Genomic DNA, 62,729 nt, shown 5'->3' with positions numbered 1-62,729 from the left:
TTTACCGTGGAACTCCGATAATATCTCATCGTACGCGCAATGTACGTAGTACCCCACACTGTGCGGGACATGCTTTTGAATTTCACAAGTCTAACGAGTTTCAAATTCATCTACGGGTTCGGGGATTAATATACATTCGAGATCGGCGTATACGACAAATGGAACGGTGCCTTTGTTTTGAAAATTGGTAAATACTAAATCTTTACACTTGGGAAATTCCATGCGTACTTTATTTAGCATAATACAATCTTGTCGATGATGTCGTAGGCGTGTTTCACGCTAAAGTGGTACAAACATCTGACACATAAAAACGTTTTGTGTTCATGAACGGACAATTGTTTGCTCACCAATCGGGAAAGATCTTTAATCCAAGCAAAGTGGAATCTCGGTGCAAACTCACCAGTCATATCGTCTTCCGGATTACTCTCAACCATTAGAAGATGGATCGTGTCAATGTTTACGCTATGCAAATTTTACTCAAATAAATTGGCACGATGACGTTTTTATTTGATTTTGCATGTTGCGAAAAAGTTCGAGATTCTATACGATATACATTGATGTGCAAATTATTCAATCTCTCAAGCTTTTTGACATCATGTAGAGTAGCGGGGAATTTGATACCTGTACAGTCCAACTCGGAAATATATCGATGATAACGGCTTGTCCTTTCAGTGTGAGTGTTGACTGGGTGGAGGGCTGCTGTTACGGATCAAAGAACGCATCTTTTGTCCTCGTTCCTCACGTTGATCACAGCCTTTTTATGTCGAATGTCTTGGGGCAGCTCGATGAATGTTGCAGCTCCCGCGGTGAGAGGCTGATAGCAGTTGATATTTACAGCGATGTTAAGGATCTCAATCATACTCCAGCTGGAATCGCGTTGCTCAAAATCTTCCACCTTTGATAGCTGATCACCCCGTGCACGTATAAACCAGCCATTTATATCGCTCGATGGGAGGAGAATCGCCACGTTGGAGGTGTTGAAACTCTTGACTTCGGTGGAGATCTCTTCATGCTTAGCATTTTCGAAAAATTTTTATGACAGAGAGTTGTGACAACCCCCGTTCTGATTCGGCTGGCAAAAGCACTATCCACATCGTCCCACTGAACACCCGCAGGAGTACCGATATTTTCACCCGTCACCACTGTGCGCTGCTGCAACTGCTTGATTTTCGTCACCCAAGATTGCAGGAGTGTGATCGTATGTTGGATCCGTATTTTCGCAACAACGGTTGTTCCTCGTTGCATGGAAATATCGCGCAGAACTTGGATATTCGCAATTCCAATATCAGTCCAATGATTGATGACAGCGTCATTCTCTTCTCCGGGTGGTTGCTCTCTCAGTAAATTGTACGTCCCCTCCATCTGCTCTGCAAGTCCCATATACGCTTCGACGGCCATGACTTTGACGCGGATAATGAATATATTGAGAAGTTTTCACTTGCACGTATCGTGTAAGACTGATGAGTCTTCAGACGCACCTTGCATTATACAGATGAATCTCAAGAATTTGGGGGCGGTGCGCACTGCGTTCTGCGCATCTCGGAGGGAAAAATGACGTCAGAGATGCGGTGCGCACTGCGTTCTGCGCATGCCGGAAGGAAAAATGACGTCAGAGACGACTGGGCCCACCCTTTACCCATCCCGCCATCCCTAAATTTTTGGGTTTTATTGCTCGTTTGAAGTGACCCGCTTCCGCAGCTGCATGTTGCCTAAAAGCGTGTTGGAACAGGTTTTCACCCTTTCCCCCTCCCCCTCTCCGCGAACCCGCCGCCACCTACGATGGATGCCCACCTAAGTATAAAAATCTGTGCAAATGCTGCGAGTAGAGTACCAATGTATAGCTTTCCAAGCATACAATGAAAATTGGTCACCACAAAGCAGGTAGTGGGTAGTGCAGGTATAAAAAAATCGGGGCCCAGACCCCTTGCCCGAATACCTACGTTTATGACGTTCGACGGAAAACAAGTCTCGACAGGAATTATTTTGCGTGTGTGTGTGTGTGTGTGCCGCGGGTCGGGGGGAGCTGGGGGGGAGCGCCGCCATCTTTGGATTAGAACTCTCGTATATACACTACTTTCTTCAGTTAACGGGTCAGCTGATAACGCTGCCGTTCTGTGACAGTTGGATGATAAAAAATTTTTCTCGTACGTCTTAAATGTCTGTTAAAATGTACTTGAAGTTTCAAGAAGCTCCGTTCTTTCAGTCTCTATCGCCTCTTCAGGTCTTCAAATCACTACACTGCGTTAAATACTGTCTCATATACGGAGCATCCATTTCATCTCGATCAAAATTAGCGCATCCGTGATGTATTACAGTTACTCTGCATTTTTATCCATCCGAACACTATTCGAAAAACAATTCTGCTTCTCTACCCAACGTAGACACTCCCCTTGCGACTAGCTAAAACAACGTTTCGATTTTACGCCCACGAAAATTCGAAATCGAGAGAGAAAATGAAAAGTTGTTGGAATAATTATGAATAATAATGTTACGGAATACATCGAGCGCGTGTCGAATAGAATCCCATTTCGAAATGAATAATTCTTCTATTTTCATATTTTAGCTGATCATCGTAGATCATCTAGTTTGTCTCCTGGAAAATTATAAAATTTATAGTATGCACCATCTCACGGGGATGATCGAGCTGATCGAAATTTCTAAGTCGCACTTGACAAGTAGTCTTACGTATTCACTTTGTACGGACTCAATCTCTAGCTTTCATACCGTCACTACTTTGGCTGCTAAGATTGTAAGTGCGAGCTCGTTAGGTAGAGTCGATAGAGCAGAACCCTCCTACGCTCCTAGGTCCACCTGGGCCCACCTGCCCGGCGAAAAATTGTCACAAAAATTTATCCAGGGGGATCAGTCTTTATGTTCTTCAGTTAACGGTTCAAGACTCAGAACGGATTTGGAAATCCACTATATTTCATTTACGTTCCGTTCCGTCAACTCCGCATTCCGACGACCGGACCTACACTTAAAGCTAACACTAGATACCACTGGAGGTAGCCTCGCGTGTACAGAAAAGTGTGATGGAAGAGTGCGATAGAGAAGTTATGCCAAGTACAACCTGTCTCTCTCACTGTACAAAGTTGTCCGATACATTTCCTCTCAACCAATAAAATCCAGAGTGAGAGGGACGAATTATCTAGGCTATGGAGGGTAGTGGTCATCGACATATAGTCGATGGTAGTGGTAAGGAGAAGTATCTCATATGGGTTATCAACTGAAAACGTGTCCGCCAAAAGCAGCATATAGGGGTTCAAAAAGTGACCACGATGGCGCTCATATGCAATAAGGGTACCAATCTGATTGGCGCTTAGCAACCAGCGTTCAATCAGGATTGGCGCTTTTTGGAACTTTTGCTGCAGCAACGCCATCTTGATTTGCCTCTACTTTACGGACACTTTATACCAGCCCCCTGACATTCACCACTGCTCGTATGCTAAAAAATTCTACGCGTTTTGTCCCCGTTTTTTAGTTCCTCTACGTGGCGGTAGTAGACTTCTGACACGTTCGCTGCCTTCGCTGACCGCGCGCAAGCTTGTCAGACAACTACTAGCGCCACTAGTGGTGGAGATTGGCGGCAGAATCGAGGGACATTTTGCGAACCACTTCTAGCAGCGTGTGTCAAGGGGCTACTTTATACATACTGGGTATGCATGGAGACAGTCCGCCCACTGAGTCCGCCTTACCTCCACCACGGTCTTACATACAGGTCTTGCAAAGAAGGTAGTGGGGGTGGCTCATTTCACGGGCGCTTGTTTATCTCACTTTGTGGCCGCCTGGTCGGCGTTGTGATCGAGAGATGGATAATCAACGCGTGCGCAATGCAGCGCCAACCTAATAATAATATTATTATTGGCACATTTTCATCCCTACCCCACGTACATCCCTAGACAGCAGCGCTCCGACATGGCTATTCCAAACACTTAAAACACGGACAACAAGAGAACCACGCCGCTCTGTAGAAATTGGCTTCGTTGCAAGACTTGTATGTAAGATCTTGATCTTCACCCACCATACGTTAGCTACACCACGAATCACTGTCACATAATTCATACAGAATCGAACTTGCATTTTGTTTCGAACCGAAAACAAGGTAGCCGGAAGTGAAAGGCATTATTAATTATTACTGTACAGTTTTTGACTAGATCATTACTAAAGAACTAATTTACACTTTATTCAATCACACAGTGGTTTGCATATTTTTCATAGAATAATCGTTGTTAATTCGAATTTTGCATTGTAGAATATCAAAATATGTGAATATAGCCATATCTCTGCATACGTGGTGATTTGTGTGGCCATTGATAGAACCTCTCCTGAGGAGCCAACTTTGAACATGTACTACTGGTGGTAGCTCTACCTTTGCCGGCGACCATGCGAAAACCATGGCCGTAGTGATGAGAGAGCGAAATATATATCTCCGGGTTACCCCGGATACTCCGTCTCTCTCACTCTGTATTTGATTGACTGAGAGGAAACGTATCGACCAACCAGGATGCAGAGCGAGAGAGACAGGTTGTACATTCATACATGGCACAACTGCTCTATCTCACTCTTCCGCGTCACTTTCTGTCACGCGAGGTTACCTCCACTAGTATACGCTCTAAGAGGGCCAATGAGAGGCTAAGGCCTCTCTCAAAGGCAGCGGTTCAGCGTATAGGCCCGTGAGTCAACGAGTCCGACCAGCGTATAAGCCTAGGAATAGTAGGAGACCAGATTGTTCGGTGAACGGCATTTCGGTTCGCATTCGGTCGTCAGAGCACGAGGTAAGGTAGCTTGTTGGCTTTACTAGGATTTCTCACAAATCCGATAATCATCAGAATCCGATATTGTTTTTCATTTGAGATTTATAACTTTCGCAGTTAATAAATACACATATTTCCCACAGAAAATAAGCAATTATGGGCGTGGATGTTGAAGTTCTTTCACCTGGAGACGGTAATTATATTCACGTTCATTTTATTTTCCAACGGTTATTCTAAATTCAGCAAGTGTTTCTCATTTCTTTGTTTACTCATTCATTTTTCTGCGTTCTTCTCCACTCGTCTATTGCGCAAATACTTTCGAGCATCCGAACAGACCAAGCATTATAACCAGTTCGCGTATCGTTGCAAATTTGACGTGGATAATAGAAGTTGAAAACTAACCGCGCATGTGTGTGATGACGATATCCTCCGATATATCACTGAATTCAGAGGCTATACGTATAAGAAATAAAAGGGAAATTAATATTTCTGTTTCTAGAATACCTCGATTTTCCCGTAAATAATTTTTTTCCTTTTTTCCCTTCATGATGCCTTGCACGCACATGCTTTGACACCACAGTATTTTTTCAGGCACAATTTGGTTGCTGTATTTAAAAAATCCCGTAAAAATACGACCATCTCCATAATTGGTGTGGTGGTTGAATACAGGAATGAAAATCTATCCTTGTCATGCTTCTGAGTTCCGTTTGGTGTTCATTCTATCCTACATTGTATTATAATTTTTTTTTCGATTATCGAATTTGCAGGTGGATCGATTTTTTACACATGATAAAATGTATTTTGTTCATATAAATCTGCCGATTGAACTCAAATAATTTTTTTGGTGGAATTTATTCTTCCCTTAAGACGTGCAAAGCGAGGTTTACTTTTACTTCAGGCCAACAATGTACATTATTCATTTTCTCTCATACGTCACAATTTCAATTATACTTTCAAAGTAAAGTATCAGCTCTACACTGTCATGTACAATTCACGAGACTGTTGATTTCAATATTCTGTAATGCCCATGTACTTTTATCTTCTATTTAGGCTCGACCTACCCTAAAACCGGACAAACTGTTGTGGTCCACTATACAGGTCAGTATTATTACACGTATACTTATATTTTTTTATATTCATATACACTATTCACAATACGCGTATGCACTGTTTGGGTAAAATTATTTTTTTCTTTAAATTTTATTGAAGTATACAGCAAAATAGTTTTGCAAAAGTCCACGAATTGATACCGCAGTGAATAATTATGGAAGCATCAAATGAGGTTGAACTTCGTAACCTTAATGTAATAAATACAGTGCATGAAAAGAAGTACAGTCGGTACAGTGAAATTATTGTTACAAGGCGTACAAGTTTACAAAAAAATTTGAACATATAAGTCGTTATTTAAATAATCATTTAGTTTTATTCTTTATATTTTTGTTTGTTGTCTAGATCTCGAATAGTTCAAGTAACCGAATTTTGTGTGCACATTTTGTTGCATCAAGGTTACAAACTTCAACCTCATTACTGAAAGGAGTTCCCAAAAAGTTTTCTGGCAAACTATATATTGTTTTTAAAAACTTCACCATTTTGTGCATAATTCCACGTTTTTGTCTTCGTTAATATATTTTCAATTTATTTAAATCCTATGCAAGATTTCTTTATGTCTGCGATGTTACTAAAATTGAAATTATTTGAAGCGTGATCCATTTGTTAGTTTCATTAATGGAATGAAATATTTGTGCTTATTAATACTTCTAAATGAGTTTCGTAAGTAAACCTGCATTGAACAAAGTGAAATATAGTTGAGTAGCTGAAACAGTGTATTTTGGTGCTATTACTTTTCTGAATTTACCACATGGAGTAATTGTGGAAGAGAAGCAAATTATACGTATTTTGTTTCAAATTTTATATCACGGTTCCGATATTGTGATTTTTTTACATTTTCTCAATATTGTCTGAAAATTTTTCACAAAGATTAACAGGTATTCAGATAGTAACAGTAAATTGTGCACTAAGGAAAAAAAAGTAGATTTTTTTACGCTGAGTGTAAATGTTTGCAATATGAGACGTAGATGAGCTCATGCGCAAACTGAAGATATATATATTTCAAATATGCAAGGCAAATAAAATTTTAAGCATAGTGTAAAAAAGAGTACTTGTATTTACTAGAGTGTAAAAGTGACCTGTTACACACTCCAATGCCCTTCTTTGTTAACATGGGTAAAGAAAGATGCGTATACTATAAGGGTGATCCTTAATAAGGTTGTTTTTGAATTCTTATGTTCCCAGGGGCTAAAATGCTTTCAAATTTATAAAAAGAAATTTTCTGAAAATTTGAGCCCTCTGTATAAACTCAAAGATAATCTCTGTTGTGATCGAATTATCTTATGGAAATAACATGGGAAAAGCTTTTTTTGCTTTGTGAAATCTTACAAGTCATTGATGAATATTGTAATATATTTTATGATATAGTTGTTTACATAGTAGCTACACTTGACAGAATGATAATATTACATAAATTAAACTTTGAACGTTAATTAATATATGAACGCTTTTATTTACGAATCTTATGCATCAAAGCTTTTTTATAGAGCGTTCAATACTTTACCAAAATACATATTTTCCATTATTGTCAGTATATTCGTCAATGACTTATAAAATTTCAAAGCGCAAAAAGTTTTTCCCACGTGATTTTTATAAGACAGTTCGATTACAAAGAGGATTTTCTTAGAGTTGATATGGAGAACTCAAATATGCAGGGAATTTTTTATCAATTTGAAAGCGTTTAAACCCCTGGTAGCATAAAAATTAACAAACAACCCTGTTAAGCTCGACCTTAGTTTTGCAAAATAGTGTTGCATAAAACAAGTTTTAGCTACTTAATATTCAATTTCGTACAGATGGAATAAATTTGCCAAAAAAAAAATACGCGAGTTTTAAAAATATGAATGTTTTCCTTCATTATAGTCTACTGAATTTTAGAGAATACCAAGGTTGCAGAATAACGAGTTTTTGGAAAAATGCACCGTTAGATCAGAATTATGAAGTTCAACCTTATAATATGGTATTAGAGAAACAAATATATATATATATGTATGTATATGTATAAATTCCCACAACAAACTAGCAGAACTGATCCAAAAATATTATCCAACTCTACATTTTTATGGCAAACTAGAAAACCGCGGAATTTGTGAGGATTTTTTTTCACAACATACGGTTTACCTTTGTATCAGGTACCCTTACCTCTGGGAAGAAGTTTGATTCGAGCAGAGACCGTGGAATTCCCTTCAAGTTCAAGATTGGTAAGGGTGAAGTGATCAAAGGATGGGACCAAGGAGTAGCCCAGATGTGTATCGGAGAACGCGCTAGACTTACTTGTTCACCTGATTTTGCCTACGGTTCCCGAGGGCACCCTGGCGTATATCCTTTAATATGATATATTGTCACAATTCAAGTCTTTTATAAAATTCGATTGATTTTATTCTGATCTCTCACCTCTCGAATAAGCTTTTCCTTGCTCATAATTCAAAAAAAGTTTATACAGATGTTTTAATCAACATACTAGTTCTTTGCTGGAATAACTATTGCTAGTCATGATTTTTACTCTGAAGTATCAGAGCTGTGGTTTCCTTCTGTAAATCTATGACGTTTCATTCCTGCCATGTGATGCAGGCAACAAAAACGGCACATCATACAAGGTTTCGTTGAAATGGCAAATGGCGAGTTGATTTTTTGATGTATTCGAAAATTTCTTGGTACACTTACTTTAGACCATTCGATATCTAATGAAACAGGAACCAATATTCAGGGCTGAAAGATAGAATAATGTTTTTTCAGGGAGATAATCGTATGTACATGTAAAGTTTCTTTCACTTCCATTTCGAAAACTAATGTACGGTATATTTTTTTTTACTCCCCTGTTGATTAAATTTTAATAATTGATCATGATTACGAACCTTGACAAAAGCACACTATTCCGCCAAATGCGACACTCATATTCGACGTGGAGCTGCTGAAGGTAGAGCCATGAAGAATGAATTTACAACCAAACACATCAGATTTCATCCTGGCGCACAGAAACAACGTTGAAGAATGTTCGAAACTTTGTCTTAAAATAGCATTTTGAATTATGACAATTAGTTAGATAATATCCATCCACTTCACTCCTATAATCGTTTTATCAAACTTAATTCAATGACTTGTTAGCTACGACTGCATATGCATATATCTATGTATAAGTATAAATTTTGTCAAATGGTATCTAATGAAACTATTGCGCGTCTGAAATCTACCTTGATCGTACACATGTATACATTATTACGTATATATTTGAGTTTCGCACTCAAAGTTCCACTTTCAAACCAGGTGGCATTTAAATCCAAAATTTCTTATTCGTATTTGTGATTGTGGTGAGAAATAATTTGTGTCAATTCACTGTGTTCAACTCATACTATTTTTTTCGATATAATAAAACAAACTGTGCTCGTTCCATTTGATTATTTCAGGATATCTACTGTCTGAATTTTTTGTACAAATTATTTAAATATGGATGATATTTACCATATGTAATATGCAATAGACATAATTTATGTGATCAAATTCAATAAACAATCTGCTATGTTCAACTGAAAAGGAAACTGAATTTCATCTGCACCTTCACTAGAAAATGAATCTTAATTTTTATTATGTATTACACTCCGTTACAATAAACGCTAAACAATCAGGAATTCTTACACGTTCATTTTTATTGGTTAATATCAATTAAATTAAATAACAATTCGATGAATATACATTTTACGCATAGCAATATCTATTTATCTACAACTTGGCGAGAAAATTTTTGGGTTCTCACAGAATTTTTTAGTGATACTGTGATGCAGAATTAGAAGGAGTTGTCAAGGAAATGGTCTTTCAATGCAATTTACTCACATAGTCAGGGATTTATCAAAATCGGTAGTCTGTCATAAAAAGTTCCGGTGAAGTAATAGCATTTAAGTAATTGACACACTTTCCTTGCCAAAGAGAGTTAACAGAAACGAGTTACATGCCTTTTGATTTGATATTATCCATGTACCGTAACTAAAAAACATCAAATATACATGATTTTAATTTTGCAAGTAACAAGCGGTGATATTTTTCAGAACTAATGTTTTATAACTGCTTTTTATGTTGATGATGTGGCATAAGTTCCAATATGCATCTCTTTTACGTTATAGTATTCTACAGCTCCTATATTGCTCAAGTTGTGGTTATTTCAAACTACATTTGAGTGTAAAGTTTGTGTATGTAAGCGACTACTGAAAATGTATTTAATTTAATGTGTTCTATTCAATGCAGTATTGACTGTTATTAGTCATTGAATAGGTATGTACATACACACGCAACTTTAGAGTATCATCAAGTATTTTGTGTTCTACAGTTGTGATCGCGTCCAAATGAACTGTAATTCTTAATGATAATTAGTATTTGATCTATTATCTAACGATTCGTATTGAGTGTAATTAGTATATTCAATACCTCGTTTTTAGAAATAATCGAGTTTGATCACCATAGGAAAATATCTTGATATTCAAGAAATTTGTCTGGAAAAATTGTTTTCGAAACCATTTGAATTAATACCTTTAAGTTATACTAAAAATTACACAACTAGCCACATAGCAGTAAACTCTAAACATTATTTTAATCATTTAAATTATTGCCCCTTTTCCCCTTTTCAAATTCATCGATTGATTGGAAAAATTCCTTAGAAATATTAGAAACATTATGTAAAAATACTTTTAAAAAAGTCGAAATTTTTTACAAAACCAAAATTCAAACTAATTGTTCTCTTAAGTAATTATAATATCGTAACTAAATGGTAAATTAATGTATTTCATTTCTCGGCTTACATAGCTATCTAATGTTATTGTTGTTAATGAAATATTTTAATTACATATTCCAATAACATAGATAATGGAGTGCTGTAATCTTTATTCGCTTGTGAGGAAATTATTGTACGGATTAAATAGGTATATGTGTATAAATTATAAAGCCGCCACATGAAAACGACCGTACTTCAACTAATTAGGGATTGTATCAGTTGGATGTATGGTCATTAAAAAAAAATTGATTGCAGTCAAGAATTAGAACTAAAGGTAACGAAAAGTTGATGAAATAATTAAATCGATACGGTGCAACAAATGACTTTGTACGATTTTAAAGCGTACAGGAATTGTGATATTATTAGAAATGGAGAAAGTTGAATTAATTAAAAACAAATAAAACAAACCCCAGTATTTTAAATCTTTGAACGATAATCAAATCAGTAAACAAATAATTCTGGAAAATGAACTTCATATGCCGGTGTCTGACTTGGCTTTGCATCAGCTGGCGGGATTCCTGGTTGAATTGGGTTTCTTGGCTCAACTGTGAGCGTATTAAATATTTCTGATAACTTGTTTTGCAGCATGTCATGCTGAAACATGAGAAACGTGTAAGATCGTTGACATTAATGATCAATTATCATGATAGGTAATAAGAAGTGGAAGTCTCTTTCAAGCGCCATTGATTACTCACCTTTGGTTGTGTCTTGACAACTAGATCCTGGAAAGGAGCAGTTCTGAAAAGCTGCGAAAGTTGCAGACGCCTTTCTTCTTCAGCTTCTCTACGAGTCTCTCCGCTCTCTGTTAGAATTCTCTTCATACTTTCAAACGTTAATTCTTCGCCAGGCAATTTCTAGAAATCATGATGAGGCAACTTTGAGTTACTAATGCATTGGCGCAACTCAGCAGTAATAATAAATTGAAAGTATATTGTACAAAAGAAACGACTCTATGGGAAATTAAACTAACAGGATCTATTTCAGCGAAGGGATGGTCGCTGGTGGAACTGAGCAGGGTGTAGGTAGATACATCGTTATGATTTTCATGATTTAGAATTTTGGAACTCTCCCAGCTGGATTGGTTTTCTATAGCCCAGAGTTTCAGAATCTATTGATTCGGGATTAATAACGATATGTCACGACTTTCAATAGTATATGGGGTCGAAATGATAGCTGTACCTTTTGCACACCAGGAGATGAACCAGCGCTATCGAGCTCCGCTCCACCAGCATTTATATCAGCCATTGAGCTTCGGCCAGTGCTGTCTACCCATGAATGTCTACGAAAAATAGTTATTAATTCAAAAACATGGGGTTCAGACTTTGACAAGATAAGGATCAGAATTCATTCGAAAACAATAATTAGAAATTTTGGGTAACATAACATAGGTTACCTATGCTGAAGAGAGCTACTGCTGTATCCCGGTCCTTGCTGTAACTTTCCAGTGTCTAAGCCTGCTCCCTTCAGACATTCGCTTACAACAGCTTGATCGATGATAACTGAGGGTGGCAGTCGCGTTGAAAGTTGAGATTCACCATCGTAACGGGATTTGAGCTCAGGCAAAAGATGCACAGCTTCTTTCTCACGTGCTTCAACCAACTGCAAAAGATCGTTTCAAATTTCAAGCATTATTTGCAGTCTCGACCACTTTTTTCACCGAGCACATGAAACTTTTTGAAGTCTTGCCAGTTCATAGCACTAGTTGAAAAAACTCCATTTAAATAATTTAATACAATTATTTAGAAGAAGGTCCATTTTTTTAAGTAAATGCACACTGGCAAAATAACGGTTGCAATGAAAAATATCAGTGACGAAAAAGTTGTAGTTTTCAATCAATTTTCCTATGGGGAAAAAAAATATGCTATCAAACTTGAAAAATGATTTTTCGTTGAAATACTAAAACAAAACTTTCCTCTTCTAACACTTAATGCTCTGCTGTAGAATACACAAATGTTTTGGATATATGTGTATATTTAAAAGAAAAAAGTCTCCACAGTGTTACAAAGTTTAGTTCCAGAGTAAAAAAAATAAAGATCATGCAAAATTATACAGGGTGAATGTACTTCGGGGTTGGGTGAGGAAGGAACTGCAGTTGGCTGAAGCTTCGCATTCTTGTATTCATACTTCGTCGCATCACAATAATAGTATGTGATTACAGACCGAATTTTTCGATGTGTGCTATTACACGTGGACGTGAACGGATTTAGAGATTAGAGTACTCTATCAATAATCGCTCACTATTGCTGTGACGAAGATTCACTCTGTATATTGGAGCCAAGTACTGTCTTGTCAAAAACATTTTTATGTTAGCCAACTATCAATCATTTTCTATTGCCACTTACACCACACAAATTTTCCTGGAAGAAGTTAGCAAGAGGTACACTTTGAATTGTTTCATATTCCATATGATTAAACAATTTTGATTCGTTTCTCACTTTTGCAGAAAAAAAATAATGTTAATGTTTTTCGAAGAAAAATTCCCTTTTCAAGGCAGTTAAAAACATGAGAAAAAATCAGTGTAAAAGTCAATTAAGAACTACAAATTTTCAACCCAACATTTTTTCCTGTGAGTTATGATTTTCAAGGTAGAGTTACTTGAAAAGGACACGGCATTTTCAAAAGTTCAAATTTGAAGATCTGAAAAAATAAAAAAAAAACTCTTCTCAACTACTACTACAAACTGGCAGTTTAAAAAACTGGGCAAGATTATTGAAAAATGAGATTGATGCAAAAATAGTGAAATTGAAGAAAGATGACTTTTAAAAATAGATTTCTGTGAACTTACAAAGAAAAAACGAAGACTCACGGCAGTGTTACAATCATTAATATTCTTCTGAATCAGATTTCTGTGAGACAAATATGGTATTGGAAATATCTTGAACAGGATGAAAATTAAACTTTACCTTACTCGCATAATCCATGAGGGACGTTATATTGCACACGTACGAAATGAGAACCAAGAGGGACATCACAACTGCATGTAGATTGAATTTAAGGGAATTGCTAATTTGTCCACTAGTGAGAGCCAAGTCTTGCAGGCTCAGTACAAGTCGTAGTAATTCCAAAACGGTTTCTTCGGTTGCGAGTTCGACAGCAAGTAAAGCGAGTGTTGTGTACACAGCTTCGATATTTTCAACTGTATTGCTTGGTAGTTCTAATGATTCATATAAAGCCTGATAAATTTCTGGGCCGTGCTTCCGAACGAAGATTACATCAGGTCGTGAAGATTTTTCAATGACAAGTTCCAGATTTCCTATGTTGATGCTGAAAGAATTTAATTTTAGTGAAGTGGCGTTGTATATATAAATTCAACTATTGCTTACAATTTATTGATAAAACCACGTACAATAGTATTTTAGATGGAGCTTCATGTATGAAATTGAACAAGTATGTACAACTTACGTGGGTGTCGCTAACTTGTCAATGTTGCGATGCCTGTCGATCAGAGTGTGCAGAATTTTTTGCACCAGCAATCTCATTTCAGGATCTGGTGCCAATGACATGCGTAGCAGGGGTTCCAAGAAACTTATTGGAAATGTTGTATTCAAATGAATTGTTTGGTACTTTGTGCCGACCTGAAAGTAAAGTGGGTTTAAAAAACTGTAGTTCAAGACGCTGCACAGCGCAGACTTTCATTCCTTAAATGCAGTATCTATGAGAAGATGGCTGAAGAAGTGGGTCTATCTTGCGAATTGATATTTTGTCAACTAATAATGCTATTTGATCGGGGCTTGTTTGATTCAAGAATATGTTGACGAGCTTTGCTAACATTTTTTTTAGACTTGAATCAATTAATGTGATGCGTTACTATTGATAATAACGTTAAAGATTTTGCTCCCGACATGTTTTGTGGTTCCCATAATACATCGAAAATGGCTCTGTAATTCAAATTTGGAGATAGATTCTTAGACTATCTCACCCATTAGTTTTAATAAGCGTATTTTTGTAGTTGATTAAATTTAAAAAGTTATGAATTTTTGGCAAAAATCGAATTACAATTTCAAACGGTCACTATTTTTGTGAAAGAAGAACGAAAAACTTTCAGATAACAGCAAAAAATATAAAATATCCAGCAGTGCTGTCTCCAAATTTAAAGTGAATTAGTTGAGCCATTCATGAGATACCGTGAGAGCCACAAAATGTGTCACCGAGTGAAATGATTCATGTTATTTCTAATAAAAATGCTTCCTATTAATTGATTCTGATAACGAAAACATGTGAATGAAGCTTAATCTACATACTTTTAAATAAAACTAATCCCAATTGAATTGGATATTTGGTTGTAGATATAAATTCATAAAATTTACTCACTTTTTATACCTATTTTTTTCAGTTGCCTACTTGTATGTATCCCCCTAATGGATAAACTATCATCTTACCTTGAGTAGTGATTTCAAAAGAATGCTCTGAAGTAAAACGTCTCCCTTTCCCACTGAAGCTGTACTGTCAGGTTCGCTGTAGGGAACTTTGCTCATGATAAACATCATTATTTCAATTTTCTGGTAATCAGGAAGATGATTTGCAAATTCTCCTAATGCATTGATCAGTGCTTCTTGGTAGAGTTGTTCGTCATTACTTGATGGCAGGTTTCTTGTTACACTTACACGAAGGTGCGATAACAGGGAATTTATAATTTCCAATACAGATGGACCTAAGATTTTTAAAATAATTTACACTGATTGTTAAGTGTCTTTTATCTTCACAAACACGCTCATACTGTATGCTTGAATTCCATTAATTTTCTTACCAACACTCTCCCCAGCAGCGATCGAAATAATCTTCGATAAAGTATCAGCGATACTCGTTCGTATTTTTGGAGTAGATTTAGAATTCTCGTCAAGATGAGTCATTAGAGCTTCAACGACTGTGTAGGAATATTGTGACTGAAAAATGATATCAGATAATAGCAATGTGATTTGGAATAAAAAATTTCTGGTCTAATGGAAGAGACTTACCTGAATGGAAAACATGATGATACGGAAGGTGTGGATTGCGAAACAGTTGGGAACCCAGAGTTGATGCAAATCCAAATGCCTGTACAAGAAACGATTAGATTCAACACTTTAATTATAATCGACAAATTTGTGTTTGCAGTGAAGAATTACATATATAGTAAGAATTACCTTAACACTGGTCTAATTACGCAGCGTATATGTCCAAAGGAAGCACGCCCAACTAATTCACGCATGCAACTTTCTGCAAACTGTGGCGGATCTGATCTCTCTTCAGCTGGACTTTCTGGGGTGGCATTCTCTTTCTCAAAATATCTATTTGACATGTAGTTCATTAAAATTGGAGGTAATCAGCATTTACGATTTTAGTCAATTTTTATACATCACACTGCTACTTACCTAGAATTTTGCATATTGTACAGCAGTGAAGGAACAATTTTATCCATATGTACAGGTTCCCAAATATTTTCTACTAAATCATCAGATAGTGTTTTTCTTACTACGCCCTGTGAAAAAAAATTCATCGTGATATCCTGGATGTCGATTTTTTCGAAAAAGAAGAAATACGAAACTGACTGTCCGATGAATTAAAACAATTTTTTTTACATCCTTACCTGCAGCCCCTGTATCCCGGCAAGGCGTATTTGTTTGCGAATTGCCAAGTCGTTGTGATTGGAGTGGCACATTGCAGAGAACTTTGATACAAAGAAATCGTAACGTGTGTGATAAGACGGCGTATCCTCTTCGATGTTGGCAAACCTGACAAACTAGGAGAACGAAGCATTTTGCTCAACTGCATTAAATCACATAGTATATGTTCCGCTAATATATCTACGCACAATTTAGCAAAAGTTAGAGAAGCCAACCCCAAGATTTGCGTGCAAACAATCAGATGCACACAGGATGCAGCATCAAAAATCCCAAACAATTATCACTGTTGTGTCTACTTTTGCGTACAATATATTTTTCAATACAAAATTAACAAGAATGTGGTCTTGATATAAATAATTGCATAGATATACTTTCCGAAACCACAATGTAAGAGTACTAGAAGTTTCAATCATTGAAATGAAATTGATCGGAGAGAAATTTTCATTTGTAGAAAAAGTAACAAACAACTCAAATCTTGGTTGATTTGTTTTGTTGATTTATTGTGTATGTTATTCAGTTGAGTATTAGCTCAAATATAGTTTCTTTGAAAAACGGAAAATAGTGAGAAAGGAGATAACAACAATATTTTGATTGTGACATTGCAATGTTCGAGGCCACATCCTTGTTACGAGTGCAACACAATACATTGACACATCTAGAACAGATCTAACCACTTACGGATTGTGTAGCCAATATTTGTAGTTGAGGTTCTGACGATTCTAGCAGCTTCTGGACCATCTTCAAAAAACTTTCCACAAACAGGTTTAAAGTCTGAGCATGACAAGCAACCAGAAGTTGGTCCATCGCCTCCATAGCAATGATGACGAATCCATTGCGACGTCTGTGTAATAAATAAAAATCATGCACTGTTCATTGGTGTTGATAAATAATGTCGTTTTATTGTTAGATGAGATCAAGAATATTGGTCGAATTTCATTACTGTAAACCTGATTTCAAATAGTTAAAATTTCTTCTAAATGAGGCAGAGCAAAATGTGGTACATCTATACATGTAAAGAAGGAGAGATTCAGATTCAAAGTCGGATTGGATTTCTCAAGGTGATCTAAATTTAACGTTATCTGGTAGTATGTGAGGGAAATCTCACAGTCAGTCGACTCTACCCAGATAGGAAAAAGATTTGGAATAAACTAGTTGCATGTGCAAGTGGCGCTAATTTTTACAACCTACTTTGGTGCAACCTGGATGATTATAGAAATCTCTTGCAACAGTAAATTATGTTACTGGTTTATAGTACCTAATAAGCAAACAAATTTGAAATGTGGAAATACTTTGGATTTTCGAAAAATAGAAAAACTTTCAGTACACAAGTAAGATTCAGGATATTCGTATGATTTTATTGAGGAGGTTGGTATATCAAAAATTAATAGTTTTTATTACATCGGTTACAGTGTGGTCGCACATAAAGTATTAATCAAATCAATTCGTTTTTAAGCTTTTTTGTTTCAATAGTAAATTGAATATTGTTAAGTCAATGTCGATGGAATCGTGAAAAATTCTGTAATGATACTAGTGTGATGAAAAACATGGTTGAACTGGGATTTTAGAGCATTGATTTTTAAATAAATTGAATCGTTGTACGTCGTATGTGAAATTGAATCAATATACCCCATTTTCGCTGATTTAAAGTGTTTTTAGATGAAGAATCATTATTTTGAGCTCTTGTTTATAATTCTGCATATTTCTTGCATTTCCTGGAGAATCACTGTAGCTTAACAATGTACAAATTTAATAAATGATTAATGTATGATTAACTCGTAATAAGATTACAGAGAAAATATTAATTTACGATTGACAAATCTCCTTAACGACTTCACAACGTGACAGAATGTGCAAAAATTTGAGAGACTTTCAGGGTAAGTTTTGAATTTCATGATATCGTCTGATTACTTCAAGTACTCTGTAACTTGAAGGATACTATGGGGACTTTGGAGGTTTTTGGAGAACAGGAGTCTAATCTTGACTAGTAAGTTTTACTTACCGGTAAATATCTCTGGAAGCACGCTGAAACAAGTATTCCCCAATTCGGTCCAATTTTTCAGGACTGCTCAAGGAGTAAAATGTTAGCTTTTCCATATTGTTTTTGACCAAGCCATCCTGCTCAAGGAAAAAACAAAAACGTCGTCATCATCAACTTTTGTTAAGATTGTTCCTTAGCAAAATAAATTATTTTTTATTATCAGCATCTATATTGTCCTATTTGAACTTAAATTACGCAAACCCAAAAGGCTGTCTCGAACAGATATTTTTGGCATTGGACTGTGGTATGGTGTGGTATTTTTAGAAAATTGTCCACTGATTGACAAACAGTAAACCATACCAATGACAAAAAAAACAATCATTTTTCAATGCTATAAAATACATTTAAAATTGTTTGAAAACAAAAGTTAGAAGGATGTAAGTGTTATGCGAGAACATCAAGGAAGAAATATCCATGATTATTTGAATTCCGTTTTTAAAAACCATAGATGATTCTCAGTCATCAATCATGTGTTTTCCTGAACAGTTTAGTCAAGCTCTATGAAGTTAAGCCTTCCCATAGCTCATGCAAAGGATAATTATAGGTACTTTCGCTAAGCCAATGACAATATAGATGTGATTAATATGATCATACGCCATAAGGGTGTGATTAAAAGACATGTGGATAGATGGAAAGAAGACAAATACCTCGTTTTAGCACGAGAGAAAAAATGAATAAATTAAGGAGTGACTCGGATTTTATTTCATGCGGTTGTTACTTAACACTGTATTATTACTCATTGTCGCTATTGTGACATTCTAAGTATGAGTGACTTACACATGCACATATCTGTTATCAGAAGACTTATTGCCTTTAGACTGATCGAGGGTGAAATAAGATTCTCACCTGAGGATTGACTGGGAAAATGTTATCCACGAGTCTTTTGTACCTTGGGCGTAGGGCCGAGCAACACCAACAGCAGCCTGGAAATTGGTAAACAGATATAAGAGGCAGGTCAATAGATAGCTCGGTATAGATGACACACGCAACGCGTACGTATATCTCGCGATATTTTTTTATAGAAATACTTCAGGGATAGCAACTGTGCATCTATTACCCAGCATGTCACCCACTCCGGAATGGCGACAATCTTTTGTTATATTTTAATCGGGATTACATCTATTTTCGGAATTTAAAAGGCCCTTTCATTCTTCTGCACTTACAGAGGCTCATCGCTTTTCAATCGACTACAGATTTCGATAGCTCGAAATGCCGACGTCCTTAGGTAATCGAGGAGTGGTGGGGAGTCGCGATTCAGTACATACACACACACATTAACACATAGGAAACGCTGCCGTAAGGCGCTGATGCATTTTTGCCATTTTTGCATAGTACAGTGCACGAAGTAATAATATTACTTTGTGGTACAGTGGATCTAGACACGGTCTTACATGCAGGTCTGGAAACTCTGGTGGTGGGGGTATGTCCTCTTATTGAAGCACCGGCCGTTTCGCCCAGTGACCATAAGTGTCGCTGCGATAGAGGGATTCAGACTGTGCGAGAGAGATGGAAACAGTTTGCTGACTGTCCGTGGTTTTGAAACCGGTTTCCGTCTCTCTCACACAGCCTGAATCCCTCGATAGCAGCGACACTCGTGGTCACTAGGCGAAACGGCCGGTGCTTCAATAAGAGGACACTCCCACCAATGAAATTTTGAGCGAGTTTCCAGACCTGTATATAAGACCGTGGATCTAGGAACAGTATGGCAGACGCCATATTGAGGAAATATAAACCCCAGAATTCAAAATTGAGAAATATCACTTTTGGCGTTGACTGAGGTTTTGATGGTTACACATGATGCGGATTCATATCTTACATTACTAATAGCGCATCGCTCTTCTGATGAAAAATAAACATTATACAATAAAATTAAAGTAATAACAAAAAGCGTACAACAATAATTTTGAAACGTGTATCCACTTAAACATTCAATTATCGCCCTAGGCGCTACGTTCGGGCGGAATGAATTCCGTAACATATGAAACCATCTTTATGCGAATGTTTCTTAATAAAGTTTTTTTTTAAATCAATCGAGAGCCTTATTTTTTTGCACTTACGGGTGAAATTGTATTAAATATATGATAAATATTGAATAACAGGTATACATACTGTAAATTTTCTTGCAAAATTTCAAGAGACCATGTTTAGTAAACTGTATTAGATAAACGTATAAACGACAAAGTAGATCCAAAGATAGTAATATATGAATGTAAAAATATGACGAAACAATAAAAATTTGCGGACATTGTAGGAAAATGTATAGAAATAAAATTATGTAAGATTGTGATAAAAAATGTAAACTATAAATATACGATTATTTACGTGTATAGAAACTTGTTTTGGTCTAAATCTCAATAATAAAAAATATTGTAGAACAGTCGACACAGTGAAATTGAATAAATGTTTATCAGAAATAAATTAATTTAAAAAGAAAAATTAAAAAAAAACTAAGTTTTCTTCTGCGAGTTTCCGAGTGAGTTTCAAGTATCACAACCTGAACCGTTCTGAAGCTGGTATGTAATTTGTCTAATATTTTGAAATTCGCGGGATCGTTTTCCTAAAAATGGCGGAGTCAATCAGTACGGGGTACGCGCTTAGGCCACACTGTTCCTAGACCTACTGTCAACTCAGTATCAATCAGTGCCACGTCGGATATTTTATGTACCCTTATTCGCATGTACAGTTTGACCAAATTTTGAACGCGCCGGCCATTAGAGAGTGCCCTTCTTCTATACGTTTCATAGTACACGGTACTCGGCGCCTCACTCAGCCGGGTGTTGAACTCCCCCTCTCTAACTCAGCTCCTTCAGGCGCCAATTTCAAATTCACAAGAAGGCAGAGATTAACAACCATTTGATATTATGAAATTTGTGCATATGCATATGCATACTTGGGCGTTTTGTTTTCCGTAACTCTTTCAAATTCTGTTTATAAGCACCGGAAATTGTTTTTTTTTATTTTCTTATTGACATGTTTATTGTTTTGTCGACTACACACAAGAATTTCGTACTGTTATCTATGACTGAATAAACATTGTGTGGAAAGTGATCACATCGGATTCATTAAAAACTACGAACAAGCGCGCGGTACCAAATTCGAATTTCCGACCATCGGTGTCTTACCTCAAAATACTAGTCTAGGCAGCTCGTCAACACCTATGAAGTCTATCCAGAATTAACAGAAGTACCCTGTAGATTAACAGGTGCTGATATACTCAGTGTTAATAGCCGATGGTGACGACTGCGTGTACGAAATGAGAAATGATTATAATCTGTATCGTGGTAATTAAGATGTGTACGTTAAGAAAGTGGAATGTGGACACAATGCGATATGAAAAACGTTAAAAGCAAGACGAAGGAATCTGCGAGAAAGGGGAGAATATCCATGGTCCAATCGATTACATTACAGGCCATCAGATAGCGTACCAACATTCGATGTCGCTACAAAAAAGCTGTTCGGTATAGGCTGGAAGAGAATTAATCGTCAACTAAAGTAAACAAAATACTGGAAATGACATATTGTACCTGACATTTATTGGTACCTGAAATGAGACTCGTTGGTCAATCTTTCATTTGCCACTCATGCTAATCTGACTCTTGCACTCACACATCCTTTCTTGCACACTCATTCACAAGAGTTCAATTGTTATTCTTCATACATTCCTAGTCACATTTTCAGCGAACACGAAAAGTATGCTTGCATTGGTAATTTTTGTAATGAAGCCCCTGATGTGAATGAGGAAAATGCTGTTTACGAAAGGAAAAACTAGGACTATTTGATGAATTAGTGTACCAGGTAATACTGTCTACATGTGCCAGTACAGATATGTATTAGGGTGGTCCTTATTTGGGTGTTTTCGAATTTTCCTGCGGACAAGGCGGAAAAAGTTTGCAAATAAATCAATAAAAAAGTACGCGAAACCGGGAGCCTGTAAGCCAACCCTAAGTACTCCCGCCAAGGCCATGAATTTTCCCATGTAATTTCAATGGGAATTCGGACTTACTGCACTATTATTTTCGCCCCCGTCTAAATAGTATTTTGAAAAATCTGAAACTTGGCATATGTCTTTCCTATATTCATATATATTCTACAAAAAATTGGGCGATTTACAACGATGAAATTAACAAAATACCAGCGCATCAAAGTTGTGTCTTAAAGTAAAAAATTACCATTTAACGAAATAAATGAGTTAATAAATAATATTAAGCAATTAGAATCTAATGGTTTAATATTATTTATTAATCCATTTATTTCGTTAAATTAGAATGTAATTGTTTAATATTATTTATTAATCCATTTATTTCGTTAAATGGTGATTTTTTACTTTAAGACACAACTTTGATGCGCTGGTACTTTGTTAATTTCGTCGTTGTAAATCGCCCAATTTTTTGTAGAATATCTATGAATATAGGACAGACATATGCCGAGTTTCATATTTTTCAAAATACTATTTAGGCGGGGGCGAAAATAATAGTGCAGTAAGTCCGAATTCCCATTGAAATGACATGGGAAAATTCATGCTCTTGGCAGGAGTACTTAGGTATTTACAAACTTTTTCCGCCTTGTCCACAGAAAAATTCGAAAACACACCAAATAAGGACCACCCTAATACATATATGTACTGGCACATGTAGACAGTATTACCTGGTACACTTCGCAAGTGAAACTAAATTTCTAAGACTTAGAGCTGATTTCCGACCAATGAACCATGAATGGTAACAATTGTCGGTATAAGGGAAGTCATCCCTGATCGAGTCGGTTTGTCGATATGACGAATTTTGACTAAAAAAATTGTTCGCAAGCTTTTGAGGAGACTTGATTTAATTTCACTCTTACGTAATAAGGGATATTGATTTTTGAGAGTGCTATCCTGAAGTGTGCAATTTCCACGTACCAAAATTCCGAGTAATGGAACTTTCCACACTCTACACAATAATAGCCGCTTTACTTTTTATCACACTTGAAGCGACAGCGCACAATATCAAAGAATAGATCGAACGGTTTAGCAAATTTAAATTACATTTGCACAGACACGTGCAACTCAAGTACAAAGTATTTTCAATACGATTGCGGTGGTGGAAGAATGTTTTTCCCAAAATCTTCGTACATCCCCTCTACTGGGCAGTTATTAATTGTGAATCGCCCTTTCAAATGATTGTAATCCTGTTAAATGCTGGAGCTAAGAAAAGTAATGCGTTTAGGCATGCAAAGCCTGTGGCAGACGAACGTAGCGGTGTAGAATGCAGAGTCTTCTATAATCGATATTACAGACAATTAATGTATTGAAACAACATTATGAGGCTAGGAAAGAGTGGTAGGTGTTCTCAGAAGAATACTTAACTAATGTAGCTAAAACAAGCAATGCAATACGCCAAGAATATGTTATAAAGTTACCAATTTTTAGAACGTAAACGATTGATAATAATAAATATCACAAATAATTAAATATATGATTGAGTTTTTATTGTTCACTTTGCAGCGATGTCCAAGTGATAGATTTTTTCAACATGCGTAATAAAAATGCGTCCATATTTTTATGGACCGTCAAAATTACGGCTTAATTATAAGATGTAATACCTCACTGACATGTTTTTGATTTGCACAAAACTCATTTCCACGTTGCAGTTTATTCACCGTTTTTCCGAAATCAAAAAACTTCTCATTTATACCTTACCAATGGCAAACATAGATAAGTATTACATAAATAATTACCGAATGAGAGCCTAAATATATTTCCGTTCGACACTTATAATAGATGTTGCTACGTGGTTTATGTTTAACGAGTTTGTGTTTCAAAATTACAAATTTTACTTGAACTCAATTTGTAAATTATTTTCTAAGCGTTTAAAGATCCAATCCAGTAAGTAGCAGGGCCAAAAATAAGATAATTTATTAACGCATATCCGTTGCGCCTGTTGTTATGCTTTTCAGTGTTACTCACATCCAGGATCAATGCACTTCTGTATGACGGGTTCGAATACACCAGGCGCATCGGCTTCGAAGCAGCACTTAACTAGTGACATAACTAACAATTCGTCATTAATTTGTATTTGACTTGCGCGCCTGTCGCGATAAGGGTGTCGAAATGAACGTCACTCGGGGTGGCGTAGAGCGTCGCAACGCCTCTGCTCTACTAACCTGCATAGCGTTCGCCAACCCCCTCTCGTACCGTTGAAGCCTGTGATTTGTGACGTCACGAAGTGCTCAGGCTCCTGTGCGCAGCATACGAAACCGAGGTCACGCCTAACGGTAGGAAATAAGAATTCGTCAAGGTCGTATTCAACGGTCTCTCGGGGTTGGAAGCTATGCGTTGGCGCGTTGCTTTTATTTGTTATTCTGTCTAAGCTACAACGTTTATATCGAGTTATTCTATAGAAATGTCTTATGGCAATTGTACACAGGGTAAATTACACCTTAACTTATCCTAAACGCGAAACAGTCCGTGCTCTTGATTCAAGCAATCGGAATTACAGCTCATATTTAGGTATAGCACTCTATATCGCCATGGCTATGCTAAACGTTAAATATTATATCTATGATGTTGGAGATTGCCGTGGCGGGATATAGTGCTCAATTTAAACATAAGCTGTAACTTTTGGTACTTGAATCAGGCACGCAATCAGGATTGTTTCGTGTTTAGAAAAAATCACGGTATAATAATGTAATTATCCGCCTGCACGTATGCAATTCGGAGTACATTTCGGTTAAATCCGCCTGCATTTCGGCAATTGAGAGTACATCTGTACTCTGATTGCCTGTCCATTGGGCGTTTTGGCAAAATAACCAAATGTAGTCGCCGTAGCTTGCTGACCTAAAATGAGTTACGCAATTTTAAATGCTCATATTTGCAATAGTGTGAACCCATTTGCGAATAAAATTCAATCAATCATATTCGTTTTAATTCCCTCTGATCCGAAATCTCACAAATTTCAAATGATGGGTCATAGCAACCTGTTACAGTAATTACGGTATCATATTTTTAGAGTACGTAGTGTTTTACTGTTCCTACAGAGCGTTGGTGACTATACTTTACTTTATAAATTTATATCCCAGTCTTGAATAATTTAGTGACAGTTTGTAGAATATGAATCAATGTAATGCGGGGCTCGCGCTGAAATTACATATTACGAATATTTCGCAGATACGGCGGTCGCTATGGAAACACATTCGGACGCTGGAGGCAGGTCTCCTTTAAGCGTCAGATCGACGCCTTTACTTTACCAGAATATAATACATATTTCATATATACGCGGGTGGGCCTTATTTAGGGTATTGACGAATTTTTTTCGGCTCACCCCCTAAAATCGTACTTCAAGTAATTCAAAAGCGATTGCCTAATTTTTTCTGACTTTTACCTCAACACTAAGCCATCTTGCCAACAGGATGGATTTTCTCAATTAAAATACACTTATTTCGGACACATTGTCAGTATATATTATTTTAGTAAGAGTAATAATGTTTACAAAAAAACCCATGGCTACGAGGTTTTAGTGGGCATCAGTGTTGCTATCTGACAAAAAATTCACACCATCATACACTGCAATCTCGAGGAATTTCAGCAGCAATTCGTATAAATTGCCTGGTATGATGATGTAAATTTTTTATCAAATAGTAACACTAATACCGACTAAAACCTCGTAGTAATGGATATTTTTGAACATCAGTACACCTACAATAAAATATATACTGAGAATGTGTCTGAAATACGTGTATTTTCAATGGGGAAATCCATCCTGTTAGCGGAACGAGTTAGAGTTGAGGTAAAAATCTGAAAAAATTAGGCAATTGTTTATGAATTATTTGAAGTTGTTTTGGGGAATGAGCTGGAAAAAATTCGTCAACACCCTGAAAAAGGACCACCCTAATATATACCAATTTGCTTGTACGTCTAATGTTGTCTTTCTTAATCGAAGATGATATGTGCTTGCAACAAATAAGTAAATCAGATAAAGTACGCGTTCACATATGATCCAGCATCAAAACATTTTAGATATCACCTAGCGGATTTTCGGATAGTTTTTTGGATAATCGTTGTAGAACCTTCTTAAAAAAGAAATATCTTGCAATTCGAAGGACGCAGAATGTTTATGCTTACGAGTAATTTTCAATTAGAGATAATTACTTTAGAATGACAACAATTAAAATCTTTACTTATGTCTGATCTCACGTGCATTTAGTATACTAAAACAGTCTCTTTTAAAAATTTTCGCTAGAATCAGGAAATATCCGAATAATGTAATAATGTCCGTTGATTATAATAATGGTTTATGACTGATATTAATGTTATAAAGGATTTATTGTCGGAGCAGCGTCAGCACATGACTGTATCTTCAAAACGATTTATCATTGTGATCAAGTGCTACATGTCGAGTGATAAGTGTAATCTACTATTCTTAAAAATCTACAAAAATGGGTCTTTCGTTAACAGACAGTTGAACTTTTGATTTTTGACGCCAAGTCAGAGTTACACTGTCCTTCGGCTAACCATGAGTCTATTTCATCATCAAATAGTCTTCTGTCTCGTGTTTGGGCTTAGTGTGATATTTACTAACGGTTAGTAACATCATCAGTCGATAAAATGATTCTGAAATAATTCTGAATGAACGAAGGTGTTAGTGAAAATTTGAAATTAATACAGAATATCGGCCTTGGCTGAATTGTTCTGTCAATATTAATTCTGTATGGTCATTTACAGCTGTCGACGACCATTTCCGCGTCTTGATTTTACGTTCACTGCAACATTTGCCTAAGTTTTTAAGTAAAATTCATTATTCAAAATGAACAGGTGCGTCGATTAATTTCGATGTCGGGCTGGAATCGCGCATCGTTGGAGGGGCACAGGCTGAAGAAGGTGCAATTCCCTACCAAGTGTCATTGAGATTGAATGGCTGGCCCTTTTGTGGAGGGTCCATAATCACTGTCTTGCATATTGTCACTGCGGCGCATTGTGTCCCGGGTATAAATATCAGTCAACTGACAGTCATTACGGGCACCAACAGTTTGGAAAGTGGTGGCGAGACCCATGGTGTCGTTGAAGTAACATCTCACGAGAGTTATGTCGGTTCGTCAGACTATTGGAAATACGATATCGCAATTTTGACGGTAAGAAAACGATCATCTAATGGGATAAAACGAACACACGTCGGCTAGATGCCTTGGCATTCCGACACTCATGTATCTTCAAGCTGGTGTATCTAACGAAAGCTAATAATTTGATCGATCAGACTTTGAATTAAAGGCTCAGGGTACTGTGACGTAGATGTTCGATTTAATACCTCATCAATCAAAAATCTGATTAATCAAGCTTAAAGCAGGCTAAATGGCCGATTGCGCATGCGCAAAACAATTCAACTCCATTGTGTCTCCCGTATCAAGTTGCGAATTGAAATTATGCTGTCATGTTGACTCATAGCGGTCATCAGATATCAGCCAGTGAGCAACAGAAGTGTCCCAAGCCTTCCCAAATCACTGAGGCAACTGTTCGAGGACTGCTTAACCTAGAAAAATCCGCATTACCTACGTGACATTCGGAAGACGCGTTTGAAAGCTGAAGCTTCAGGGAGCCCGCTGCATGAAAGTCCGACAAAGCTCGGGAATCGATATGCTAAATTTAACCGATTCCTTTTAGTATGAGCGAAGGTGTAACTCATTCCCACGTTGTTTGTTGCAGCTAGCTACGGAATTGACGGTGACGTCTCTTCAATCGCCGATTCCTATAGCTACGGTTGATCCTCCCGATGGTGCTGAGCTACTGGTCAGTGGATGGGGCAGGTTATTTTCTGAGAGCAATGCTGTGCCCACAAAGCTTCAGTATCTATGGGTGGTGGCAATCAATAACACGGAATGCAGGGAGACGCTCAGAGAAGAAGTGGACGACGTGCATCTGTGTGCTTTGAGAGGTGTTGGATCTGCGGTTTGCAGCGTGAGTATGACGTCGAGTGGTTCGTGACAATATGATACAAAAGTAGTCCTAAGCTGCTTATAACAGAGAGACTTTTACCTTGCAGGGTGACAGCGGTGGTCCTCTAGTGTATAACGGTACGCTAGTCGGCGTCGTTTCCTGGGGTCGGTCGCCATGTGCTTCCGGAGTTCCTGATGCCTATGTCAGGATGTCTTTGATGCTCGACTTTATTGAAAGAGTAATCGGAACCGCTGTTTCCAAGTAATGGTGCGAACGGGCGATCTCAGGGAAATGAATAACTGTTGTGATTTGACAATTTAACTTTACTAGTATAAACTTGGTTCCATCAAATTCCTGCAGGTGGCAGGTTCTACTTTTAGCAAGTTCGTCCTAGTCGCTTCCGTTTGATGTATAGAGTTAGTCGGTTCTCCTTCGCAGTACTGAATAATAAAGTAAGAACTTGTTTTTATTGAGTAAACAATCGTAGTTTATTTCGCAACACTCATGCACTCGACTAAATCGACAATTACTTTTATTGTTTTCATTTTTGAAAGTCACCATCTAATCAAATCTACGTCTCTAAAGGATGAATGTACGCGGTCAATACTGAGAGTGAATATTTGCAACAGGAGATTATAATACAAAAACGTATGGAGTTTTCTGCAATAATTTGTTAAGGCAAATAAGTAATCTTAGCCAACTGTCTTTTCGAGCTTTTCAATCAATCATCGAAGCCAGAACTGGAGAATTTTGTTTAAATTTTATTTCGCATTTGAAGTTACGAGTTCAAAATTTATGCTCATCTCATTTTTGATTTGAATTGATATCATTTTTGCGCAATACAACTTATTTGCCGCACGTAGTCGATGTTCGTGATTATGAGAAGCAGTTCTCTTTGTACTCGAGAAGTTTGTAATTGTACAAATTTATAAAGTCGATGACCTTACGAAAATGGTTGTCTAATCGTTAGTAATTGACAATTGGATTCTTGATTATTCATAAGGCTGACAAAAGCATGGAGCAACAGTTTGTCAGTCAGTTTTTTCTCACTCATCTTTTATAACAAAACTCGAGAGTTATGAATATCGAATGACATAATTGATGTGCTGTGTGATGTATTGTTCAGAGGTGTATTATAAACGCGTAAAGAGCGTGTTTCGCAGCGCTTACGTCTAATTGTAAGCAGTAGACGCGTATCAAGTATACAGCCTTTCCAAAATATGCCCTAAATCTTGTGCTTTCTTCTCAAATACCGCAAAATGGCTTTCTTGACACACATACATATAAGTATAAGGCCGCCAGCAAATAAAGAGACGCCTACAATGGTTGTAACATATTCCTTACTGTTCCTGCCTATGGTCATAATCATACAAACCATTCAGAAGTTGCAGTAATTTTCATTCTCGTCTACATAGGTACATAAATGCAGATTTGCGGATACACTTCAATGACGTTTATTATCGCAACGTCAGATCAACCGAGAATTTATAGCTATTAAAAAATGAATGACTCCTCAATTCCGCGTAGAAATAGTACACTGCAATTTATACTATGGCGAAAAACCGAGTAGAATTTGCAGCAGCTGCAGGAAACTTGCTGTTTTCGGAAAATAAATGCGTTGACGTGGATTATAAATTATTGCTGCTAATTCCACATATATTATATACATGATAATACCTTATGCAAATGATACGGGACTAATGAGCCCAATTGTCCCATTGTACCGACGTACACGTTTCAGTTTTGCCAAACACGGCGAGGCCATTGGTAAGCGTCGAGTGACGTCATCTCCCACCTACTCAAATCTGCGGTTTCGTATTACTTTGCCGTCTTGTTTACCCGAAGCTTGCTGCGGATGCTGCCTTTCTAGCTTCGGCTCTAATTTACAATTCATCTCATTCGCGTCTAAGTGCATCATGCGTGACACACTTAATGCAGCCAATCAGTTCGCAAATAAGACTAATCGAAGGTCTCAATAGTGTATTATAAACCATACATACATTATATAATGTGATGTATGTTATGCACTGCGTCATTTCTACGTGTTGGCAGTTTGTTCTGCATCGTTCGTATGATATATTTTAATTTAGGCATGCACCTAATACTCGCACCGGATGGTTCACTGCAGTTGATCCGTTACACCGAAACAAATTTCTGGTTGTCGTAGCTACGAAGGTTTGAACCATTTTCACTTTTCGTCATAACCAAAGAATATCCTTCATCTAGTAACTAACTATAACAGAGTCAAATTACCCTTGGTCCACATGAATTAATTCTATTTCATCGGCGGATAATTCAGTCAACTGCTGTTTATATTTTACATAGTATGTAGGCCTTAGTCTTCCAAGTTATAAGACTATTTTGAAAATTGAAAACTATGCGCAATCAATATTAAGTACATTTCATAAGGTACTAATAGCAGAGTGAAATTTTAATTCATTAATAAATATATTAAAACACGAGCCGTCTTTTGGTTTAAAATTCATTCATTCATTCCATGTGTGTATTGTTAAAACTGGTGTATATTGTTAAAATTATAAATAATTGTAAATAACTGTCTTTCGTCGAGGCACTATATTCTTGGATTTCACTTTTGTTGTTTCTTCGTTTTACATCGTCTCTCTTTAAATTTGGCTTGACTTTTGGAGTGTATAATAATTAATTTGAAATGTTCGTCCTCGTGGTTTAAATTTACTTTATTATTATTAGTTCGTCGATTTTCGATCTGTTAAGTCTTGATTTCGGAGAGGGGAACCTCCGCACCACCTTCCTCCTAGAGAGACGTAGACCAAGCAACTACTTCAATTTTAAATTTGTGACTCGGTGCCCTACTCCCTGGGTCTAACCTCATCCGCTCGTGTCGTGTTCATTGCGCGGTTATATTTGAATCATTACAAAGTGAACAATATTTATTCGTTCAATTTAATTGTCCATACAATATACTGATTTACGATAATAATATCCTGTAATTGACGCAGTGCCGCATATAGCTATCGGCGTGTCAGATATATTAGTTTTCTAACTTTTCAAACAAAATTAAAACAAAGAAAAACAAATGAAAATTGAACTAAAAAGTTGAAAATCTTAAATGTGTAATGTTATTAGTATTACTGTCTGTACTATCACTATTCCTATCGTGATTAGCATTGCCACACGGAAGAAAAAAGAAAAAGGATAGAGAACAGAAAAAAATCACCAAGACCACCATCATTGCTACAAACAATAAGGCATAATTACATAATTATAGATATTTCTTAAATATGTTTATATAACTTTTTAAACATCAGTATCATCATCATCATCATTATTATTGACATTATTATTATTATTAGTGATGTTGTTCATGTTATTAGTAATGTAATTGTTATTATTATTATGTGGAAATATTATAAGTATACTGAAGCATCGCATTTTATACTTATTTTAGCATTTGTTATAGAACGCATCGGCCACTATGTATTTTGAGTTGATATAAAAATACGTTGAATGAAAGTGTTACATCTGTGTTCAATTTTCTCACACGTCAATCAAGTATGAGGTTATTGCTGAAATTGTGTTTGATTACTCGGTTACTCAGATTTAAGAGAATATCGCATTATTTTATCATTTGAATTACCAATCATAAATTTCGTTGAGCAAATTCTGTTTGATATTGAAGTTAGCTGATAAAACATGTAAAAATTCAGGTACTAAATCACACAACGAATGATGTGTTAAACAGTAAAAAAAGAATTCGATCATAAATTCGTACTGTTAACCATATAAATTACTAGGTGGTTTTTCGTAACATTTATCACATAGGCATTTCCAATAGGGTAAGATGCGACCCGCATCTCGACTGTTGCAGAAGTGATTAAATTTCTTCACGTCTTAAGGTAGATTGGATCAATTGGATGCCTTGCGTCCTGGTTTACGTCATGGTTACACCTTTAGACCGAGATACTGGACGCTTTGTATATCATTCGGTATTACGCCACCACCGTGTCAAGTGCTCCATATTATCGGACCGGTTATGTTTTGTCCCAAAAATGTATACTGGGAGCTTATATTCGGAACTAGTGGTCCACTTACGTGAACATGCACCAACGTTATCAAGCATATGTGATACGATAGGAAACAATGTGAAATAGTAAATACTAAAATGTGAGTTGACTTTATATCGTCATGAAGATAAGGCTGTGACCGTGTCCTACATGCGTCATCTATCTTCCTATATTGCCTTTTTGTGCTGTATTTCAATAAGTTTATGCATTCGTCCTTTTGTTTTCAGTCACTTTTGTGTCTTCAATTTTATACCTACATTACAGGACTTTTTCGGTCGTATCGTACATACCATGGGTGAGAAAGCATTGATTCCAGGCTTAATTTCTGTGGTTGCCAAACCCAACTCCTGATGCGCTGTTTTTGTTGAGAGACTGCCAATTTTATGCAGAACTTTTTGCCTGTGCAGAGATGTTGGCAAATGTGATATTTGGGACATGCTTGACAATGAGCATGAAAGTAATAAAACCATAAATATTTTCGACTGTTGCGATTCCGTGATCCGTGATTCCGTGAAATGAATTCGTGTTCCCTGAAGATTAAATCTGTGAAACATGAAGACGTGCGTGCCAGAGTTTATTGGAATGTTTTAGATTCCACAATGTCGTAACGCAGTTTTTTTTGTAAAATATAAAAGAGATGATACGTGTTAATTGGATACTAATATCTATTGTTCACTTTGTTTGTCACAAAATACCATCTGGGGATTATTAAGCATGTTACAAGGAACGAGCAGGAGTTTGTTGTACAATAAAATTGCAAAACACTAAACGTAACATATGAGATCTAAACAGCAACGCCACTCTAGAGATGAAGAGAAGCCCATTTTTGAGAATTTTTTACAACAATAAAGTACATGCAATTGAAAATCTGTTTAAAGGGCTTATTGTATACAGTTTAAAGATAGTTAATGATTTTTTGAACTATTAGTCTCAACAAAATGGAGGCCTCAGAACTCAGTTGAAGAACTTTGATCGAAACAAAGTTTCCATTTTTGACGAAAAATGACTTGGACAACTGTTTATAAATCGAAAAATTAATAAGATATCACAAAATTCCCGCGTGCTTCTTTAGATAACGTAAATTTGAAGCTACAGTGTAAATTTCAATTAAATCGGTAAATGTTTGTTGAAGTTACGTGTCTAGCCAGCTTGAAAAATGTAGTCTCGAGATAAGCACGCTCAAAGTTTTCACCTCGGTTATGACGATGATTTCTGTATCAGATGGGATGGAAATTTCCCTCACCCTTAATGGACGATTCGTGGGGTATGTTGGAGGCCGTCTGCCGCATTCGCAGTTTCCTCACAAGCTGGTCTTTCCAGTCTTGAACTCGGCTCTGATTGAGGCGCACATTATTGAGTTGTTTCACTCAAGTGCTCATAACTTTCTCAATTTTGGAAAATTCGACACTAACCTTGCACTAAAATATTCTTGAAAGTTGTAGCTACAAGAATATGCAAAAAAAAAATAAAAATAATCGATTTCTTGAAAATCTAGAGTGGCGTTAGCCTTTAAGGAGTCATCCTTTATCATCATTTAAGGACATCATCGACTAAACATCGATTTGCATGTGTTCGTAATTCCAATTGTAAAGAGTCCGAGATTGTGGGTACGAAAACAGATTATACAAAAAAAATCATATTAAAAATGTGCAATATTATTAGCTACGAGAACTCTGTCATTCTACGAACTGACGTCGGAGACTTCATAAGTGATTTTCGCTATGGCCCCAGTATAACCAAAAGTCCCAGATGAACTAGTACAACCTCGATTATCCGAATCAATTGAAACACGTTCTAGATCTGATTAGCGAAAGTTCGAATAGTGGAGCGGTACTGTTAGATAAAACGATATTGCATGATTAACAACATTAGAAACCTAACACGCATATTTTTATGTCATTTTTACATGCACGATGTGTTGCTTTAAGGGAGCTTTCCAGTGCGACAGCCCAAAAAATCGCTGTTTTTCGCGATTTTTTTTTTTAAAGAAAAAATAATCTAATCGGTCTGGTTTTTTTTTTGTATATTAATTGGGTATTGAAGAATACTAAACAAGTTTTTAAGGATCGATTTATTCATTAATTAATATCTATAAAAATGATGAAACAATTGTTGCAGAAAATGCACTTGGATGTGGTGTCCACGTTGGGGGTCACAATTTTGATCTGAAACAAAAAACACAAAAAGATTATTGATCGGTATATAATTGGCTTTCGTGCTATGGAGGCTTTTTTCTTTTTTTTTTTTTTTGCAAAAATGGCGCCGGTTTGAACAAAAAGTATCGATTTTAGCATTTTTTTTGGCAGTTTTTTAACAAAAAAATAGGAAGATGTCAAAAAAAAAAAAAAAGCTTCCATAGCACGATAAACAATGACGTTAAGAATATTGTGTAAAAAATTCAACTCGATAGCTTTAAAACTCTGCCCTCCAAGTTGGACACCGTTTTGAAAAATGCTGTTTCGAGAAAAACGCGTTCAAAGTTTCAAGTGAGGAAATTTTAGGTAAATCGTTTACTTACGGTCAATCAGCGATGCCAGGTCCGTACAATATCCCTTCTGCTTCTTCGAAAAGATCGTGCTCAATGGATTGTTCAGTCCGACGAGCTGTCCTCGCCTCTTTGCTATCCAGGGACGCCTGGCGGTTTGCTTGGATGATGCGCGCATTCTTGTACTTAGCGGCGAAATCTGCGGCGCTCGGCCCTATCGTGCATCCCATCGTCTTCAAAATTTTTAAAATTGGGTCGTAACCTTCATTGAAGGTGCACACAGCACACTGCGTAGCGATTTCTACTATCTGCTTGCCGCAGAATACGTGCTTTGGGGCTAGTTGCCACACACAGTGATTGATTGATTTTCCAGAATTTAGCACGCCATCCGCTTTTTTTTTGAAAATTGAGTGCGACAAAAAAATAAGTCGCGCGACTAATTTACGGCTAATTAACGGCAAATTATGCAATAGTCCGAATTCACATTTTCGACAATTGGCGAGCCAAGTTCATGTACGTGCAGGTAGGAACGAGACAATAGAAATAACAGTCGCACGGGCAGACGGCCGACGCGGCAGCTGTAGCGCTCCGTTGCCTTCTTCCAAAAAATGCTGTACAGTAACCGAAATAATCTGAATTTCGGCATGAAAATTTCAGGGAATATTCGGAAGAGTGTATACTATTCGATAAAGCAAAAAAAAAAAAAATCGATATTTTGAAAATTTCACACTGGAAAGCTCCCTTAACACACGTCAATCATTCTAACTAACTTTACGTATGAAGATAATGACAATATTGTTAATTTTAACATAACACTCTGACCGTACATTGTCCGATATCTCTTTTATCTAACATCGTGTATATTCGTTCCAAAAAAATTTGGCCGTTGTTCGGACCAGTTCGGATAACAGAATCTTTGAATAAACTAAGTCGTGGTTTGGATAATCGAGTTTCTACTGTAGATCACAATTTTCGGGCTCTTGGGTCACTTTGGTTACAGTGTACCTACAGGTGAATTCTAGAAATCGATTATCGGCCCAACTATTGTGAAGGTATCCAAGGCGTCGTCGATTGCGAGGACGATCTTAATTAACTGCATTATCTCTACGTTCAAACATCGTCTTTATGGAAACCTTCGAAAAGCCAGGCTTGTAATAACTAATTGCTCCAGTAAGTGAGTAAGGTATTCCACTTGAAGTGAATTCAATATAAAAACATAAAACGGCTTAAGAAGTTCCTTCTTCCAGGCGTCCCGCGATGGGTACGTCTGTTATTTTTTTTAATCATTCAACGCAATTACCAATTGACATTTATGTAAATTTTTTATCCTATAAATCGAAAATAATCGGTAATAAGTGATAGATCTGTTAAGGGCCCCTATCAGATTTGAAAGATCACTATCAAGGAATAGCAACAATCAGTGCCCGAGTTACAAAATGAACTACAGATACCGAGAAAAAATGGTGAAACTTAGCAGATTGGGCGTGCGGTTGCGCATGCGCGAAATAGTCATCGTTTTATCTAGCCTGGCCACATGAAGCTTCAACTGCATTGAACCTACTCTACCCGAAACACACACTAATTAGGCCTGCGACACAGTAAAAGCCGTGTGGTGTTTACTAGGTCACCAGAGGCCTATAAATTCCAGTGTTAAGCTGTCAAACGCGGCTTAATGGAGTTTGTGTGGGCAATGAGATTTTTTTCTCAAATAATTGATGTGGCAAGATGATTTTTCATTGGTCGGTGAGATTGTACCTTTGCAAAATCTTTGCTGCCAGGCATGGGCACAACTCACTCGAAACGGAATATCAAATGTATCTCGAATGTGAAAAAGGGCTTAATAGACACATTATATATGCAATTCTGAACAAAAACATTGCGATTCATTTTGATTTGATGCAGAAATAGAGAAATGGCACGGGTTCTACGAAATCGCCATAGTAAATACGGAGAATTCGTGCCATTTCTTTATTTCTGCGACAAATGAAAATGGATTGGAATGTTTTTGTTCATAATTGCGTATAGAATGAGGTTGTCAAGCCTTTTTCCGTGTTTGAGATACGAGGACTTCGATATTTGGGGATGTATACGTCAACGTCGAAATCTACTAACAATAAGGCACCCATTAAACTCCACCGTGGCAAGTGGCCAATTGAAAATATGTTGTCATGATGATTCATAGAAAAGTTTACCAAGCCTTCCCGAATTACTACATCACATCTTGAGAACTGCTTAAACCAAAAAATTTGCATCGCTTGTGTAACCTCCATAAGCCGGGTTGATAGTTGAAGCTTGACATGACCAACCTAAATAAAAATTCGACAAAGCTCGCGCACGCGTAGTTGGATGATTAATCTGCTCTGCAAAGACGAGATGAGTGCCAATTAAGTTTCACTGTTTCCCCTCCGTTTATAACCAATATGACTAAATATTGCTAAACTGACTCTCCTCCATAATATCATTGCCAACTCTCTACTATGAAACCACAACTAGAAATTTCTCTTGGTGCATGAAGTAGTGATATGTGTGTGTGGTAGGCTCCGTAGATACCTAAGTGCACCGAGTAAAGTCGATTGTGACCCCTATAATTTTTGCGAGTACGAAATAAGGTTGGCAGCACTGGCGTCTAGTTTACGCCTATTGGATAACACATACGTGCATTTGGGGACAATGCATCTGAGATGGCCAATTTTTTACACTAGACAGTTATGTTGGCAACACGGAGAAACCTACAGCGCCATAGTCGGCGGAGCGCGAAACAAACTCAATCTCAATAAGCATAACATAACCCATGACTGCGAATCTAACCTTATAATACGTGTCAATCCAACGATTCATTGTCATCGCGGTATTCTAAGGTTAGAATCGACGGTCATGGGTTACGTTACGTTTATTGAGACTGAGTTTGTTTCGCGCTCGGCCGACTATAGCGTTGTAGGTTTCACTGTGTTGACAACATAACTGTCTAGTGTGAAAAATTAGCTGTCTCAGATTCATTGTCCCCAAGTGTACGTACCTGTTTGATGAAGCACTGCGATTGGTTAAAGGCTGCCGGAGCCGAACTTATTTCTGACTGGTTCAAACGTGGGGGGTCAGAATCGACTTCACTCGGGTGTACTCACACATCGTCATGTCCATAACGAGGATTTGGCGTGCCTGTTGACACTAACGAGTAACAGTAGTGCCGATAACAACGACACGCTTCATCCACGGTGACATCTAGGAATGGGTGAAATATGTTTGCGCAGGTAAAAGTACCGAACGAGTGTTCGCCTATTATAGGCTGCACGTTTGGCGTTACAATAGCGCATGTTACGCGTGGGAAGATATGTAGATTGCGAAACAGAACGTCTCACGTCAGATCGCGTATCTCATGATTTACTAAGATCCCTGCAGCCGGGCATAAATTCGGGGCTCACAAGCCCGGAGAAAAACCCTGTATCATCCTTTTTATACTGTATTACTTTTACCAAGACTTTTTTGTCTTCCCATTTTTCATTTATTTTCATCCTTTTTCTATCTGGTATATAAACGCCGCGTGGGAATGCAGACTCGTTCGTCAGTGATTAATTCCGCAAAAAACGTAAATGACATTTGGGCATGCAACGACTGAAGCTAAGCAACGATTCTACGATGCTCATATGTGTATGGGGCATTCTGAAAAATTTCAACCATCTATATCGACACCAAAAATTCGAATTATTAAGCGATTAAATTCATCATTTTTTGGGTAGTTTGAGGGAATCGGTATGTTTGGATTTTTCTTCAAGCATTGTTTTCAGCTCTGTACGGATTATTCAATTTTCTTCGCAATAGAGTCCTGTTTCTATCAATTTTACAATTGTGAATTTTTCACAAATCTCTGTGACTTTATTTTCAATAGAATGCACAAACTCCTAATCTTGCATGGAAGTATTAAATTTTTAAACACGTACATTTGGGGAATTAAGATTTTTTGTTGAGTGTTAAGTTGAACTCAAGACGCATTTGCGAGATTGTATTAATTGCGAAGTGAACGAAGTAGTTAGTACAATACATTACATATTTCAGTGAAACAGAATTTGAGATTCAAGAAACAAAACCCTTTTCTCATTCCATGAATATGAAGCATATTGTAGGTAGTGCCCTTTTTTCATTGTCACTTTGAATGAGTTTTTATTTCCAGATTTTTTGAGAGCCTGAAATAATTTCAACTCCAAGATTGGATCTCTGATATCTTCGTGAAGTTTTGAAAAATTGATACTTCTAGTTTTAGCAAAAATAGCAAACAACTATTTTGCCAAAATTCGTTCACAACTCAACGCATTTCGTACTAGACACAACGTCTTAGTTCCGAACTCAAATCGTCCAAAAAATAATCTACTTCTCAATTAGTCATCGATTTTGGAAAAATCACAACTTCCGAAAACGAAAATTACGGGGGCTGGTAGAAATTTTTTGGAATATCCCATATGTAAGAGTGTTTATTTAAGAACATACGCGAATTCTTTTCAGGTCAAGCGTTGCATCGTTAAGACAGTTTCATAGAGGATATAATTCACTGCCCAGATAAGACTGTCGCTTACAACGTTATACTAGGAAGCGGCGCCATGTAAGAGTTCTTAAATAGGTATTTACATTGCCAATTGGTAAAATAAGTCGAGAGCCGTCTGTGCATATGTGATGCGTGAAGATCTTTTCTAAAACAAATTTAGTACTCACTTAGCACCGGTCACTAGAGTTTGTAATCAATAAAATTATTTCATGGCAAAACTTCAGCCGTCCGGCAACCAGAGAGAGGTAGAAGGAAGAGATACATAGATCGATAGAGAGAGAGAGAGAGAGAGAGAGAGAGAGAGAGAGAGAGAGAGAGAGAGAGAGAGAGAGAGAGAGAGAGAGAGAGAGAGAGAGAGAGAGAGAGAGAGAGCGAGAGAGGGCGTGTAGCCAGATTATAAAATGAAAAAGATTTATATTCAAATGGTATGATCATTATCTGTCGAGAATTGTTCATGAATCTTTTTTTTCTTACCTGAGTTGACGGAAATAAGGCGCACAGTATCGTTGGGCGTTTCGTATAGGGTAAAAAATCTGATAAATGATACAAGTAAGCAGTGGGCTTTTCGCTCTTTGCATAAAATCTCAAATTTTTTTAGACTCATTAGCGGGTTTCATTATATAGATCACTCTGCGCGCATGCCAAGGTATTTATGCGAAATAAATAATTAATTAACGGTGGGCGTGGACAATGATACGCTGATTGTTGTACAGATGAAACGAACCGAGCTTCGTTTCCAAATTAGCCTACGTCGTTGACAGCTCAGTTGAAGTATGTTTTGTTGCTGACGTAACGGAGCTGCGACGGGTTGCTTACGAATTATTACAAGAGCCCATGTATGGAATTTTCGAGCGAGCTCGAGAAATACGAAATTCTTTTAAATCGTTTTGAATTATTGTGAGATGAAATTTTGCAAGATCTTCTCCATATCTCTGTATACATCTTGTTACGCGAAACCTTGGTTGACGATTACCATTTGAGTTAAATGTATAATTCGCCGAAAAAACCAATGGAATTTTTTTACCATTCTTTATCAAGAAATATTTTCATGATTACCGTTGTTTCAACAGAATATAAAATGTGACGTATTATCAGTTTTAAAACCTATATTGGCGTACAATTAGTATTAAATTTAACATGGTTTCGTGATAATTAACAAAAGCGATGCTTCGCTAGATGGAAAAATCAGGTGTTTGAAAAAGAATGACACTTTTTCTTGTCTCAATCGATATCATCCGTGACTAAAATCAGAGGCGGAAATTCACTATATGTAAAAACCTGTAAAGCGATATATTATGTGAAAAAAAAACGAAGAAAAACGGACAACTCTCGTAGATGATTGTTTTTTCATTTGATCAATTTTTCACCGATAAAATTCCTCGTAATTAATGTACCATTTAAGTTGGCTGTAAGTAGAATATTCGGAAGAGGATATTTTAATCAGTCTTTAACCACTTCACTTTCCAACGAATTTTGTAAGCAGAATGTCCCTTATTTTCACCATTATCAAAGCAGCACTGCATTTAAAGCGATCAGTAAATATTGACTATGACCACCTCTGACAACGCAACACTTGTGGAAGACTTCAACCAAGTGGAAATGAAAAGTTGAAAAGGTAAATCTTCAAACTTTCAATAAATTTATCGAAACTATAAAATCTCAGTTTTTTCATGGAGGATAAAAGACATCTCGTTATCAGGGGAAACTTACGCTACGGTATAATTTCTTCTCAGAATGTTCCACGTCGAGAAGGTATATCGGAGCCGGTACAGAAGATCTAGGTGGATGCGTACCGAGATTCGAATTAAAGATGTTGATTGCCCTGCGATCCCTCCGATCGTGTTATGCTTCTCCCGCTTGTCACCCCGTGACCATTCGATCACTTTCGCTCAATTCGTCTCGGCGTCTCGTTACCCGGGATGAATTTAGTGCTGGGATGATGCAACCTTGCAGCGTTCCTCGGTCCGCCAGTCCATCCCCACTGACATCAACTCGTGCCGACATTCTTCTCACTTCGCTCTCTGCCTTATTGCCGAGGAGAGAGTTGTCCGCTGATAAAATCAGACGAGATCGCGTCCTCGATTCTCGCGATCCACGATCCACGATCCACGATTTCGTCCGAGCGACGTACTCTACGTGCAGCACATTCATGCCTGCATACCGGCGTCGGCAGGGAATAATTAAGACTGATCATTCCGGCTTAAACTGCGCGTCCCTAACAACGAGATGTGACGAGGCATCCCGTACGTTAAGAGAACAAAGGTCATCAGTTCTACAAGCTACGTTGCCCGGCTAAGACTTTGTAGGTTTGGATCAATTAGTGATGAACGAGAGGATGAATGGGAGTCGCAGAATCTCGATCAAAAGTTAAGAGATGAGCAGGAACCATTAAAAAAGTCTTCAGCCTGAGAAAGCTTTCACTGTTCTAGTCAATAAAAATTTTTAGTGTAGGTAGATAGATTATTAAAATTTGTCTTTAACCTCTTGGTTTGTGCAAATGACAAATGATTCGCGCAGGAGAAAAGTAAAGGATATTGGGGGTACATTGGTTACAAATAGAATTATAATGAATACATGTAGTCAAAATGTAGTTGAATAGCTTTGCATAGGATATATCATAGCAATTAACATCAGTGTCGCTGTTATAAAAACCGATACCGTTCATCCCTCCACAGGTATTAATTTTGTCATTAGTCCCGTATTGGTTGTACCGTAAATGGCCGAATCATTCATTTCTAAAGAGAGATCATTTAATAAGTTAATCTCGTTTTGATACGCCTCATATGTGCAGATGCGTTCTTTATTGATTGATTTCTTTCACCGTTACAGAAGAATTCATCGTCAGAACTAGCGTTGGGTAATTTGGATGTGATGTGGATATCACGGTGCAGGGATCATCGCCTTGTGCTCATATTTTTACTTTCGGAACAAATGTATGAGAGGCAAAATGGGAGATACAATGGATTCAAGTATGTGGACGTGACGCAATTCCAGACTAAATTTGTCGAAATAATTAACAAGGTTAGGATTACTCGCGGATTCCCTGTGGAACAAAAATTAAATCAGCATGCTAATCAATACCCATAACAATTGCTATTTTCTTCACGACAATCAAAATTAGTTACACTTGTCCTCTACACTTGATATAACTGTTGATTTATAAAATTTAATGCGTTCGTCGTTGAATCGAGTAATTTATTCAAAGTTAATCAACTAATTAAAAACTGGCGAATATATTAATGAAATGCAAGATGAAAGCCAAACGGTACGTTCATGATAAACACATCTTTCTTATTCTCTTCATGCTTTTCGTGATACTCGTTGAGCTTTCCGCTGGGTTACATAGTTCGTTAAAACAACGTTTGAAGGCGAATATTGAGCTGAGACTTCTGCCGAATGAGATCTCAGTCCAAAAATTGACTCACGAAATGTTCGAATTACGATGGTCTACGTGCGTGCAGTCTATTCGGAAAACACAATTCGGTGTTTCTTCCACAAGAGAAATCGCAGAACGTTGATTGTCGACTGAAAATGAAGTTGAGTCGTGAATAAAACATGGTAGTGTTTTTTTTCCACGTATTCATAGCTGGGGAGGATGAGACATTAGCATGATAATATTTACACGATCTGTTCGTTTCGAGCACTTTGCCGAAACGATCAAAACAATGAACGAATGTTTGAAGGTCCACGTAGGAAAGAATGAAGCTATAAATTACAGGTTGACGTATCGAGTCAGTTCGCGAAAAACAGGAAATAAGCCTTCGTTCCGGATTTCTATGTACATTTACAGCTTATCAGTTATGCTGGTGTATTGCGTATGGAAAATATGCAAAATATTAAATTTATCATGGCAAAAAAAGTTGCTTCCATGCAAGTGAAAAAAAAAATTACTCACGCAAGTTGTCCGTTTTTCTTCGTTTTTCTGCATCCGGTCTGCAATTTCGAAAATGGGACAAGAGATTTTTGTCTTGTCATATTTGGATCAATTTTCCAATATTCTGCAGTGGACAAAGGTTTACACATCATAAACATATTTATATTCCACGAAAAAAAACAACAAATCAGAAATTCCGTTCAATTTCCAATGGCAGAAAGATTGCGATCACTTGGTATACTTGATTTCTGGATTAAAGAGCATCTAAAGCATCGCGGAAAGTCGCCCAAGTGGTTAAACGTGTGAAGCTAGCAATGGCGATTGAAATTGTATTCGGAAAGTAGTTTTGCCAATCTCAATACACGTCTCCGGGATTTTTTTCCACCCTGTGAAGAATGCGATAAAAGGACATATTTCATCGGGACTTCTTTCCTTGACCAGACTCATACCATTGCCATTCTTGGCCGACTGGAGCACTTTGCTCTATCTTTGACGCTGTCGTAATTGCTACATGTACTATCTTTCGGATTAAGTTCACAGCTTCCTGCTTCGGCTGCGGAACTTCAAGTCCAACGAGCAATTCGTACTCGAAGAAACGAGCCCACTCCTGCTCATGACACAGAATTCTATACCAGGTGCACTAATGGACTCACAACTCCAAGTTTAGTACAAGACCAACGGGCCAACGACCCAGCTCGCGTTAGCTTGGCTATGGCGCAACCCATGATCTTTCCTTCGACCGAGACGTGCATCGCCTGTCGTCAACAGGCATCAACCGACAGCAACGGTAATGACAGCGAGAACACGGAGAAGAGCAACTGATCCTCTTGACCAGTCCCCCTGCAAGCTACGTTCATCGCGCTTGATAAATGGCATGATGAAGTCAACGCGGTGTGGCGGCCTCTTGTTAAGTCTCTCTTATCCAACGATGAACGATCCAACATTCATGCAGACGCTTAAGCGCGTAATTAAATCTCTGATTAGTAAAACAATCAGTGGCTCCGTTGTGCCAAGATGCTGCTCCCCCTGCCTTCTTCTTCTAATAAACACGTTGCTTACCACCAGTTAGTTGTTCGACGAGAGGCTTTGGACTGAAAGCTTTATATGGCTAAGGCAGCAACCCAGAAGCAGTTAATGTGTTTTGATCTTCCATGCAGCAGTCGTGGTTCGGTTTTTAGTTTTTCAATCCGGGGAGCTGTTAGTATGCCGGTTTTCCAGTAAAACGACTGTACTGCTCGCGATGAAGATTTGATATCATTTTACTGTCGACAGGCCTTTAACTGTCACAAGTAGCTCCAAATGACAATGGCAGCAATAAAATAGTTATCTGCACGAATGTGCAGTTCATTCTCGTTCCAAGGCTCGTACTTACCATGGCTCATGAATTGAATTTATATGGATACTTGGATGGAAAAAGTTTTTCCGAACGATCGTAGTTGAAAAAAAAGTATGTAGCATTGAACAGTCTGGATGAGAAAAATGATCTGGCAAATTTGTCCAGTTTTGTGAAAAGAACTTGGAACAAAGCTTGGCCAGCCTGACATGTATAACATTGGATATTTCATGATGACTTGCTTAAATAATTCAGTGAAGTGGTAATCAAATCTGAACCATGACTGATCAATTGTTTCAACTTGGACGGACACGGCGTCAGCAAATTTACCGCAATATTCAATGCATTTGCGCAGAGAGAAGTAATCAGATATCAAGAATATCATCACGTAGATTCCCACCGAATTAAAATGAGTAGCAATTTTTTTATGCATTGCAATGAACGCGAGGCAAACTTTACGGGTCAGTTTGCTTAAATAAAAAAGAAAATCTTTTATTTTCTGAAAACTAGCCATGCAGCTAATTGCTAAAATCATTGAGGAGGTTGCCCTCTTCGAAATTACGACTGAATTAACGAATGCCTGATTTTGAAAACCCGAAGCGAAAATCACCACGTTTCACCGAGAGGGAAAGGAGGCCTTGATCTAAAATCTGGATCATTATTATTTCCTATTCGCCGCGCCAGGACAATAGGGCGGTCAGCTTGGCCAGCGCACCTTGTAGCAACTAATGTCAGCGAACGGTATTTTATAATAATTATAGGCTATTTTATGATAATTAACGCATGGCACGGTCTATGGCGACGCCATTGCTATTACGTTTCGTGAAATATATTTTCTTGTTTAACGAGAGGGAGGCACCTACCCACGGCGGTGCATTGTCTCCTTGTCTCTTTGTTTCCTCGCAGTTTTTCACCGCGTTCGGCTTTGCACCCGTTTTACACGGTCCTCGAACGTTCTAGAACGTCCTACCCGAACGGTTTTTACTATCCCCCGGACGAGCTACGGCCCCGCGACTAGATTTGCATACTGGAACTACGCAGATTACAATTTATTATCATTACGAGGCACGACGTGCGCGTGACGCAGGCGCGAGTCTCTGTCTTCTCAGCTGCGCAACTTTAACTCATTACACGTCACCGCGATACCTCGCTTACCGATTGCCGCTAAGGATGCGATACGGTGGTTTTGCTTAGGCACGAATCGGCACCACCGTCTGAACGAAGAGTTGAGAATGGAAAATTAACCCGGTTGCAAAAACTTCCAGCAATGTTTTCGGCGCCATTGATAAACATGAATGATAAAATAACGTAACCTGAGATGTTAACAATGCAAGGAAAGATTTTGTAATCAGCACTTACAAAATGATTGAATTTTGGAATTTTCAGCTTGTAAGGTGTAAGGATCTGGACGTCACATGTATAATGTTCACAGATATACGTGCGGTGTCGATCATCGTGAGGCTGCGAGGATAGTCAGTCGGTCAGTATCCGTATAGTCATTCACATCAATCATCAATGTGACAATTCGAATTAACACGTAAGCAGCGAGACGGAATTTAAATTATTTATTATTTGTTTTGTGTAATCCCTTCAGACGCTGTTGGGAAAGTTTATGAAAATTCTTACACCAATTACCAGATTAATCGAAATATATATTATGTAAGGACTGACGACCCAACACGAAGGATAAACATTTATTTTTAACGTACGACGCCTCAGAAAGATAAAAGTTATTTTTAAGTATTTATTTTTGTCTTGTTTTATTTCATCTTACATCAATATTTCTGGCCAATTTGATCTGTATAACTATTTATATAATTATAAGATTTACATCACCATTAATGCGTTTATAGCACCTGACCTACCAATATAAGAAATTCGTTACAAAGGAAAAAATCAGACCTCCGAATCACGGATTCTGTTAAAGCCTGTAAGGATGATTTTTTGGTTCAAAATATTAAGCTCCTGTCGTGGATTTTCAGCTATTGGGTCTCTCATTGGGACTTTGGTGGATGAAATACCGTAATAGACGAACCGTGTTGTGGACTTTTGTAATAAATATTAATTTTCATTGTCCGCTGTTAAAGTTTCGGTGGGAGAGGCGCATAAATTTTAGTACGAAAGAGTGTATCGTTGTTCCAGAGCCATAGTGAAGTGTAAATTGAAAATTTTTGGAAGGAAGCCCAGAGGGAACTAGAGATTAAACGCTCCGTACGTTGGGTCAAAAAAACATCCCCGGATAGTTTCATTGTCAGCCGATTTCGTGATCCAAAGTTCTGATACTCTTCTTGTTAGTTTGTTTACCTTAGAACTCTAGGACTTGCCTGACATTTTTTTTAACAATGTATAATGAATGCGCGTAATAACTGTACTATAGCGTGAGATTTCTCAGAGCCCAAAACACTGTAATCGGATAAAAGCTTTATTCAAAGTGTTAATTTCTCATCCTGTGTCATTTGTATTTTCTCAGAATCATTTCTATTATATACGTTTAGAGATGCTGTTTTCTTTCTGTTCACCATAATTGACATAAATAACACTGCTGACGATTCTGCAAATGGTTTTCTTCTCTTCGTCTAACTAGATTCAGGTGGTACGGTTATTTATCTCTAAGGCGGTGGTCACCGTTTCATGTTTTATTTTCGAGTTGACTCTGAATAGCTGCTTTTGATAAGGGACAATAATTAGCGAATGACCAACAATTACGTGGCTGAAAGATATCAGTTTCATCTTTGATCTAAGCTTTGAAATTCGGAAAATGGTTCATAATTGTTTAACTGCACTTGTTGTACTCGAAACAACGTTTATCGACACTTTTTACACGATAAATCCGCAGGAAGTAGAACGATTCATGTCCGAACTATACTTTGTGAGTCATAAGGTAAAGGCGACTTAAAATTTTATGAAATTACGAAAAAGTACTTTGATCTAATTTTTTAATTAAGAGTTTAATTCATAGATAGATTAACCTAGTTTTCGTGAGCACTGCCTACCAAGAAACTCTCTTTGAACCTTCAGTTGGTACTGTGGGGTATGAGAAGACCCCAGATAATTTTGCTTCAACGTGGTGTCATTTCATGTCGTACTCGTTTTCGATTTTTTTTTCATAGTCAACGTTTAATTTCATCGTTTACTAAAGATATATTTAGAAAAGATCATGGTGGATTTGATTATAGATGTGTTGTTGTTGTTGTTCTTGTTATTATTATTGTACAGGTTTAGCAAGAGATGTAGGAATGATCGTTCACCGTAAACGCTTTTGGGTTCTACAAGATTTTGATTGCTACTACGTAATTTTATTTTAAAATTCTCTCCAATCGATGTAATACAGCAGTCAAGTGCAAAGAGTTCGTTCAGGCGTTCCGATTTATCGAAAGTTGCACGTGGCCGTTTTATATGCGCAGAATCTGATGATTCGCGAATTCACTGTAATCGCATCCACCTGCAGAACAGCAGATCTGTAACTCTTGCGTTTGATTGATCGTGAAAAGTCTATCTTCGGATAAGGGAATTACTGCCGTGACGTAATCATATTCTCAATAAGTGCATGAGCAGAGGTGACGCTTGATCCAGCGATGCGATACTCGTACCTTATGCCCATGTACGTGCCTTGGTGCCATATGCGTGGCAAAACGTATCGCAGATATTGGATTCTTATTTCGCGTAATTTTCCTTTTTTGCCGTGGTCGAGTATGCGATTCACATAAGGGATTCGGAAGCCGTTAAAGCTGGGAACTGTGAGTTGTACAACAAATCGCGTACAGCATGCACCTGCATATGGATTTATTTTGACAGACCGTTGATACACTGCACTTTCCATTGTATTCCCTTAACGGACTCTGGAAGTAGTCTCCTAGTAAGGAGCCGTCGAATACATTTTGAGGATGGAGACAAAGTACGTGCCGATAGTTTGCTCCTTTCACCCGATTATATTATTATGCACGAAACATGCCGAGAGGAAATTGTGAAACTTGGCATCTTGCGTGTCGGACTGCGAATGCGGGTGATTTCAAATAGTTGTTACCATGATTTAGGAAGGTTAGAAAAACTATTATTGTCAAATGACTGACGACTGCTATGAGTCTTTATAAAAATCTAATTTCAATTCGTTACTTAACACGGAAGAATTTTACATCTCATGTCATTTGGAGTAAGATAGCTCTCTTCCATAGCTTGCAAAGGAAATAATTACTGCTGTACAATCTCGCCGACCAATAAAGCTAAATTATTTCGCGCATCCGCAGTCGGTTACTCAGCCTCCGATGTTTCTTTCAGGATTGCCAACGCTAAAGAAATTTCTTTAGATGTAAGAATTTAAGGGTCCGTTGAAAAAAAAGCAATGTTGTTTTTTCATTAAGACATATTGTCGTTTAGGCCGGAATCTGAAGAAAATCTGAAGATCTCAGACGAAATCTCAAGACTGATAGCGAAATCTCTAAATGTGGTCTGTCAAATCGAAACAACTGAGTAAAAGTCAAGGAATCGTGAGGTTCCTGAGAAAATATGCATAAATTAGATAGCGTCTGCAATTTTCAAACAAACTTATTTGACAAGTTGGTGTTCCTAAATATTAAAAATCGAAACATATTACATAAGTAAAAGTGCCTAATATCTGTATACTTACAATTCAGATTGTAGGATATAAATCCGTCTGTGTTACCTCTTTCCGTAATTATCATTACTTATTTTTGGGAAAATTATTTGTGTTATAAAGCGAAAAAATGAAATATACGATGTATTTCGGTATTTATTGAGTTTCAATACCGTCAAACGTCACTCTTGAAAATTAGAAATATGAAGAATTATTGTCGCGCCATTTAAATAATAAATTTAAAGACTTGTTTTGGCGTCATTTAAAGAAATATTTGTCTGAGAGGTTGGCAACGCTGGTTTCGTTGTTTCTTCTCGGCTTTCGACGTGGACGGCGATTGCACGGTGAGTTTTCATTGTGCTAGATTGTCGTTAGATTTATTTATATTGACGTAACTGTGCCACCGTGCGGCAAAGCTACATAGACGTGTGAGATGCATCGGATGCTTGTCAGATTGAAGAGTCGAATGATGCCACAGCGAGTGCAGCAAATTTACACGGTTAAAAATCGAACAAAACGCAATGCAGGCATTCTCTCGTGGATGCGTTTAATTTAATTTCATTTCATTTCACGCCGATTGGCAGTGGAATTGAATGACTAACGTAAAGCTCTTTCGAGCCCAGGTGTCTACACGTCTCGTAATGGATAAAAGCCTTATTAGACAAAAGGCGGTTCACCCGCCTTAATAATTAGTTTTTTACACCTCCAGACACGAATGCTCCGCTTCTCATCAGTGATCCTGACTCTCGCATCACGTTGTCTAGACCGTATCTAAATCTGAATATCTATAACGTACTACTCTAGGTTAAGTTAAGATCTTACGTCTTCAATTGTGTTAACCTCAGTTATATCTAGCTTAGTTATTGTTTATACGCTAGTTACAAGTCTTGATTGTAGATCCTATTTTCTGGCCTTACGGCAACACATCGTGGCTAAGGCATGATAAAAGCATTCTATCTATATTTATCCATATACTGAATGCCTCAACGGATTTCTGATTTGAAACGAAGCTTTTCACAGAGACGGTATATTTGCCGTCTTCAAATGAAACCGAATAAAACATCAAGATGTCCGTTTGATGCTTTCTCTGACGTCCTATTTAAGGATCTTAGTTCGGCAAGATGTGATTGAAAACTTTTTTGTGTATTCCATATTTTCCTATTATGACCAGTGTTATTAATTTTACTGTAAAGACTGTTCACTACAATAACTCGTTACCATATGTCTGTTTCAGCAATTTCTATTCTGACGGCCTAACTTCCGGATTTCATACTTTATTTCAAGACTGCGAATGTGGTTATGAAGGAGCGTCTTGATTAAAATAAAAATTCTTAAATCTTGTATTATTAGTACATGAACCCCTCGACAATGTTATTGGATGCATGTAATGAGGCCTCGATTGCATTGTTACAATAACAAGTCGGTTACTCTCGGTCATCCGAAGCTGTCAAGCAGGAATCTACGGTTTACTTCTGCACTTCTTTTTTGGAATACTTATACATATACATACCGTCAAAATTATTGAAACGGTGTAAGGAAAAATAACTAAAAAGAAATTCCGATCTAAAATTTTGTATTATATCGAACTAATTTGATACTAGTTCTACTTATTTCTGGTATGATTAATTTTTTTTCCATAATATATTAATTTTTTTAAAATTACACAAAATTTCACACGATGTTAAAATACATTTTTTGCAATAAACAATTAATTGTTACATAAATAATGACAATTTTTTGGTCCAAATAAAAAAAAAGAATGAAGAAATTATTTTTAGTTTAACTTTGAGCTTGAATAACTTTTCAGCAAGTAAATTTATCGATAAAAGTTAAGAGAAAGTTTTTGCAGCGCGTTCAATTTTCTACAAAAATACGTATTTGCCATTGCCATATATGAACTGGCATAGAAACAAGAAAATTAATTGTAAAACGTGCCAAAACCCCATGTTATTTAAATGGGAAATGTATCGTCTTTGTGCCACGGTTCAACATCAATATCAAGGACTTATATGGGTCTGATATTTTTTTTAGGTCACGAACTAAAAATTTTAGGGGCGCTGCAAAGTCATAAACCAAATTGGTAAATAACGGACACCCTAATATATATAATATGTATATATACGTATATATATTATATCTGAGCAGGGTAAATCACTTTAATAAAATTAATAATTGAACAGATATATACATATGTTATACATAATATACATATGATTTAGCCCGCGACGATCCTTGCATTGAGACGGCAGATTAAATTGACCTGTAGTTGCGTTGTTCCTAAGCCAGTTTTAACGTGAATCATTTTCCGAATCCATCCAATTCACGATATTTATGACGCTTTGAATCGAATGCGTTCCTCTGTCAAGATTTTTTGTGCTATGTTTTGACGCCCCGCATCGATTAGGATCGAAGCGTGGCACAAATTTGCCTCTGGGTGGTCTGAAGGAGGTGACCTTGGTTCCGAGGAACTGCAAAGGTGCCTGCCGCAAAATGAAGCTGTCACCGAGACCGATACTCGATACTTCTAACCGCATCTCCAGGAAGTCTAGAATTTTCGTCAAAGATCTGACCAAGTTAACAAGATCTCGAGTGGGTGCTTGGTTGGCGTTGAGACCCAACTGTCTGTAGATCCCCGCAAGTCCCGAGTAGTTGGGGCGATCTGTCAGACTCAATCATCGCTTCTAATCTCCTACCGCGGCGAACATACCACTTCGAATCCATCCGATGTTAACGATACCTAAACTGGTTTGCACGCTCGTAAATTGATCATTCGTCATCGATCCATTGTGACTCAATGACGCTTTTGAACGTAGCCCACTTGTACGCAGAGTTGATTGAACTGGGTTGTAAAGGTGTATCGGTAGCGAAGACTTAATCACGCTGTAGATGTCGAGTGGGATTCATTTGTACTTTTCTCTGTCGATCAATTCACCGGTTATAGAATTTCAACACTCGAATAAGACGTCGGCGTTGATTCCCGGTGACAATCAACGTTCTACTGATCGAGGTAATTGGTTAATTCACGGTGACGGTGTTTCTGCTTTATTATTTTAATCGTGGTCACCTCATTGCAGCGACCGATTCCAGTTTAGATTGATGCTGCTCAACTCGCCCAGGTTAATTAATATCCTAAGAGTACTAAGCTGGTCTGAGGCACTCGGTAAAAACGATTGAAAATTTTATCGACTTACTCGGTACAAAGTGAAGGTCAGTATCAGACTACAGATTTCCTCGCTCTCTGACTTCTCAGATTAAGTGATCCTTTAAGTCGCTTCACCAGCTTGTACAAGGCTGGAAAGATTTCTAGCTGTTAAAAAACCAACAATGAAACTAATTAATTGGTCGAACGTTTGCGATGTTGCGCTGAGGCATTGTTATTCTGACTACATAGAATACTAGCCACCCGTTTCGGCCATTTTGAACGAGGAAACTGTTAACCATCTTGACGTTACAAGTAGATAAAAGACTGTTGATAAAAAATTGCAATTCATATCATTCGATGAATACCTCTTTCATGCTTTCTCACAATCAGTGTTGAAAAAATGTATTCGTGCACGGTCGTACAACAATAGAGCTACTAATTACCAAAAAGAACCGAAAACGTTGAGATTTCTAAATAACACTCATCTTCAAAATTCGTTTATTCCACGCCACGACGCTTGTCTCCATTTTTTCCCATCATCTGCAGCTTAGCTTCTAGGGGATTGAGAAATAGCAGTGCTGGTTTGTGTCTACAACGAATATAAACGTTTTGCGACGCTTCGGGAGATGGTAATTGTAATTTAATTTCAGCTTAAGCTTTGCCTGATAAGTGTGTGTCATCGCACGAACAGCGTCTGGGATATTATAGGCATACTTCGGCGAAATGGCTTCGTGGCAGAGATTGAAAGAAGCTGTTCATCCATCCTGTCTGTCTGTTTGTTGTTCACAGATGAATAGGTCGCTCCTTTTCTTTTTGTATCTGTTCCTTCCTTCCAGCTTCCTTCCACCGTTCTTTCTGTACTACGATTAAGACTCTCTAGCCCTTCATTTTTCTGTTTTCTGCACACAGACTTTGATTGATATGATTTTCCGTATTTTACAAATTGTTTTATCGTTGCCATAATTTAGTGATGCACGGTTTTTCATGTTCACGTGTCGACGTATCATAAGAATCATTTGCTCTCCATAGTCCTTGGACGAGATCAGTCGTATTAAACATCTTTTATATTTCTTCAAATAACACTAACCAATAATGGGTTGGTTTCGTGGGTTGAATCTTCGGTGATTGGCATAACGATCAACCAGCAAAGAAGCCATCATCGCAGCGTCACTTGGCTGCGAACCCTTGCTATTGAAGGTCGAAGGATTGAATGACGCTTTCGTACCGCAGCCTAGTTCCAGCCGGTAGAACAAGGTCTAGATAACCACTGCTCTAGGATGAATACAGGCAGTAGACCCGTCAGATCGTACGTTATAGGGCAAAGGAGTCATTTATTGACGTTGGTGGTGATAGCTTGTGAATACGTTAACAGATAATGCTAATGGACCGAGAAGCTGGGCTGGCTAGTCAAGTCGAGGAGCAAAGGACTAGGAATGTGTAGGTCTTCGGTATCCTGGTAGAATGCGATGACGCCCCTCGCATCTCTCCTTTAGGCATATTCTCCGTCCTCAAGGTCCTTGCTCTCTGTGCCATTGCCGCAGCATATGCCGCAACTCCTCCTGAATAAGTCACGAAGTAACGGCTGCTTTATCTCAAGAAACGATTCTCCCAGAGCAACAATGTTAGCCTGGAAGCGCCTTACGTGTTCATCGTTGTTAGAAGGAAGGAGGTAGATTTCTCCGTAATCAACCGATAGCCTCCCGATCGTTATCGAAGACTTTGTACCCTCCGCTACGTTATTGCAGAAAAATGGTGAGAATTGAGGCAATTAGGGACTCGAGTTACGGGTCATGCATTGAGAGGATCGAAGACTTATACTGAATGGCAGTGGCTGATTAGTTTCTTGGACCGTCAAGTTTCGAGTGGTGGTGAATGATCAAGGTCAAGACCATCCTGATCAGAAACGTCGTATTTCCTAAATTGATTGAGTAAATCGTGCAATCAGATTTCTTGCCCAGTGGCCAAGTGATTCGATTAAGAGATTAGTAATGCCGGCACGCACCGCTTCAGTGAGCAGTTGTCTTCCCGCTTTTTCGTTCATGGTCACACGGATTCTTCAGTTTTCTATACATTTTCAACTGTCACTACTGAATCAGGCCTACGATCCGAGGTGCACGATATCGACTTGTTAGACGGAGGCGTTGAACGTGGCCGAGAATAATTTCAATGTGATTTAATGATGGGGTGAAAATATGGAGTAATCCAGTGGTTTTTAAAAACTGGTCCCCTGATGAATTGAGTTTACACGAGGTACAATAACTTCGTAGTCATGGTTAATAAGAAGTGCAGTGCCGTATGCAGTATTTGGGACATGAGTCTGTCCAGAAAAGGCACACCGAAAACGTGTAATATAATCAGGGAGTCATTTTTATGCAGGTTTGGTTTATTGAAACGTGGCCTGCGGCTGCGAGTGTAATGTGCAATAATTATTAGGTTCGGTTGATTGTAATTACTGTTCGCAAGGCCGGTGGCTGCATGAGTTGTGATAGTCACGCATCTTCTCCCGGAGGGAAACAGAAGGAAGAGAGAAAGACGGGTAGGAAGAATGAAAAGGAAAGTTCGACGAGAAAGAGAGAGAAAGACAGACGGATCTAGGATACGAGTCAGAGGGAAAGCGAGGCGAGTCTTCTTATTCAATTCCGATCGTGGAATAGAATTGCACCTCGACAATAAATAATTATTACTATATTATTACTATACATTAAGTCCTCGTCGCCATGTTGGGATTTTATAGCACCAGTTTGTGCAGTGTAGCAGCAGCTCAACACATTTCGAAGTTTGGAACTCTGATAGCGCGGGATTGGTTCAAGCTTTGTATTTCGATTTAACTTGGGTTGTACTTGAAACTAATCAGTCATGATTTTTTTGTCAGTTCATTTTTTTATTTGTAACGCGCGTTAGGATTCACAGTTCCTACTTGTTAGTCAGAATGTCTTACACTCATATTTTAAATTCAGCAATGTTGTAAACTATGACGATACTGAGAATTTTTTTTTATTCTGAGACAAATCCATATGTATATAAAAAATGTATCAATTAGATCAGAAGCAAATGAACTTGCCAAGAAAGAGTAGAAATATTCAAAATGTTGTGAGCATTTTGTATCGTGATATGATATTTAATATTTATTGTGAGATAACCTAGTGAAAAATGTTGAGTTTGTATGAAATACTTTATCTCGCTCAAATGTAAGATTTTATTTCATTATTGGAATATTCCAAATTGATTGAATTAGTCGTATCGTAAGATTTTTAAGTTAATATATTTCAGCAGAGAAAAAGAATCGAGCCAAAGCAGATTTCGGATTTTTACTTCCGATATCACATTAAATTCTCGCAAATACGTTTTGAAGTGTCAAAATTTGTTAAAAAACATAGTTCTCAGAAAATTATAAATGCAGGAATTCAAGAATATGAGAAAAAAAAAAGAAAAGTAGATTCAAAAAAATAAAGTGTTATAAAAAACAAATATTAGTTTTTGTATGAGCCTTCTCAAAAGTTAATATGTTACAGATGAAAGTTTCTTTGAATCAACAAAGTTTCTTATATTCTCAAAAATGCATGTTTTAATGATAATTAATTATTAGTTCCATTTGTCTGAAGTAAAATGTTTCATCAAATTGAGTAATTTTTATATGCTGTCACTAAATTTTCGGTAGCTCAGTATACAACTAAAAATTTAGTTGCCTCCAGCACTTCATTGTTAACTTTCTGCTCCAATAATGGAACGAGGGAACAAGAACAAGGAAAATTATTATTATTACCGTAGAAATGAAAAGTTGAGTTTTCACCAGATGTCGACGTTTCAAGGTCTAGAGAATCACTTCCAAACAGTTTCTCATATCTCAAGAACGAATTAACGGATTCGGATAATCCTGGTCTCAGTCCACGGGACTTTTTTTTAACTCAAAACCAACTTTGGGTTTTATTGATGTGGTGGTTTTTGAGTTATTTCAATAACGAAATAAACGAATTAAAATATTTTATTTGTTAAAATTTAATGGCTCGAAATGCATCCCAACAAGAAGTTCTTAGGCTGGAATCGTCAAGATCAGCCAAATTGGGCTGGTAACAGTCACGTCGTCTCAAAAAAGTAGTAAAAAAAGTGACGTTCGGAGCTAAAAATAGTGACTCAAAAGTGATTGAACGAATTAATTATTGCACGGTAATTAAACGAAAAGCCCCACCACTATTCATCTCAGCAGAAATAGCCCTATTTTCAATCACATCCTTGTATACGGATTTTCTTTATTTTTCACGTCTGTTTCCGCGTAACACAAATGTACCAATGTACACGATCTTTAGTAAATGAATGACATGTGAACCAAAAATCTATTCGGGCGAAATGTTTCTATACAGAAACAATGAACAATGTGACTACAGTCGATTTTCCGAAATCAACTAGAAGCTGATGTGGTCGCTAAAAACACTATAGTACTTAACAACTAAAATCTTGTCTAGCCGATAGCGCGTGGGAAAAAAATATGCATCCAAATTTTTTACGTACCAAACTCGATTACGATCGAAAAAGGGACTTAAGTGATCTCCTTTTGAGAAAAGTGACTGACCATCAGCTCTGAATAAACTACTATTTCAAGTGCATCGCGCTGTAATTCATAGGAACACAATCGTGCATGACCCGAGAGATTTCGAGTATAGTAAATCAAAGCTGGATCCCAATGTCCGATATCCAAACGACGTAGGAGAGAGTCTGTCACCCAATACGACGTTTATGTACTTCGTGTCTCCGTGGCCTCGTGTCCCGTACGGTGGATGGGTAGAGCACGCAATCGTAGATCAACCTACCAGCCCCTATATTTTGTTGTTAGATAGAGCAAAACGTACTAATTTTCCGCTACGGTATAGCCGTTCATTCCCGAGGTTGACTCTACGCGGCCGGCACTTGCCGGCCGCTATAGATCCAAGATATATTTACCTCTGCAAAGCCACAGAGGCTTCACAATCAACCACCTCTGGCTACGGGAATGGCAATGGCTACCAAGCACCACAATGCACTAACCGCATTGATGATGAATAATGATAATTTCAGGTAATTACATACGCGCGAGCCCGGTAATCGCGATGTAAGTGATTTAGGACACACAAGTGCGATGCTCAACATTTGCGGCTCTGCGCCGCTCACCGTCGGTGCTATCGTAAACGACGGATACCATCCGAGAATTCTGCATGCTCAGCGAAAGGTTCGAGCCGGTTTTTTGTTCAATGGTTCGAAAACAAAAACCCCGATGTCTTTGAACCTTCCTGACGTTGCATTCGACCACCTTTTTCCGGGAACGGAAATTTTGGAGGTCAAGTTGAAATTAAAAAAAAAAAAAAATAACTAACCGAACCGATGGCTCTTACAATTCGCCTTTGAATTTCCTGCTCAGATTTCACCAATCTCATCACATCTGCTCGCAACCTGTCGAACTGTTCGACAGATGTCAGACGTCAAGGAACTCGTTCATCACGCATGCTTGCACAGGCCTGTGAAAAGTTCTAATCCGTTACTATCGAAGGTGAGATAGGACAGCGCGGCTATGAGTAAAGCGTTGCGTTGCATCGCAAAGTGTTCTTATCTGCCAACACAGCCATGGACTGCTATGCTTCCACCGGGGGTACAACTTGGTACAACTTGTCAGGCGATAACTCCGCTTCGATGTACGATGGTCTTGGTGCGACGCCAAGCCAATTGAAGGGTTCGACATAAAAAAATCGCTTCGATTCCCGCTCGGTTTTCAAATCCACGCGAACGCGGGGGGAGCAGCTTTGGAAACCGATGGGTCTGCGCCTTGACGCGGCGCCTCTGCACCTGCAGAGATTCGTGGAGGTCCAGGCAAACCCACAGGAGTTTCGGCCCCGAGGCGAGGCTTTGGCTGTCGCTGACAGGTACCTACCGCTTCCTGTTTTTGCCTATCTTCTATCATTACACGCGTATACCTGCGTTGTGCCGTGGAACTGAAACTGCGCTTGGCTCATCGAATAGCCGCAAAAACTCGCAGAACCAGGTTTAGTAATTGGCATTCGCAGCTTTATCTTTCCTCCGTTTCGATCGGCGGCACAAACAAAGCCCTTGGGCGAGTCGAGCTACGCAAAAGTTCGTTTTTTCGTGACTGTGCACTGTCGCTGGCACGGCTGTCTGCCATGGTTCTGACACTTCCAGGGACTCGTGAAAAAACCGATAATTATTGATGGTGTGGCTCTACTTAAGAACATAACGAATTTTTATACTGCGCTGGCATCAATGACATGCGATTGGATTCGCCAGTGTTAATTGTGCGGTGCCAATAGGAGTTGTACTCTACGAAAAGGATTTTGGATGGTTAAGTAGAGCGGCGTGATAGTTGAATATTTATTACATTCTCGAAATGGTTATTCAGTAAATCGATGTTTTCCGAAATTCTAAGCCAGATTTAGAGTCAACCATACCGAAGAAGCGATGTGACAAGTTCTCATGAAATGTATCTACATTTTCAGCTTCACATATGGTTATATCGTAACTATTTTTGACGTTTCAGGTATTAATTGAAAGTGAATACACAATTAAGATGCAATTTCCGGTAAAGAAATCGACGTAATTTACTGCTGATTCTTTTCAATCGAGACCTGAGGCGTGCAACAGGAAGAAACGGAAGAGTGTTGGAGTCGTGCAAAAAAGGCGAGTTTTAGCAGTGCTCTAGGTACGTAAAGGTCTCTGATTATCGGGTCAGGAGAACTAGTGTAATTAATAGTTTACGAGCCCAGCAAAGAATTATCATTCGCATTGGCTGAGTGCGTGACACGAATGCCTGAGCACGAGGCATCAGGTAAATTCGCTAACACATATCTGCCATAAAATTGATGAGCGTCTAAGTCGAAGCAGGCGCAATTTATACACCATGGCGCAACTGCATCAGCAGAGATCACAGATGCTGGACCGATTTTATCGTCGAGGGGAAATTTATCTTTCTGCTGGCGCGGCTAGCACGCAATGAAACACAAATATCACAGTCGTCCGAGTGTTGATGTTGGATCGTTTATGCCGGTGAGAGCTGTGCAGTTTGATGCTTGCTGCACCAGGGTCATCTCGCTGCATATCAACTGCGAGTGCACGGCTTCTGCTTTGACAAGTGTAATTGGACGACCAGCAAGGTCGTTGCCTCAAACAGCGAATATTAAATGCTGAGGCCTTTGGTCAATGTGTACAGAGCAGACGTACTATTACTTATAACACCGACGCGGTTCAACGTATTCCGAGCAACATTAAATGTGATTTCTGAAACTGGTACCGCTGTTGGACAATTCGCACTTTTCTGGATAGTGTAAATATCAGGCATTAATGAAACATAGTTAATAGCAATCATGCTTAGTCAATGCTACGATTTGCAATTTGGTACTTCTCGGTACACAAAGCGAAAGTAAAAGTCGGAAAACTCCTCGCAGGTATTTCTGTCCTCAAATAACTCCGTTTGCTTGATGGTGGTTCATTATGCAAGTGCATTTCCTCACATCAGCAATGGTCTATTGCTGCTTTGAATTCAAGTGCGACTTGTCCAAAAAAATTTCGTGACGAGTATGTTGCAAGTTCCACACTGTTTCAGAAAATGAAAGAAGTTTTTATCAGTCGGTTCCATGAATGGACAAACGAAGTAGGTACCTACCTATTATCTTTGTGCTAAAGACTTGATTCAACTCTATTTCTCAATCTTGTAACTTAAAGCGTTATGGATGGAATATAAGCAGGTGTTTCAAAAAAGAAGGCATCTACTAGGCTGGTTACGCATTGATGGTTTAGCTTGAATATTACCTAATTCGCCGGTAACTGGTTTCCTTTGCATGATGCGTGTGGTCAAGTGTTTGAAATTGTTCAACAGGACATTGAGAATGTCCCTCGTAAGAGAAAAAAACCTAATTGGAGGAATTTCAAGAGGAGGAGGGTCTCTAATTCGTGCGGACGCCAGAAGATTTAGTACTCATTCAACGGATCCCAAGGTCTGTGTAGTGAAAACCGCACAATGTGCATTGTGTGCTCTTGCCATTCCTGAACCGAATGTATCCACAATGAATTTTAAAGTTGAAGCAGATATCCAGGAAGACATGAATTGAGATATGGGCAGGTAGGCGTCACCGTGGTAGATAGATAAAGACATTCGTTGTTAGTAGTAGGTGTTGGTCAGGTAGTTCCGCCATTTGAATAATGCATAGTAATGTAATTCGAAGTTACAAGGGTCTCTTTCTCTCATAACGCCGCGGAAAATGAGACGAGATGTTGGTATTTCTCTGCATTATCCGTCAAGGTCTCAAGTGTAAGCACACGATCGACTTGTAATAATTGACTTTTGGCAGGTAAAAACGAATCCAGCTAATTTCAGATAGAAAAAAATGGTGTATTTAAAGTCAATATATGACTGGATGCCAACGATGAGTTCAAGACTATCCGCTAAATAGTCAATTTGCAGTAGATATCAGAATACAAGTTGTCTGAAAATTGATTTGTCGTCGATAAAAAAAAATGAAGAGAAATTTTGATGTGTTTTGAAATGTTGATCCTACTATACAATGCACCATGGGGAGTTTTATGCGATTCAAATTTTTTATTTCAATTTTGTCTCGATCGTGATATTTTCATGGACGTTTGTAGACATAAGGTAGGTCACAATTTTGCCAACTTCTTGCTAATTTTTAAGTAAAATTTTTCTATGGCATGTATGTGGTATCCGTAGAGGATCTGTTAGCAACAGATAGGGTGAAAATGGCGATCCATCCCTGTCGTGCTGTCGTGTATCAAGTGCTTTCCAAAAAAATCACGCCCCATTTACCGTTACTCGCAAGGAAACGTTCACACCATTTCAACTTATGGTGGTTTACGAACAACCGGTATGCGAGTTCAGGTTCTTTGCACGTTTGCTTTATCTGAATTACTACTTTCTACGGGGTTGTAATAGTTGCTACCGCGTACGACAGTTCTCTACTTTGTATGTAATTGTCTTTTTAGAGTGCCTTTTAACCAGCATTTCAAAGAGATTCTATACGTGCAATTCCACCACTGATGTTTACAGGCTCGAAATGCATTAGCTGGGCAGAAAACGGTAGACGCGGTTATTTCGCAGTGGTGATAACTTTTGATCGTAAATGTTTCGTTCAGCATTTCAACGATATCAAAATTAGAGTTATAAAATTCAAAGTGGCGGACCTGTATTCACGTGTCAAGTCAGATGTTTTTGTTGGATTGAGTGGGAACAACTTTCGGTAGTGTGAATTCAAGAATCACAACTCAAATTCGGCATATTTTCTAGCACTTTTCGCTTGAATTTTTAATCCGTTGTATAATATGACTTTTTTGAAACAGGAAAAGTGTAGAAAGTTGCCATTTCATGAATAGGTATCTCCATTTTCTCATTATAAAGTTTAGATAGATAAAAAATTCACAATATTTGCGGACTGCGACTGATTAAAATAACATATAATGTATTTGAAAAGTTAGGGGAAAGCTTTTTAAATAATGTTAATACTGTTGCTGTGAGTAAATTTTTATAATAATATGTCACATAATCAATGACACTCGTTTCGCAAATCTTGTGAGAAATATAGTTTCCTTATAACAAACCTGCGGCTTGAAGAAATAAACCGTTTTCTCGGAAGTATAAATATTTTCGATTTAGTCAGTTGTTCCATACTCTGACGGTATTTAGAAATACACAAAAACGTGGCGAGGCTTCATCGTAAGGTTTCGTCATATTCGTATACATTATCCCTATTACCCACTGTTGATAAACTTTTCTAAACAGATAAGTGTTCTTTGTATAGTCTAGTCGATAAGCTCAAAGTGGTCTAAAATAGAGATACTGCTCTTAAAATTATGTGCGATAGCTCATTGGATTCGGGATGACGCCTAGACAAATGTACTACAAAATTTAATCAGCACATAAAAAATTGCAAAAGTTATAAACAATTAAAGATGAAAAAAAAAACGTATTTCGTTTTTCACCAATATCTCATAGACTATTCATATTTCTGAAATTAAAAAAAAAAGATTCTTAAAGAGGAGGAAATTTCCAATAAAAAACTCCCGGAACTCTATCTCCATTATTTATAATTTTAATTTAATTTCGTTTTTAGGTCGCGCGCGCGGCGTCAAAAGTGAGTACGACACGTTATTAATTTTTTTAAGGTGTTGAATATTTTTTAAAAATTTGAAAAAATTATGGTGTATTTTGAACACTTCAAAAAACTTATCCTCGTTAGAAATTTTACTTAAAGTTAATTTTTCAACAAGTTAAACGATTGTTAAGTAACAAAATTTTCTCCAACTTCCGTCTTCATTGTAAATGAAAAAAAATGTTTAAATAATTGTCGCAAAAATATTTCGCTTCGTGGAGCCTTTCTTATATACATACTCAACAATATCACGCCATAAAAATTAAATAAATATACATACTTTGTTTATAATAATTTTTGTATTCGAACAAAAAATGAAAAATCCAAGTAATACTGTTGAAAAAAATTTTTTTTTTCTTAATCATGATATTATCGTTTTTTCATCAATTTTGTTACCTAACAATCGTTTAACTTGTTGAAAAATTAACT

At 37.7% G+C, this 62,729-nt stretch overlaps 3 protein-coding genes and 2 long non-coding RNA genes across 7 annotated transcripts; 4 read left to right on the top strand and 1 right to left on the bottom strand.

Moving 5' to 3' along the window:
• Positions 1 to 4,628: 4,628 nt before the first annotated feature.
• Positions 4,629 to 10,438, top strand: LOC124178875 (peptidyl-prolyl cis-trans isomerase Fkbp12). The gene is made up of 5 exons (XM_046562641.1): positions 4,629 to 4,775; positions 4,898 to 4,947; positions 5,805 to 5,852; positions 7,994 to 8,180; positions 8,733 to 10,438. Exons 2-5 carry the CDS (start codon positions 4,911 to 4,913, stop codon positions 8,788 to 8,790), a joined length of 330 nt encoding a protein of 109 aa, XP_046418597.1. The 5' UTR covers positions 4,629 to 4,775; positions 4,898 to 4,910; the 3' UTR covers positions 8,791 to 10,438.
• Positions 9,900 to 24,388, bottom strand: LOC124178872 (protein EFR3 homolog cmp44E). Of its 3 annotated transcripts, none has more exons than XM_046562634.1 (16): positions 24,203 to 24,388; positions 19,108 to 19,184; positions 18,223 to 18,338; positions 16,902 to 17,064; positions 16,187 to 16,339; positions 15,972 to 16,078; positions 15,744 to 15,887; positions 15,576 to 15,654; positions 15,368 to 15,503; positions 15,000 to 15,271; positions 14,023 to 14,195; positions 13,524 to 13,884; positions 12,014 to 12,219; positions 11,800 to 11,899; positions 11,316 to 11,474; positions 9,900 to 11,214 (listed from the first exon to the last, which is right to left on the bottom strand). In XM_046562634.1, the coding sequence occupies exons 1-16, from the start codon at positions 24,282 to 24,284 to the stop codon at positions 11,062 to 11,064; spliced, it is 2,481 nt and encodes an 826-aa protein (XP_046418590.1). In that variant the 5' UTR covers positions 24,285 to 24,388; the 3' UTR covers positions 9,900 to 11,061. The 3 variants fall into 3 exon arrangements, with proteins under 3 accessions (XP_046418590.1, XP_046418592.1, XP_046418591.1); XM_046562636.1 differs by lacking the exon at positions 24,203 to 24,388 and adding an exon at positions 19,319 to 19,606; XM_046562635.1 differs by lacking the exon at positions 24,203 to 24,388 and adding an exon at positions 19,425 to 19,606.
• Positions 24,389 to 26,621: 2,233 nt separating this feature from the next.
• On the top strand, positions 26,622 to 29,498 carry LOC124178874 (trypsin delta-like). Its single transcript, XM_046562640.1, has 4 exons — positions 26,622 to 26,814; positions 27,047 to 27,363; positions 27,932 to 28,183; positions 28,269 to 29,498. The coding sequence occupies exons 1-4, from the start codon at positions 26,748 to 26,750 to the stop codon at positions 28,425 to 28,427; spliced, it is 795 nt and encodes a 264-aa protein (XP_046418596.1). The 5' UTR covers positions 26,622 to 26,747; the 3' UTR covers positions 28,428 to 29,498.
• Positions 29,499 to 41,261: 11,763 nt separating this feature from the next.
• Positions 41,262 to 43,952, top strand: LOC124178876. Its single transcript, XR_006869907.1, has 3 exons — positions 41,262 to 41,530; positions 42,054 to 42,245; positions 43,632 to 43,952. It is a non-coding gene; the product is annotated as an uncharacterized LOC124178876 (long non-coding RNA).
• A 98-nt stretch (positions 43,953 to 44,050) lies between these two features.
• Positions 44,051 to 50,480, top strand: LOC124177247. The gene is made up of 3 exons (XR_006869563.1): positions 44,051 to 44,545; positions 45,818 to 45,911; positions 50,257 to 50,480. It is a non-coding gene; the product is annotated as an uncharacterized LOC124177247 (long non-coding RNA).
• Positions 50,481 to 62,729: the final 12,249 nt, after the last annotated feature.

This window comes from Neodiprion fabricii, chromosome 3 (assembly GCF_021155785.1).
Source record: "Neodiprion fabricii isolate iyNeoFabr1 chromosome 3, iyNeoFabr1.1, whole genome shotgun sequence".
Taxonomy (NCBI): Eukaryota; Metazoa; Arthropoda; class Insecta; order Hymenoptera; family Diprionidae; genus Neodiprion; species Neodiprion fabricii.
Note: the sequence above shows the minus strand (reverse complement) of the source record. Positions and strands in the feature narration are given on the sequence as shown.

Excerpts from the sequence above, each read along its gene's own strand:
- LOC124178875 (XM_046562641.1), top strand. The coding sequence starts at position 4,911 with ATGGGCGTGGATGTTGAAGTTCTTTCACCTGGAGACG. Across the intron at positions 5,853-7,993 it reads TGTTGTGGTCCACTATACAG|GTACCCTTACCTCTGGGAAG; the intron begins GTCAGTATTATT and ends CCTTTGTATCAG. Across the intron at positions 8,181-8,732 it reads TCCCGAGGGCACCCTGGCGT|TATTCCGCCAAATGCGACAC; the intron begins ATATCCTTTAAT and ends ACAAAAGCACAC.
- LOC124178872 (XM_046562634.1), bottom strand. The coding sequence starts at position 24,284 with ATGTCACTAGTTAAGTGCTGCTTCGAAGCCGATGCGCCTGGTGTATTC. Across the intron at positions 17,065-18,222 it reads GCTTCCAGAGATATTTACCG|ACGTCGCAATGGATTCGTCA; the intron begins GTAAGTAAAACT and ends TTTATTACACAG. Across the intron at positions 15,655-15,743 it reads GTAATTAGACCAGTGTTAAG|GCATTTGGATTTGCATCAAC; the intron begins GTAATTCTTACT and ends TTTCTTGTACAG.
- LOC124178874 (XM_046562640.1), top strand. The coding sequence starts at position 26,748 with ATGAGTCTATTTCATCATCAAATAGTCTTCTGTCTCGTGTTTGGGCTT. Across the intron at positions 27,364-27,931 it reads ACGATATCGCAATTTTGACG|CTAGCTACGGAATTGACGGT; the intron begins GTAAGAAAACGA and ends TGTTTGTTGCAG. Across the intron at positions 28,184-28,268 it reads TTGGATCTGCGGTTTGCAGC|GGTGACAGCGGTGGTCCTCT; the intron begins GTGAGTATGACG and ends TTTACCTTGCAG.